Consider the following 72089-nt stretch of genomic DNA (forward strand, 5'->3'; position numbering starts at 1 on the left):
CTACTTGTCATTTTACTCTTGCCTTCTCCCTCCTGAGAGGTTGCCTGCCTCCTCCTGTGATTGTGATGAGTAACCCCCCTGCCCTGCAGGCAAACATAGAGTAGTGTCTGACTTTGCTGATCTGTCTTACAGCCTGTAGTGACAACAGTGAGGGCTTCAGAGTCCAACAGTTTAGGATTAAGTCTCTGTCCCCCCAAGTACTCAATTTCTGTGCCCAGTTTCCTCATTTGTCTCACAGAGTAATAGTTTCTACTACGGCCTTGCAGTGAGGCTTAAACTCACACAATATTGGCTCAATTACATATTTATTACTATCTTAGGTCCTTGTGACCAAGGTCCAACTCTTTTTCTCTAGTTATATCAGGGTCTCAGTAAGAAACAGATGGTGACTCAAAATATTCAAGAGACTTGAATGAAGTTCAACAATAGAAGGTGGGCAAGAGAATCACCCAGGGACTTTAAGGCACCTTAAGACTAACAACAATGGGAAGCCATTCCCAACTAATCTTGAAACACTGGGATCCATTCAGAACCTGAGCTGTGGAGGAGGGGCTACCTGAGAGGACCTGGTGCTGCACTTACAGAAGGACTGAGTCACTGCCAGAAATATGGCCCAAGCATGACATGGGAAAGAATCTCCTACCTGGCTTTCTTCCCACCTTCAAGCTCTACTGGCCTCCCAAAGGAAGCCAGCTGCCAAGGGACTCTGGGTAATGTAGTCCACAGGCACAGGCATCTTGTGGCAGACTTTGAGGGAAAAGATGGACAAGGGATCTAAGGGACAAGGCCAAGCAGAAATAAAAATTAAGGAAGCTAATCCTTAACATGTTCATCTTCTAATCCAGTTCTCTAGGTTAGTGTTAGAGCTACCTTACTTGTTGATGTTCAGCTGCTTCTTTTGATTCTTTGTTCTCAAACTGGGCCTGAAGGTCTCCAGATCCTGACTATCCCAGTTAGGCTTTCCTCTAGACAGGCTCTTGATCCTCAAGCTTTGGTTTGATGAAAACCATTTCCAGTAGGGTGTTTGCATGACTGTTATTTTTGACAGTCTTAGTAGCCAATTTCTGCACAAATCATCAGGTCAGCTATGAAACAGATCCAAAGTGATTATAGAACTAACAGACTGACTATTTTCCTCTCTGTTAGTTTTGATCCTAAGTGCAAGGTGATGGTGTGGCCAGGGTACCGGAAAGGGAAAAACATAGATAACAAGAAATGGAAAGTAGAGAAACTGTGGAGAGAATTCTCCCTCAGTTGCTTGCATTTCTGAATGTCTTAAAAGTCCTTTCTTGTAGACTATATTTTCAAGGATGTTTGCATACTAAGCAGACTTGAGAAACAGAGATAGTACTTTCCTCCAAGGCAGAGGGTGGCCTTGCTTACTGCCTTTTACCTAAGGTTAGCACTCCTCTCTTGTAACTCACCCACTGTGTGTATGGGTGTCACTGGCCTCTTCACATCCCCCTGTGGGAACTGGGGCTCAGGGAACAGCACAAAAATGCTGATTACCTGGTTGCATGTATTAGCTGTAACAAACTGTAATAAGTCTCCCAAAAAAATCTTGTATCCCTACCATCAATGAAACCGTGGCAGGCTATCTCATTAGGTTGCAGCTAATGTAAAATTCCAAATCCTTCACAGTTCTTGACACACACTTCTACTTAGTTTAACAATGTATACTATTTCAGATAATGATTGGTATAGGAGTCATGCCAAATGGGGAATCTATTTTAAGACATCTTGTTGGCTATTGCTAACTTTTTTTTTTTTATCAATTCCCACTCTAAGACATAAATTCAAATTTTAAAAAATGCAAAATATTTTTATTTAAATTGATTAAACTCTCCTATGAAATCTAGAGATTGTTTTTCCATTGAGAGATAACACATCAGATTTATACACTTCAGCGTTTCTGTTAGGTTAAGGAAGAGTTATCCCCATCCCTGAAACACTCACACACATGCATGTACATGCATATACACATACATGTACCACCTAAACTTATATACACTCACATACATAGTCTATGAAACTAAATTTTATTCTCAATTTAGTTATTTTAGGAAACCAAATCTGTTTAAAAGATGAGGTAGCCTCAAAGGGTAGCAGCAGCTATGGCATATCTCAACAAAATTTCCCTAGCTTTGAGAAGCCCTAACAGGGAACATAAGCTACAAGTGTCTGATTCATGCAAAGTAGGGTCTCACTGGATCCAGGAAACTTAATTCTTACTCTGCTACCACTCTCCTATTCTTCCAATTCAAATCACCATTTTAGAAGCACTTGCAAATAAAATCAATGCTCTGTGCTTTAGGGAAATATTTACTATTGCAGGGCTTTCTGGATCTTGAACCACAATCAGATTCACCAAAGCTTCATCCTGATCTGGGGTAGTGGGTTATGTGGGTGTGACAAGAAAGAGGACATCCTTAGTTTCAGCTTTCCAGGGTAAGTCCATTCTCCACCACCAACCCACCCCAGGTCACCCTTATGTGAAGGAACTTGGTCAAGAGACAATGGTAAGAGTTTCAAGCAAGTCCTCAATTCTCTCAAAACCTGAACCAAAAGCAGAAATTCTGCAATTTATAATTCATTCATTTGTAGTAAGCACTGCCTGTTGCCTATATTCTTTTTATAAAATTGTCATAAAAGTTTCCATCTCCAAGAACAATAGCCTAATAACTTTACACATACAACTTTTCCTATGGCAGCATGAAAGAGTAGGTGCCTGTGGCAGAAGGGAGGGAGATTAAAAAGATATGAATGTAGGGGCACCTGGATGTCTCAGTAGGTTAGGTGTCTGACTCTTGGTTTCAGCCTCAGTCATGATCTCACAGTTCATGAGATGGAGCCCTGCGTGGGGCTCTCCACTGACAATGCAAAGCTTGCTTGGGATTCTCTCTCCCTCTCTCTCTGCCCCTCCCCTGCTCATGCTCTGTCTCTCTCTGTCTCAAAAATAAATAAAAACATTAAAAAAATTAAAAATAATAAAAATAAAAAAAAACAGTGAAGGCTTTGGATCTGAAATTAGGCAATACAGGCTTCCAATCCTAGCTTTCCTCTTACTAGCTGTGTGACCCTAGCAAGATACTTAATCTGTCTGAGCTCTAGTGTTCTGATCCATAAAGAAAAGAGATAGTTTTAAAAAACTATCTGCCATAAAAGATTGCTGAAAACATAAAGTGACATAATATGTCACCCATGGAACATGGTTAACATTCTGTGTCAGCCGATGTCATTATTTTTTAAATCATTATTATCATTAACCATGACACCATATTGGCCAGAAAACAACCAGTTGATATCAGTTTCCCCAAATTAAATCATATTTAAGTGAAGTGTTCGGCCACATAAACAGATTCTTTACAAATGAATGTTGATTCTCAAAAGCCAGGATGAAGCAACAGTGAAGGAAGTTCCTCAATGTATATATAAATATTGGAGAGGAGGGGAATGTATGTGTATGTATCTTGCAAAAAGTATGTTTAACGTACCTATTGTTTGAAATAAAAGTATGACAAAGTTATCTTAGAGGTTGACACTCTGAAGAAGATAAAGGGACTGCAGAAATAGCATGGGCTAAAAATGCTAACTTAGAGAACACATGAGTCTCAGAACTGGAAACTATCTTAATAGACACATAATTCCCTTATTTTTCTGTACTAAATTTCCTCCTTTAACACAAACAACCAGCTCAGATTATCTACTCTTTAAAATTAAAGGAACATACACATTTATTAGGTCCAAGATCATATACAATTTCCAGGTGGAGAGGTTACCTCCAGGCCTCGCCCTCCTGAAAAATTCTGGTTCATGTCCTCCCATATGGGTCCATTTCTCAGCCTATTTCATGTAGATTGCCCAGCCTGACCAAAGGATTGCATGTTCTCTTAGTTCACAAATAACCATGAGAGACTTTACAAGTTAATGGAAGACCATCCTTATGGGTGGGAGAAAAGTTGGTTAATTTCTAAGCCAGACTCTTAGAGCTGATTCACAAGGTGTAGGCCATTTAGTGTCTCAGCAAGGAGTTTCTTGGGAGACAAGTTTCTGTTTGTTCTTCTTTATATAGTTTAAATGTTAGTATTCATAAAACAGATGTCTTTAAAGTGGTGCCAGTTAGCCTAAACACAAATATGAAATTAGTCATTTGTAAAGCAAATTCAAATATTTCTCTGATGGGCTGCAAGACTGTGATTTTGAGAACTAATTTATGTTTTAATACATTTCTAGTGGCTCTCCAATTAGCTTTTCAGCCAAGCATCAGGGACTATTTTTGGATCATTGGACTATTAATTCTAAGTACAAAACAAATTCCTATGAGAGAATGGATAAAGAATTTGTCCTTTAAGTTACGCAAAGAAGCAAAAATACCCTCCAGGAAATTAATAGTCTAATTATAAACTTTCTGGTTGAGAAAGTCTTGAAAAGCTTTGTCTCCTCTATGAAGTCAAAAGTCTTTGGTTTGGCTTCATTTAATTTTTCCCATTCAGAACATATGGGAATATTCCCAAAACATCAGAGCAGCTGGTGCTTTCGAAATCAGAAAAACCCTTCTTTCTAATGCTACTTACACTATAGAAAAAGGAGCCCATACTGCTGGCAAAACAGCTGTTCTTATTTCTAAAGGATATGGCAGTGGCTAAGGAAACATGTTTTCTTGCTTAAATTACGGTTTTGGAAAGAGGGAGATCAATCATTGTTTATGAATTTAGCTGTAATAATACCAGGTTTCCTTCTTTCAACTTAGCCCATTTAAAATGTTTCCAAATATTAGGAGGATTATCACATAGCCCAAATGTTCACATTTTGACTGACTTTCTCAGTTTACATTTAAATAGTTTGCATCTTACAGTAAATACAGGTTTTCTGGAAGTTACTTCATTCCACTGCATTTTCTCCGAATATTTCCAATTGTACATGCAAAACACCAAGAAATGTTAATAATAAAGGAGAAAAAGGCAATGTAGCAAATCAAGAAAGTAGGTTCAGAGTTTAAATTATAGCATCCTAAGTCATATATGCTCTCAGTAGCGAAATGGACTTTAATATTCTGATCCGTGCTCTTTGTCCAGTGGACACAGGACCATTTTAAACCTCAAACATTCTCTTGACACTCAACTTTTCTGCACAAAGTTAACACACTTTCCTATGAAAAATTATCCACAACCTAAAATGGGATCTATGGTAGTATTCCCCCACCCTTTTTAAAATATAAATATATACTACTTAACAGAGATAAATAAAGACTGAAAGAAAAACTGTTTACTTGGAATTAAAAAAAAGATGTATTATAACAAAAGCTTGACAAGATATTTAAAGATTCAAGAACAAAGAATCTATGTGGTAAGTCCCCATCTCTAGCAAGACCAGAGAAATATGACAGTTCTGTGTCACCACCTAATTGATATGATCTGTAGGGCACAAAGTTGTTTGCTACTGATTAGTAGATTCCTAGGTCAGATTTCCTAGTTTTTGACTTAGCAACAAAATGGCAGTTATTTTCTTTGTTGAGCCATGTCAGTGAACATAACTAGTGATTTTTAAGGTCTTCCTATATGCTAGAAATGGAGTGAGCGCAATGCTTTCCAGACATGATTTACTTTAAACTTTGTGTTATGCATATGGAGTTGGTGAAATTACTCCATTTTACAGATGGGCAAGTGAACTTAGAGAGTTTTATATTATCTCTCTTTTATTTTAAAATTCTTCAGTATGACCAATGTGATATACTTTTTTATACATAATTGTATTTTATTCTCTAGAGTGGTTACTCACATCTGAAGTACCTAGTTGGGAAAATATTCCAGGGCTGGTTAGCACTTTGAAAGACTAATAAAAAGCCACAATTCAGAGACTGAGACTCTACATCCTTCATTTGTCTTTGAACAAAACCTAATATTTGTTAATTAGCATAACATTTACCAAAGGAATGCAAGAGACCGAATAGGTTAGGTCCATTCAAAAGACTGACTTGCTCAAAAAGGCATAGCTGGGATTTGAACATGAGTTTTTCTGATTCAAAAGTCCTTGCTTTGAACCATGTTTAATCCCTCTGACCTTATCTTTCATAAACACAGAAAGTGTGTTAGTTTAGTTCAACAGTTGAATGCTTGATTGTTCAGTGAATGATATACAAGAAATGTAAGGACAGAAGGAGAAATGCAAGAATCCTCCTCCCAAGACTATCATACACCTGACCACATCACACAATTCTTATCTTGGTGAATCAAGGTCCTTTCCCCTTCTCCGTTCTCCTACTGACATCTGTATTAGTTTGCTAGGGCTTCCAGAACAAAATACCAAAGGCTGGGTGGCTTAAACAACAGAAATTTGTTTTCTCACAGTTCTGGAAACTGAAAGTACAAGATCAAGGTATTAGCAGGGTTGATTTCTCCTGAGGCCTCTCTCTTTGGTTTGCAGATGGCAGCCTTCTCACTGTATGCTCACACAGCATTTTCTCTGTGACATCCCTTGTGTCTCTTGTGTACCAGTATCTTCTTATTACATACACACCAGTCATGTTGGATTAGAGCCCACCATACGGGCCCCGTTTTACCTTAATTGCCTCTTATATGTCCTATCTCCAAATATAATAACATTCTGAGATACTAAGGGTTAGGGCTTCAACACATGAATTTGAGGCGGACACAATTCAGTCCACAATAACATCTTATAGATCTCCAAGCCCAAGACATTCTGCTTTCCTTCCCTCTTCACTGGCATTGTTGCTTTCTTGGTGTAGGTCTTCAACATGTTCTGCCTGTCTAATATAACTGTCTTCTCCATCCTGTCTCACTACCAGTGCCCTGCTGACACTTGCCTTGATCAAGCCTCTTTTTTGAGAATGAACTCCCAGTAAATATAGATACCCTTATCTGAATATGTTTAGGATTTTCATCGATATATTAAATATTCCTACATTCTAATCTAATTCTTCATTTAACATAATGATACGTGAAATTCTCTTTATTACTTCTCAGTTCCAGAGGCTGAAAAACACTGTAAAGGGAAACCTGTACCTAGACCCCACAGAAGACTGCAAAGTCACTAATCAGAATGTGCTAAGGGATAGTAAAACCTAATCTTCAAGAATTAGAGATCACTCTCCTCAGTTACAGAAAGGCTAGAATTCATCTGGCGTTTAGAGAGAGCCGTGGAGCACACCTCTACCTTCCAGGAGACTGTTTCCTGGTCTCCCAAGCCAAGTGACAGGTACTTTAAGGATACTAGTCAGATAGCTAACAGCTGTTTAGAAGTTTAGACGTTAGGCATTTGCGGAGCTTAAGAACTAGTATGAGATGCTGAAGTTAGATCACCCCATGGTAGAAGAAGAGAGAGGTAGAAAGAATGTGTGCGTGTGTGTGTGTGTGTGTGTGTGTGTGTGTGTGTGTAACAGAAAGAAAAAGAAAGAGAGTGTGTTAGGGCGAGCTGGAGAAAGGGGCTGCCCTAGGAGGGACCTGCATTTTCACTTATGATGGAGGTGACAGTGAATATGCAAATGGACCAGATCAGAGGGAGCTGGCCCAGAGACATCTTGAAAGGGTCTCTACCCAAAAGGGCTGGATTAACCCCACAGAGGGGTGGATTTCTAGGAATCTGAAGGGCACAGAAGAGGAGAGAATGTGGCCTGCTAAGGAAGAGAGAGGTACTTTTCTGTGGTAGGAATTGCAGCTGCAGGTTTTGAAAGGATGAATCTCCAAGAAAATGTCAAAAGCACCTCATGACAGCGAGTCCAGCCCCAAAGCCCCACGGGGCCCCAAAGTCAGATCACGAGCGTATCCACCACACCTCTACCTGTGACTCATTCTAATCCTGGTGTATGGAGAGGAAGAGAGGAAAGAAGAGAAGAACAAGGACAGAACAGAAAAGAAGCTTCTGTCCTCCAGCTTCCTATTCTGAAGAAGACCCAATCTAGGGGAGAAAAAAGATCAAACTCAAAATGAAAGTATTGTTTTTATTATCATGGGGCTTAGCACTTTAACTGATAAAATGATACTGTACTTGTCCCTAAAAGTCACCAGAAATGCAATGAGACCTGTGCAAAATTTCATCCAGTGGCAGGAAAGGAACAGTCCCCAGAGTAGTTTAAAAGTGAGAGAAAGAATAAAGCTCCTTGTCCAGCTTAAAATCCTAGATGTATTCCCGTTACCCGTGGTGGGAATCTAACTTTTAACAGGACATAAAAGCTCTGCATGCCATTCTGGCCTCCTATTCCTACCTAACTGCATTTGAGATTTACCAAAATGCATGCAGTTTCCTGCACATGAAATGAAAGACATCTTTCTGCATCTCTGTTCCTGTCATTTCATTGATTTTCTCTTCTTTTTCTCATTCTATGCTCAGTTTTTATTTTTTATTTTTAGTTTATTTATTTATTTTGAGAGAGAGAGAGAGATCATGAGCAGGGGAAGGATGGAGAGAGAGGGAGAGAAGGGAAATCCCAAGCAGGCTCCACACTGTCAGTGCAGAGCCAGACGCAGGGCTCAAACTCACGAACAGTGAGATCATGACCTGAGCTGAAATCAAGAGTTGAACACTTAACCAACTGAGCCATCCAGGTGTCCCTCAATTTTTATTTCTCTTTAAACCTTTAGTTCAGATGGTACCTTCTCCAGGCTCTCTGCTTGCCCTTTGCCTATCTACCTCACTTCAACAGACTAGGGTTTGCTCTCATTTCTCTCATGGTTCTGCATACATCCTTCTTTTTTTTTAATTTTTTTTAAATGTTTATATTTTAAGAAACGGAGAGACAGAGCACGAGTGGGAAAGGGGCATAGAGAGAGAGGGAGATACAGAATCCGAAGCAGACTCCAGGCTCTGAGCTGTCAGCACAGAGCCTGATGCAGGACTCGAACCCACCAGCTGTGAGATCATGACCTGAACCGAAGTCGGACGCTTAACTGACTGAGCCACCCAGGCGCCCCTACATCCTTCTTTAATAACAGATGTGCTATTATTATTATTATTATTCATTAATCTACCTTCCCCACCAGATTGCAAAACCCCAGCAATGGGATTTGTTCTTGTTCATTGTCATTTCCCCAGATTCATTAGTAGAACCGGCTCTAGTAGATCCCGAACAGATAACTGTTGAATGCAAGTTACAAGAATAAACAGTGGACTAAAATCGTTTATCCTTCTACCACAGCTTCTATTACAAAGTTCTTCAGCTTCTATTGTAAAGACAAGCAGTAAGGAGTTTTGGCTTGTATGTTTTGATTTTTTCCATTTTATAATTTTTCAAAAGACTAAATAGACTATTCTTTTTGTGTGTGTGTGTGTAACTCAACACACATATGATGATTGCTCTCAGTCTGAGTTAACAGAATTTGATCACTGAAATATACCAAAGAATCATTTACGTGATCTAGAAGGGCCAATAAAACTGCCTCTGAACTCCTAAATGTAAGCATGTTAGGCACATAAGATAATTAAACTTTACAACAGATTTCTTTTTGATCTTTGTTTCAGTTAACTTTTTAACTCCTAAGGAAGAAAAATAAAAAGCTCCTTTTGATGCTAACTCATCAGCACCTTTTAAGACGAATTTTACCTAAGAAGATAGCATTGAGGACAAAGTTTTGTTTGGTGACACACTGTATATGGGGTGGCTTATTTTAAACCATAATATTATGATATTAGCATATTGTTATTTATACAGGCATTGATCAATATGCTTCTGTTCTTGACAGCACTAAAGCACAACCCCGCCCATTTCCCCTCAACCTTTTCCTCAGCCTCTTTCCACCTGTGAGTCCCTGGCACACAGCATATTACAAAGGCCTTCTGCAGTGTTATTGCAGTCTCTGTATGGATATACTGTGCACAGGCTTTGTTGCTCAGTGAATAGAAGTCATGTCACTTCAAAGCATTTGTAGGTTGTCTTAGCAATTTATCTAGGGTCAGAAGAACATCTCCAGGATTTCAGTGATAAAACTGAAAAGAAAAGTAAATTTTATTAGCAAAGGGTTGATCAAGTCAAACATCTTATAGGGAAAAGAGCAGGTTGGAGTAAAAGACTTCAAGATGCATGACTTCTAACTAAAGATAGAGGCTCTGGTATATTTCCCATGGGAACCAGATTTCTTTTTCATCAACCAAATACATATTACATAACTCAGCTTTTAAAAATTAACAAATTTCATTCACTCTTACTACCATTATTAGTAACAAAAAGGAAGCATATAATATAATAACATCTAATGCATTACATATAATACATATTAATATTAATAATTTAATAAAATGAACAAAAAATTTTAATTATACTGCTTAATGATTTTCAAGATACAATGAGGGGATCCCTTTAAAACATAGCTTTTCAAGTAGGAATTTTTAAATATGTAGCATCAAGGTGGCCAACAGACACACGAAAAGATGCTCAACATCACTAATCATCAGGGAAACACAAATCAAACTACAATGAGATATCACATCACACCTGTCAGAATGGCTAAAATCAAAAACACAAGAAACAGTGAGTGTTGGTGAGAAGGTGGAGAAAAAAGAACCCTCATGTGCTGTTGGTGGGAATGCAAACTAGTGCAGCCATTGTGGAAAACAATGGAAAAGTTGAGGTTCCTCAACAAAATTAAAAATAGAACTACCATATGATCTAGTAATTCAACTGCTGGATATTTACCCAAAGAATACAAAAACATTAATATGAAAAGATATATGCACTCCTATGTTTACTGCAGCATTATTTATAATAGCCAATTATGGAATCAGCCCAGGTGTCCGTCCACAGATGAATGGATAAAGGTGTGTTATATATATACAATAGGATATATTGCTGAGGACTCTGAGGCAGCAAGTGTTCCACACCTCTCCCCAGCTTCTGGTGGTTTGCTAGCAATCTTTGATATCCCTTGGCTTGTAGAAGCTTCAGCCTTATCTCTGTCTTCATTTTCACATGTGCTCTCCCTATGCATGTACCTGTGTCCAAATTCCCATTTTTTATTAAGACACCAGTCACATTGAATTATGGGCCCATCCTATTCCAGTATGACCTCCTCTTAACTATACATCTGCAAGGACCCTATTTCCAAATAAGGTCACATTCTGAGATTGGGAGTGATGTTAGGATTTACATGTAAGAATTTTGGTGGAACACTCTTCAACCCATAATACCATAGTTTCCAATCAAAGTAATATTCACACAATAAAATAAGTAAACTAAAGTTCAAAATAAAAATCTATATATACTGTGATCCCAGTTTAAAAATACACATACTGGGAGGTAGGGGGAAGGAGAACACACCAAATAATAGCATCATAGATGTTACTTTTCTTTTTTTTAAATATTCAACTGCATTTTACAAAAAGTACTTGATACGATTTTAATTATTTAAAATGCAATTTGCAACTACATGGATGGAACTGGAGGGTATTATGCTAAACGAAATTAGTCAGAGAAAGACAAATATCATTTGACTTCACTCATATGAGGAATTTAAGATACAAAACAGATGAAAATAAGGGAAGGGAAGCAAAAATAATATAAAAACAGGGAGGGGGACAAAACATAAAAGACTCTTAAATATAGAAAACAGAGGGTTGTTGGAGGGCTTGTGGGAGGGGAGATGGTCTAAATGGGTAAGGGGCACTAAAGAATCTACTCCGGGGAGCCTGGATGGCTCAGTCAGTTAAGTATCCAACTTCAGCCTAGGTCTTGATCTCACAGTTCGTGGGTTTGAGCCCCGCATCGGACTCTGTGCTGACAGCACTGAGCCTGAAGCCTGCTTCAGATTCTGTGTCTCCCTCTCTCTCTGCCCCATCCCTGCTCATGTTCTGTCTCTCTCTCTCTCCTCTCTCTCTCTCTCTCTCTCTCTCTCTCAAAAATAAACATTAAAAAAATTTTTTAATAAGTACTCCTAAAATCATTGTTGCACCACATGCTAAATGAATGTAAATTAAACAATAAATAAATAAATAAATAATGACATAATCACATCTGAAAAGAAGTAGAAATATATTTTTTTAATTTATTAAGTTTGTTTACACCGTGTGACCTTAAAGACCTATGCTAGCACTTTAAGACTCAGGCCAGGGCTATATCCTGGGCTAAAATATGAACTTTGGTGTCTGTCTTCCCTACTCTACAGCCTTTAAATACCATGTTTTGGTTCTTGTCCTTCATCTCATCTTATTTTCTCAGCTCTTCAAAAAATATAAACTTGCTACTGTGTGGCCTCAGCATATTGTCTGAGAGGACTCTTGAGATAATGGTGCAAACAACTAAACAGATAGAAGTGAAATATAAAAAGTCCTTCCTAGCAGTCTCCAAAGTGGGATGAATGCACCCCAGGTTTTGTGCAAGATGATGCACCCATTTACCATCAGAAGACAGTATAAAGACTTTCTTAGTATTTAGGTCCTGATATTAATACATGGATGGTCACTTTGACCCCACTCAGTATACACAAGTCAGGTATAGCATTTAGTACCCTCTGTAAAGCATGGGACACTCTCAGGACAAAAGAGAGGACAGAGACCTATATTTGTTTCCTAAGGCAGTCATAACAATTAACCACAAAGTTGGTGGTTTAAAACAACAGGAATGTATTCTTTCAGAGTTCTGGAGTCCAAAATAACGGTGTCAAGGTGTATCTAAGAGAGAATGCTTCCTTACCTCTTTCACCTTTTGGTGGCATTCTTGACGGGGAAGTCTTGACATTCTTTGGCTTGTAGACACATTAATCTGAGCTTCTGATTCCTATAGTCTTCTTTCCTATGTCTCCCTTTCTGTATCTTATAAGATACCTAATATTGAATTTATGGCCCATCGAATCCAATATGACCTCAAGTCCAGACCCTTATCCTAATTACATCTGTAAAGACCCTTATTCCAGGCTTCTGGAAGGACATATATTTTGGGGGGAGGAAAGGACATCACCTTACTTTCAGAGTAATGAAATACCCTCCAGCATGAATGTAAATGGTTAGGTGGATTTATAGATCATATTATCTAGTTTGAATCAAGTAAATCTTCACAAATTGATGAGTCAAAAATTTTCAGGTAAAAAACAGATTGAGCATAATAAGAATCATGCAAGCCCAAGAGAAAAACAAGAAAATAGAAAGCCTTACCCTTTTTCCATCAGCCCTAGAAAACTGTGATAACATAATCATACCTAACAAGTAGACCAAATCTTTAAAATTATCAGGGCATCTGGGTGGCTCAGTTGGTTAAGCATCCAACTCTTGATTTCAGCTCAAGTCATGATCTCACAGTTCACAAGTTTGAGCCCCGTGCTGGGCTCTGCACTGACAGTGGATCCTGCTTGGGATTCTCTCTCTGCCTCTCTCTCTCTCTCTCCCTTCACCATTCATTCTCTCTCTCTCTCTCTCTCTCTCTCTCTCCCTCTCTCTCTCTCTCTCTCAAAAAATCTTTAAAATTATCAAAAAGTTTACTTGAAATATGGATTTATATCTACTATTAACAATAAATCTTATATAGTGTTCTTTGAGATTTTAATGATGGTATGAAGTCATCACAGCTATTAAGGCATATTAAAATTAAACACTCACAGCATGAAGACAGAGATCCATAATTTTTTCAGTCATGTTTAAAAGTCACCCTTATTCTTTTATTCCTTGGTAAAAACCAGCTAAAGACACACATGCACAAACACACATGTGTGTGTGCGCACACACACACATACACACATACACATGATATGGAGACAAAATAATATGCCTTCCTGTATGAGTAAATAGGAGTTTTGGAAAATATACAGAACATGATTCTGAAGTCTGGAAGAAACAAGAGCATGGTGGTATGTTTTCTCTAAAGTTCAGTGGAAGTATAAAGTTTCTCATTTCTAATAAGAGTTAGTATGCTGTACTTGCTAGAATCTATTTCAAAAATAAAAGACATCAAAACTAATTTTCTGAAAAAAACTAGCTTTCTATGCATTGTGGAATTTTAAAAATGTATCATAAAACACATTGTTGACAGAAAATAAGGTCTTTAAGTTTTTAAAAATTAGTGGTTTTCTCCCATGAAATTTACATAACAACACTAATAGAACAACTATTTGGGCTGGAGTAAAGAAAAGATTATGAGGAAAAAGTACAGAGATAGGGCCACACTTTTAATCCAGTCACTTCATCGTTCACAAGCAAGCAATGTGGGCGAAATAAAATCTAGAAGTACACAAGGTACTGCAGGAAGTAACTGTGCCGTTCATTTTTAAAAAGACCTTTAAAATATAGCGGAGTTCTCACAGGACCTCAGCAATGAGATGGGAGGTGAACAAGAGAACCCGTGGCATAGCCCAGGGATATATGTGTTATCTTCCATCAAAGTCTTGAAAAGAGTTGTTGAACTTAAAGATGGGCGGTGCATTTTTCTGTTAAAAGGAGACACATGTTCCAAATTTGCTAACTTTTCCATGGACATGTAGCACCTGGGAGAATGCCCCCGTGCAGATCATTTCAAAAAATAATGATAACTATCCATAACCTACCCCCTCAAGGTAAAGGTGAAGTTTTAATAATTAGCAATTAAAAAGGCACTTTTGAAGACTGATGAGAAGAAAGTTGTTTAAAATGTTTTTCAATGTTTCTACAGTTATATGCATTTGTTATAAAAAAAAGTAACATAACATAATTTGTACCATTTATAAAAATCCATATCTGCACACTTCAAAAACTTGGAAGCTTTCTATAAAACACTTGATCAGTACTCCTCAAACCTGTCAGGATTGTTAAAAACAAAGAAAGTCTGAGAAAACAAGGAAAATTAAGCGTCACACTCTGGAGAGCCTAAGGAGTCATGTTCTATCCTGGAACAGAAAAGGGCCATTAGGTAAAAACAAAGGAAATCTACAAGAAGTATGAACTGTATATATAATAATATATTAACATTGGCTCATTAGTTGTGACAAATGTACGGTACTGGTGTAAGATGAAAGAGTAGAGAAACTAGGGGTAGGCCACATGGCAATTCAAGACACTCCTTTTGCAGTATTTCTGTAATCTGAAACTCTTCTAAACTTAAAGTTTACTTAAAAAAATAAGTAGAATTTTCTCACCTGTTTATAAATCTTCCAAAAAGGTGCTGCAGTGGATTTTGGACTCATATATTAAATATGTAAAAATGCAGCATTCTCCACATTATTTTAGAGAAAGTTTAATGACTAAACTTTAATAAAAACATTTGCGTGATTAGTATCTGGGATGAAAATGAAAGTCATGATTTAGTAAGTACAGCTAACATGGCATTCCTCCCACCTGTATCTGGATATTTCTGTAAGATATCTCTAACCTATGATAGAAATTAAGAACAAATATTCAAATGAAGTGAACCAGGTCTTCAAATCACTCTATGAAAAACTAGGACAAAAGTTTAAAAATAATACAATACACACCAAATTATTATTAAATTAGTGAGAATAAAGAGTTCTCTATTACCATTCCATTAATGAATTAGAAATTAAAAAATAGTTTAAAATAAGCATTATATTTGATTTTCGTCACATCCATTTTCACTTCTATTTCTGTATATATTTTGAATACTTATATATTACTAGAATGTACTGGTGGCTCAAATTCAACATTTCTCACAGATAGAATATGCAACCACGAGATCTGGAGACAACAGCTCTATCTTATGCACCACTAGCTGATGACATCTCACTTTGCTACAGTGGCATCTATGTTAGGACCATGTTCATCCCTAGTCCTTACCGTGGCTCCAAAATCACACATTAAATAGGTGGAGATTTTTTGTGTGCACAGATTATATACCTAGTCTCAATTCTTGATGTTTTAATAAAAACTAAAATTATTTCATTCTAAGCAAGGCCAAGCACAGGTGAAAAGGCAAATTTACTCTAAAAGGTCCCCCTCCAGAACACAACATAAATGGTTGTTGGGTGACATGTTGGATCTGTCTGTGTTCTAGTCTCCCCCAGTGTTCCTTCCACCCATCCACAAGCATCTCTCCCTGTATGACCTCTGAGAAGGAAGGCTACATGAGTTTTCATCCTAAGTGAGACATCCTAAGTGGAGACATCCTAAGTGGAGAGTGGATAATATACCTGGATAATAGGTATGAACTAGGGTCGTCTCAGGCAAACTTACTGATGAGTTAATGTAGCTTAGAAGTCACAAGTGAAGGCTATCAAAAATCATCCCTGCCAAGATTCAAATTCAAACTCGATGCTTAACTAATTGTATAACTTTGGTCCACTTGAATACCTCCCTGTAACCCAGTTCCTTAAAGTGGGAATAATAATTTGACAGCAATTTGACTGTGCTATGACACCCAAGCATCTGATTATGGGTTTGCCATTTTTCCCCATCTACAGTTTTTACTGATTTAATTTCATTTTCCATAAGCATCACTCTGTAATGAATTAGACATTGCACAACAATAACATCCAAGAGGAGTTTCTTCTTCTTCATTGGCAGTTTGAGAGATTTGGCCAATGGCAGCTGTTGTTGAATATTTGGTTTCTGGATCCTTTCCTATTCTTAAAATTATTGATAGCCAAAATATTTTTATGTAGATTATATCTACTAGTAATTACTGTATTAGAAATTAAAACAGGATTTCAAAAATATTTACTTAATTCAATTAAAGAAATAATAAAACCGATTAAATGTCAACATAACATATTTTGTATAAAAAACAACTGTTTTCCAAAACAACAAAAATAAAACAGTGAGAAAGGTGGCATTGTTTTACATTTTTGAAAATCTCTTTAATGTCTGGCTGAAGAGAAAAGAGCTGGATTCTCATACTCTTTCTCTACATTCAATCTATTGTGATAGTACATGTCACGTAGCTTCTGGAAAACATTGTATATTCATGAGAGAATGAGCATAAAAAAGGTAAGTAACACCTTAGCAATATTATGAAAATAGTTTTTAACCCATGGGCCTACAGAAAGTGTCCTGGGCACCTCAGGGTCTACTGGACCATAGTTTGAGAACTGCTGATCTAGGGTATGGACAGTGGAATGAGTGTCTATGGCAGGATGTACGACAAAATCATTGAAAGAGAGAAGTTCAAAAACTGAGAGGCTGGAGTATTAGAAATCATCGGTAATATGGTAGGAACTGTGTGGAGAATGTGGCGGTCTGCCAAGAGCTAAAAATCTTTAAAGCATTAGTGGGGGTAAAGCAGAAAAAGGGTAAGCCCTCCTGGATGACAACACAAATAAGTAGTGACTTATAGAGTCTTCCTTTGGAAGTTTATTGAATTTAAACAAACTTACTAAGAGGAAATGTTCGGCTAAACAAAAATCAGGAAAACTCGTTAATTCAATGATTTACAGTATCTTTTAAGAAATAAATCCTCTCTAGAGCACAAATGATTATGAATGGAGTGGGATTGTACTCAGTCAGAAGTGAAATTGTAGTAAATTACCAGGGTCACTTTCTGGGGCTGTTTTTTTAATATAGATTTAACAGGATGGCATTGCTGTATCATAACACACGATAATCCCTCCTTAGGCTATAGTAAGGATATCGAGGCAAGCAAAAACGTAATTGGCTCGAGTTTATATACCAAAGTAGTGCTGTAATTTCATATAGTGCCTTTAAGTAATTCCTAAGGAAAGGTCTATTGGCTGCAGTCTCTACAGCAGCAGGACGAGGCAGTCCCGATGAACTTTCTGATTCAAGCACAATGCTGCCATCTTTAAGAGTCACACCTTTGAAAAACAAAAATGTCCACTGAAAATAGATGCGGTAAAAGGTATTGCTGGGGTGCTGTCAAGTTCTTACGGATTTTATTCTTGTTATATTATATTCTAAATGTGATGTTAGGATTATTGGACACTGCATTTTACTGTAAAAGTTTATAAACCTTAGGATTTAAAAGCTCTTTCCCTTTATAATTGAATGGCATTGTTATATGTAATAAGTAAATGATGTTTATTATTTTCTATAGTATTTCTATAATATTTTCTAATATTTTCTATTCACTATTCCATAGTGTCCTATGGAAGATAAATCATTCTGTAGTTTTTAAAAAAAAAAAATATATATATATATATGGCAATGCCAAAAAGGACCTGGGGATTAAAATGCTTCCGATTCTTTCCTTGCTGCGATTTCTGCACATTTATATTTAATTGATAATTATTAATTTCAATGACTATATTGCCAGAAGATCTGGAAAATGCTAGCTAGCCATGGTTTTCATTTTCTTGACACTCTGTAAATCTCCTACTATGGTACAACAGGCCAATAAAATAAGCATTACAATCCTTCAAGAAACAGTCAATAGTTTATAAAATCTAGACGGTGATTGACATGTCTGGTTTTATTCTCTGCCAGCTATTAGTAGCAAAGGTCAAAGAAGAACCATAAGTCAACTAAAACTTCAAATGAGCTTACATCTCTCTTTTTCAGACAAATGAGACCCATGCTCCCAGGAATGTGCAGCTCAGAAATCAAAACGACACGTTTGGCTGAGCTACAGGAATAGAGAATTGGGAATTTCAAGCAGACTTAAATGCCACACTTAGGAAGGTTTTAAAATAAATCACATCTAAATCCCAAACCTAAATTAAAAGGCAATTATTCTTTTTCAGTTTTGGCATTTCTAAAAAAATCTTAGGGCAGAAGAAGGAAGAATAGAGGAATAGGCCAAGAGAAAAGAATCCAGGGACCTCCTGGTTTCACCAATGAAAACTTTATTTAATATTATAGGAATGATTTGTCAAGGCGACATTCCCATTCCCAGAGTAATTAATTTTCATTCCCATCATTGAGCATGAAGAATTAGAAAGTACATGAAGCACAGAATTATAAATGTTCCCAGGTGAGAAATAAGAAGCACTTGACAGTATTGGTATTATTTAATGCTCACTGAGCACCAGAAATGGGCCAGGCATCGTCTAGAACAAGGCAGAAACATGCCATAAAGTCCTGTGAGCTGCTATGGTGAGCTGAAGCCCTCATGTTTCATCAGTAATACTATCTGTCAATCTGGCGTAAGTAGCAATTTAAATTCTGACCATTGTTTGGGCATGCTTTGTTACACTACTTCAGCAACTACACTACTGCCATAAAGCAAACTCAGCAATTGCTTAATTGATTATGTGCCTATTAAGGATACCTTCGCTTTGACGCATGCTACCCGCATTCTGTGTACTGAAAGGAGAAAGACTCAAGTCACGATTTATAAATGTATAAGCCAGTTTACCACCCCTTCTTCCCTGCCCAATCTGCGGTATTTTGAAAGACTATAAAAAAGGTGTTTTATTTACAGAAGTGGCAGAAAAGAAAGCCAACGCATAAATGTGGGTGAAGAAATCAAAGGACATTTACCCATATTCAATTCCCATTCCTTACACACTTATCTGAACCCCAACTAACGCCGTGAAATCTTGGCTCTTCTTTCCCCGGCAAAATCAAAAATAGCATTTAATGCACCATGTGCTCCTTGTTTCTATACAACAGGATTCAGCAAATGGGAGAATGGTAATGCACAATCTAGAGAGCTGAACACAAAGAAGATCAAATGATGGAGCACTAAAACCTTAAAGAAAATAATGGATTTAAATATAACCATAGCTAGTATCATAATCCTAACCAAGGAAACAAGATAATAATGACATCTGGTTAAGATTCCTTTCTAGGATTCCAGAGAAACAAAGAGAATGCCAGATGTATCATTTCTGTATGATCATGCAATCATCAAATAGGACGTGGAGAATTTTCTTTCACCTGTGATACCTCTTTCTCTGGAACTAACTTGTTTTATCTACAACTTGGCTACGTGACACCCTGACATGATCGAGACACCTTTTAAACAAGGCTCCAAAAGGGACAAACTGAAAGCTTTTATCCATTTTGCTTTTTTCAGGCTGTAATACATTTTTGATGCATATTTCTAATATCATTTTCCAGTTTATCGCTCTTAATTCTTAAGATGAAGCTTTACAATTGGTTTGCTGACTAAATACACACTCTAAGAAGTTACCCTACTATTCTGGTAAAAGGGCAACCACTGATAATAAGTTTACATTGGGCCCCATTCACATTACCTTCAGCACTATTTTGATAGGGATCTACAGAACCATTTTCATATGTACATAGACTTTCGATAATGTTCCATCCCATTTAATGTGTGTTTGTGTCAAATGATTGTTAATGATTGTGCATCCCCAAGGTCAATTTACTTCACTTATGTCAAGTTCAAAAATCATACAGATTCAGTTCAGACTCTGATAAAAAAATCATGGCATTTTAGATGATGTTACTAATTCATAAACTAGCCCACCTTTAATCTTTTCAGGGAACTAGATAATATACTATGTCAACATGGACCAAAAAAAGTGATGACAAGGGAAGTAATAGAGTGTAGGAAAAGATAAATACCAAAGACAATCACTCCAAGCAAGTTCTCTCATCCAAAGAACGTATCCTGTGTTTAAACAAGTGATGTATGTCTAAAATGGAATGTTTGATGTTACAGTTAAGCAAGCGGATAAAGCAGAGAGTAATTCAGCTGCAGCCAGTTAGAATGTTTTTGTGTCTGGAAAGCTCTAAACATAGCATCAATAATGAGTTTTGTGGGTTTTTGAAAATTTTTCAGACAAAATTCATATCTATTATTTCATTTTCATCACCATCTTATAAAAGCAGTACAACAAATACTTTCATTACATTTGATAGAAGAAATTGAGACAAAGATTTGTCTAGAGTTGTACTTAAGTAAGAAAATGAAGGAAGAACTTAGCTCCCCTGGTCCCTTCCTGTGAGAGGTTTGGGTATGGTCATTTCCGGACCCCTAGTAATTTGAGGAACAGCTACACAGAACTCAAGGGTAGGTTCTCTCACCCTCAGCCCTATTGACATTCTGGGCAGGATTATTCCTCGTTGAGGGTAGAGGGTGCTCTCCTGTGCATCGCAAGGTCTACCAGCATTCCTGTCTCTGCCCACTAGATGGGAGTAGCACCTCCATCCCAGTTGTGACAACCGAAAAAGTTTCCAGACATGACCAAATGTCCCCCCAGGTGCCGCAAAACTGCTCCAAGTTGAGAAGCACTGATCTAGGGACAACTTCAAAGAAATCACATGACTCCCCTGGTCTCAGTAGCCAAGGAAGAGATTGTTTTGGAGACTTTTACCATTTAGAGCTATAAAAAGGGGTCTGCGAGATTGCTTTTAGGCATAATGCAGAGTTTCTAGAGCAGCAATCTTTCTTTCATCCTTTTCCCCTGTGTTAGGAGCAAGCAATTCAAGCATATTACCATAAGGTTATTGGTACCCTACCAGTTCTCACCCAATATAACCTTGTTGGTGAGAGGCATTTTCCTATATCTTGAGAGTGCTGAATGACTTGTCTAGCAAGCTGTGCCCCAAAACTTGGACTACAATGTGTGACCATAGAGATTGTACACTTAACAAGAGCACCTAGCTGAGACTGCAGACAAGGACTGAAACATAACCCATGTTCCAAAGTCAAGGTGTGATACCTGGTACAGTGATACATTTCTTAAGGAAATGGATAGATTTTCTAATTCACTTAAAGGGACCATTTGGCCTAATAGTTCTATTGAGATATGGCCAAAAGGATAAGGGAAGAGATGGAATGAGAAGTGGGGATTACAGAAGGATGTCAACACTATCTCCGTTTGGCATGGGTAATACCAAGGATCCAGTGGTCTTCCTGGCAATGTCAACTTCAGGTACAACTATGCTATATATGGACCCCTTGCTGGTCCTTACAGCTTCTGCAGCAATCCCCTAGTCAGGGATTAAGGAGGAGAATGTGAGAAGGACCCTCTACCTCAAGGGGCTAAAACAATAAGTCCACCTGGGCTTGGGCCAGAAAGCATTTTGAATTAAATATGAGATAGTAATTTGTAAAATAAGCAGGACTCCATTTCAAACTACAATAAGACTCTTTTAATAGTTAAATGTAACCCAAATGGTAGAGTTAAAATAAGATGCCATTGGAGAGCCTGCCACCCAGAGGAAAAGTGGGTTTGATAGAACACTGTTGTTAACGACTATGGAGAAAATCACTTTGTGTTATCACATAACTTGTGTCTTCTTTCATACTAATGAACGAATTCACATATATATGTGTTTCTGCCTAAAACATTGATCTTTTTCCTCTCATTTTTTATCCTCAAACACAATTAGTCGTAATCACCTAACTAGGCACAGGGTTTTTAATTATCATTATCATTAAAAGGCTGCGTGTTCCCCATAGAGATTTTCTACAGTCAGTACTTACTATTATTTCAGAATTTGTGTTAGGGTGGGGGAAGTGGTAGTACTTCATTACCAGAATAAAATAGCCAACTCTTTAAGCAATTATTATTGAAATTAAAATGATATTCAATCTTAATTGAAAGATAATGACAATTACAGATTCCTTTAAAAAATACCTTTGTGTTTTAGGTCTATGTTTCATTCAGTGCTGTAGGTAGAAATCCAGATATTTTTATATATGGCCATTCAAGCTTGATTTAAAAATTTCTTTCCAAAGGGTTTCTCCACAGTCAACGAACAAGATATGAGCTCTCATAAGATGCATACTTCCTATTTTTTAACAAGGCAAGACCTTAGCAACCACCTGACAGAGAAATCAATCCTTAAACAGCATCAGTGGCTCTCTGATTCCCTGTAATATTGCCCAATAAAGTCACCCCTAACAACTGGCTCTGCAACTCAGGATTTTACTCATCATGCCCCCTGCTGCTACCCCCACCATCAATGGCCGTGATTGCCAGATAGGGGGAAGGGTTCTTCTCATTTCAAGAAAATTCATGACATCGTCCTACAAATTTTAAAGGAAGATAGAAATCAAGAATCTTTATATTTCTTTTACCTCTCAGCTCATTTATTTATTTCTAAATGGCCAGAGAAAACCTAAGTGAAAACAAAACACATAGGAGCTTAGGGATTCAATCAAAGACTATGGAGGTAGAAACAAAACAGTAGTCGTCTCTGTCTCTTCACAGCCCCCAGAAACACAATCAATCTTCAAATGTCTCTCTTTTCATCCAGGACTTCCAAATGACTGTTTTTCTGTTTCTTCATGCACACATTCACTAAACCGTTTACTTATTTACTCATTTTTTCTTATCTGGGTGAAGCAGATTCTGCTAGTTGCCCACACAATATTCACTCTCCAGTTCTTCCTTACAAAGAGAATCCGAAGGGTACCTGGGTGTCTCAGTGGGTTAAGCATAAGACTCTTGATTTCAGCTCAGGTCATGATCTCACAATTCATGAGTTCAATCCCCATGTCAGGCTCTGTGCTGACAGTGTGGAAGCTGCTGAGGATTCTCTCTCTCCCTCTCTCTCTCTCTTAAAATAAGTAAATAAACATTAAAAAAAGAATAAAAAATGGGTGGTCCTAGTTAAAATGTTACAGGGTAAGAATAGGAGCTCTACTTATTCAGCCTCCTTCTCTATGATCTCCCATCCCCCTAACCCAGCCACAAGACTTGCATCCTCTTCTCCAGAACCAAGAAAAGACAGCACATCCTAGTCCCTTGATTCACTTTGTTTAAACACATGTCTCTTTTCACTAGATTGCAAAACTTTTAAGGACAGGATAATTTCTGACTTCATTTTGGCATTCCTAGGTTCTAGCTCTTATCCTGACATGAATCAGCACTTCACTGATGTTTAGTGAAAAAAAAAAAATCAAAGAATGGTTTCTATTTTTCTATTAGCTGAGGGAAAGTAATGACAAGGAGAATTCATTAATTCATAGGAATCCGACTTTGTTTCCTTTTCTATCTCGCCTGAACCCTCTGATTTCATCATTATCCTTGCGTTTCTCTATACCCGTTCTCCTTCGATTGTTCTTTCCCTTACAAAACCTCAGCTTTGGACAATTTAAATATTCAAACTCTATTTCATATCCATGTTCTTAAACACTAGTGAGACTATAATTCTACAATAATAAATAGATGATGAACTCAATCTTGAAGTAGTTGTTGTTGTTTAAATGCCTTTTTACAATAGCAGCATTTATTAATTCACAGCATTCCAACTCCAGTCATTATTAAATTTATTTGATGTCTCTACCTGGATTCCCCTTGCACATCCAATCTTCATCTAGTTAGCTTGGCCTTAGGAGTCAATGTATTCTCTCCAAACTCTAAGAAAGTTTTGCTTGACTCCTCCATCCATGTTAGGTGCTTTGCTTCTGGGTTCTCATGCAGACTTTGAATACACTTATCATAGCACTTCCCCTAATGTTCTGTAACTTATTTACTTCTTAATTTCCACAATAGAAAATAAGGCAATGGTTTGTATTGTTAACACCTAACACAGTGTCCAGTACACGTGTATTCAATAAATATTATTAAAAAGATTGAAAGATGAAAGAATAAGGAAGAAGAGGAAAGAAGGAAGGGAGGGAGGGAAGAAGGCATTATGATGGCACCTATAAAATTTCTCAGAAGATAGATTCAGACACACTTTTTAAAAAATGTATCTCACTTATCACCATCTACATATAAATTTGCTTCCAACCTTCCTATCCACACATGCCCTTCCTGTCCATACCCCCATTGCTATAGTCCCAGTTTCTCCTCTGCTATGCTCCAAAGGACAATGCGCTGAAGGACATTAATGTATATGAAATATATAAAGTCTAAAACCTAGATGCCTTGTGTTGTCTGTTTCCAACATTCCTGTGATGATATGACATCTTCATTTAACTCTTTTTAGTTTGCTTCACCATGCTTTTCTCTAGGAATCTGGCAATGATTCCCTGGGATGGAGCCAGAGGTTAATTTTATTGATGCTTCATTGCTATGTCTAAAATTATCTTTCATTGATCCCCAACCACAATATCCCCAAAGGCTTGAGTGGTTTGACTCTTTTCCATCAAGTAGTGTAGTCATGACATCACTAGAGATATGAAGGGGTCCTTTATGATTGTATCACTTATGGGTCTTAGTATAGGGTCGGTAGAGGCAAAACCTGCCAGGTTCCAATGTGCCCAGTATTTCTCTTTCACAAAATCTTCTGGAAATTATATGCAAATAGAACTCATGATAACTCTCCCAACAAGCTAGGACAGATGTTTTCAAGCTCAGACACCTGTCTTTGTCTTCTTATTCTATACAGAACTTGGGAAGAGGTTAAAATTTACAAGCACTTTTTTAAAAGTCTATTCATTTATCTGAGAAGGAGAGAGAGAAAGTGAGTAGGGGAGGGGCAGAGAAAGAGGGAGACAGAAAATCCAAAGCAGACTCCACACTGTCAGCAGGGAACCCTAGGTAGGACTCAAACTCACAAACCATGAAATAATGATCTGAACCAAAACCAAGAGTTGGACACTTAACCAACTGAGCCACCCAGGAGCCCCAAAAGACACTTTCATAAATGTTTCCTTTGGTGAAGAGGTGCTTGAAGTTGTTGTGTCAGAATAAAAGGTGATGGTAAAAGCCTTTGACTTGCTATAGCTACAACTTTCCTTAGAGTGTGTAGTTCATTGCTAGCTTGTTTACGTAAAAGAAACACACAAATTCATTTTGACTAAAACTCTGTTGGCATACATTTTGCATTTCATTATAAGAAAAAAATTATTGATAGAAACAACGACAAGACAGTTTAATATTTGTTCAATTACCAGTCATCTTGTTATAGAAAATTTAACTTTAATCAAAATTTAAACTTATTTTTGTTATGCTATTAATCATAATTCCATATTGCCGTCACATTGAACTTAAGATGATGGCAGACATGCAAGTAAAGATGTTCTGTAAATAATTGCAATGAAAAGTTAGAACACAGAAAAAGGACATTGCCAGAGAAATGGCTTTAGAAGTCCTTCACAGAGGTGGTAATTGAGCAAAAGGATAGATTATAAAGAGTAAGAGGACAGGCCCTTGGAAAATTGCTATTGATAAACAAAAAAAGAATGAGAAAGCAGGAAAAGAGAAATTTGCAGCTCATGGAAAATTTCTATAAAACCAGGTAATTAATTGTTACTGAAGCTGAAAGTACCTTCTTTTCCAAGTATCCTTAGTGCTTGGCACAGTAACTTTTCTGTAAATGTTACCTATCTAGGTAGGTGTATGTATGTGAGTGTATGTGGGGGGGGGGGGGGTGGGTAGTAAGTTCTCTGTAAATATTTGATAACTGAATAAGTAACAAGATGTTCAATCAGATATTAGAGCTGAAGCACAATACAGATTTAGATGCTAACAAGAGACAAAAATTAAATTAAAATTTATAATGTTAAAACACATAGAAGTTTATTTCTTCCTTTTGTAAAATCTAATATGTGTATTCCTAATCAGTTTCTCTCTTCAAAGTTTTGTTCAAGAACTGAAACTGTTTTTATCTCATGGCTGTTCCATCTTCAACATCTGGCTTCCAAGGTGTTGGAACATCTGGCTGTGCTCATCTGCATAAAGCCACCAAAATGAGAAATAGGCAGAATTCATTCCCCCTCACATTCTGCTGGCAAGAACCTATCTTCTAAAGTGTATCCCACTTAGATACAATAGTAGCTGAGAAACATAAACCCTCAGACAGCTACAGAATAAGAGAGTACAAGTTTTTTTGTAGGATGATTAATCACCTCTGAAATGAGCTAAGAGTTTGGTTGTTTGTACAATCATTCATGTTAGACTAATTAGCTTGATTTAAAGTATCATCAGAAGAGGGGCACCTGGGTGGCTCAGTCGGTTAAGCATCTGACTTTGGCTCAGGTCATGATCTCACAGCTGGTGGGTTTGAGCCCCATGTTAGGCTCTGTGCTGACAGTTCAGAGCCTGGAGCCTATTTCAGATTCTGTCTCTCTCTTTCTCTTCCCCTCTCCAATTTGTTTTCTCTTTCTCTCTTTCTCTCTCTCTCTCTCTCTCTCTCTCTCACTCCCCCCCCAAAAAAAGTATCATCAGAAGAGATGAAAGAAGATATGCTATCGGTTCAAAAAAAGACTTAAATTATAACTAGATTCTGGCACAAGCCATACCAATTAAATGGCATAAAATGAAATAATTCCTTAGTCTCATCTTGAGTTAGATGGAGTAAAAAATTCTGTGTCTTGACCCTATTACTACCAATGAAAATTAAATAAATTATTCACCTTTTGAAGTAGAATTAATAGTTTCAGTCCATTTCAGGGGCACCTGGGTGGCTCAGTTGAGCATCTGACTTCGGCTCATTTCATGGTCTCAGGGTTCATGAGTTGGAGTCCTGTGTCAGGCTCTGTGCTGACAGCTCAGAGCCTGGAGCCTGCTTTGGATTCTGTGTCTGCTTTTCTCTATGCCCGTACTCTGCTCATTCTCTCTCTCCCTCTCTCTCTCTCTCTCTCTCTCAAAACTAAATAAACATTTCAAAAAAAAATTTTAATAGTTTCAGTCCATTTCAGTTCAGCCATTAGGCTGCTATAAGTGGTTATTCTCTGCCAATTGGATGGGAATGTTTGCCCTAAGGGTTGGGTTGGGGTGTGGTGGAGTGAGAGAGGGCTACTTATCTTAAAGTTAAAGTCTATAATTAAAACATCTAATTAAAACATCTGGTTTTGGCTCAGGTCATGATCTCACAGTTTGTGAGTTTGAGCCCCACATGGGGTTCTGTACTGACAGTGCAGAGCCTGCTTGGGATTCTCTCTCTCTCTCTCTCTGCTCCTCCCCCACTCACTCTCTCTACCTCTCTCTCAAAAATAAACAAACTTGGGGCGCCTGGGTGGCGCAGTCGGTTAAGCGTCCGACTTCAGCCAGGTCACGATCTCGCGGTCCATGAGTTCGAGCCCCGCGTCAGGCTCTGGGCTGATGGCTCGGAGCCTGGAGCCTGTTTCCGATTCTGTGTCTCCCTCTCTCTCTGCCCCTCCCCCGTTCATGCTCTGTCTCTCTCTGTCCCAAAAATAAATAAAAAACGTTGAAAAAAAAATTTAAAAAAATAAAAATAAAAATAAACAAACTTAAAAAAAATTTTAAAAACCATCTTGTTATTCTGGCAGAATTAAGTTCCGAGAAATGGAGTACTGGAGCATAAGTGCTTGGCATTAAGCTTTTGATTGCCAGGACATTTATTTCAAAAGTCATTTATTTTGAATAAACATATTGCAAATTGTATGACACAGCTACTAGGAAAACAACCAGATAAAGAACTAGGCCACCCACACCATGAAGTTCCCCTTTCAGGAAATCCTGGGTAATCTATATAAAAAAATTATCTCAAAACACATGAAAATAAAAACACAACACATCAAATATTATGGGATGCAGAAAAAGCAGTTCTGACAGGAAAGTTTATAGCAATAACTGCATGTATTAATAAATTAGAAAAATATGAAATAAACAACCTGACTTGATACCACAAGGAATTAGAGAAAGGAGAACAAATTAAACCCAAGTTAGCATAAAAAGGAAATACTAAGGATCAAAGTGGAAATAAATGAATCAGAGAAAGGAAAACAACAGAAAGAATCAACAAAACTAAGAGCAGTTTTTTTTGAAAAGATAAACAAACTTGACATTTAGCTAGACTAAGAGAAAAAGAGATCCAAAAAAATGAAATTAGACATGAAAAAGGAGACATTACAATGGATACTACAATAACACATAGCATCATAAGAGATGACTATGAATAAGTATATGCCAACAAATTACAGATATAAGTAACATGCCTGATAGAGAATTTAAAGCAACAATCATAAAAATACACTTTGGGCTTGAGAAAAGAATAGAAGACATCAGTGAGATGCTTACCACAGAGGTGAAAGAGTTAAAAAAGAATCAATCAAGGAAAAAGAATGTAATAAACGAGATTGGAAACAGGCTTGATGCAATGTAGAGCAGGCTGGAAGAAACAGAAGAATAAATTAATGACCTAGAAGACAAAATAATGGAAAATAATGAAGATGACCAAAAAAGAGAAAAAAGAATTATTCAACATGAGAATAGACTTAGGGAACTCACTAACTACATCAAACATAACAACATTTGTATTATAGGAGTCCCAGAAAAAGAAGAGAGAAAAAAAGGGGGCAGAAAATTTATTTCAAGAAATAAGAGCAGAAAAACTTTCCTAATCCAAGGAAGGAAAAACATCCAGATACAGAACTCACAAAGAACTCCCACCAGAATCAACAATGCAGGCGAACATCAAGAGATATTATAATTAAATTTGAAAAATATAATGATAAAGAAAAAATCTTGAAAGCAGCAAAACAAAAGAAGTCCTTAACTTCTAGGGGAAAAACTCATGAGGCTGGTTGGAGATTTCTCAACAGAAACTTGGCAAGTCAGAAGGGAGTGGCATGATACATTTGAAGTGCTGAAAGGGAAAAAATATGTAACCAAGAATACTTTATCCAGCAAGACTATCATTCAGAATAGAAGGAAGGACAAAGAGTTTCCCAAACAAACAAAACCTCGAGTTTGTGACAAAACCAGCCCACCAAGAAATATTAAAGGGCACTCTTTGAGTGCACAGGAGAGACCAAAAGTGGGAAAGACAAGAAAGGATCAGAAAAATCTTCAGAAACAACCACAAACCAAGTAATATAATAACAATATATATACATCTATTAATAATTATTTTGAATGTAAGTGAACTAAACACTCCAATAAAAATACATAAGGGTATCAAAATGGATAAAAAAAAAAACAAGACCCAGGGGCACCTGGGTGGCTCAGTAGGTTAAGCATCCAACTTTGGCTCAGGTCATGATTTCACAGTTCATGAGTTCAAGCCCCACATTGGGCTCTCTGCTGTCAGCACAGAGCCTTCTTTGAATCCTCTATCTCCCTCTCTTTGCCCCTCCCTTGCTTGCTCTCTCTCTCTCTCTCTCTCTCAAAAAAAATAAATATTAAAAAAAAAACAAGCTCTATCTATCTTCTGCCTACAAGACCTAAAGACGCCTAAAAATTGAAAGTGAAGGGGTGGAGAAACATTTAATACCCAAAAGGATGTCAAAAGAAAACTAGAGTAGCAATATTTATATCAAACAAACTAGACTTTAAGACAAAAAATGTAAAAAGAAACAAAGAAGGGTATTATATAATCATAATGAGGACAATACAACAAGAAGATATAATAATTGTAAATATATGAACCATGAGAGCACCCAAATATATAAAACAATTCATAATAAATATAAAGAAACTAATTGATAATAATGCAATATTAGCAAGGGACTTTAACATCCCACTTATATTAATGGACAGATTGTCTACAAAGAATATAAACAACGAAAGAAATGGAAGATGGCGGCGTAGGAGGACGCGGGGCTCACAGCGCGTCCTGCCGATCACTTAGATTCCACCTACACCTGCCTAAAGAACCCAGAAAACCGCCAGAGGATTAGCAGAAGGGAGTCTCCGGAGTCAAGCGCAGACCAGAGGCCCACGGAGGAGGGTAGGAAGGGCGGCGAGGCGGTGCGCGCTCCACGGACTGGCGGGAGGGAGCCGGGGCGGAGGGGCGGCTCGCCGGCCAAGCAGAGCCCCCGAGTCTGGCTGGCAAAAGCGGAGGGGCCGGACGGACTGTGTTCCGACAGCAAGCGCAACTTAGCGTCTGGGAGGTCAGAAGTTAACAGCTCTGCTCGGAAAGCGGGAAGGCTGGAGGACAAAGGGAGGGAGAGCTGCTGAGCCCCCGGACGGCAGAGCTCAGCTTGGCGGGGAACAAAGGCGCTCACCAGCGCCATCTCCCCCGCCCATCCCCCAGCCAAAATCCCAAAGGGAACCAGTTCCTGCCAGGGAACTTGCTCGCTCCGCGCAAACACCCAACTCTGTGCTTCTGCGGAGCCAAACCTCCGGCAGCGGATCTGACTCCCTCCCGCTGCCACAGGGCTCCTCCTGAAGTGGATCACCTAAGGAGAAGCGAGCTAAGCCTGCCCCTCCAGCCCCCAAGCACCTTGCCTACCCACCCCAGCTAATACGCCAGATCCCCAGCAACACAAGCCTGGCAGTGTGCAAGTAGCCCAGACGGGACACGCCACCCCACAGTGAATCCCGCCCCTAGGAGAGGGGAAGAGAAGGCACACACCAGTCTGACTGTGGCCCCAGCAGTGGGCTGGGGGCAGACATCGGGGTCGGACTGCGGCCCCGCCCACTAACTCCAGTTATACACCACAGCACAGGGGAAGTGCACTGCAGGTCCTCACCACGCCAGGGACTCTCCAAAATGACCAAACGGAAGAATTCCCCTCAGAAGAATCTCCAGGAAATAACAACAGCTAATGAACTGATCAAAAAGGATTTAAATAATATAACAGAAAGTGAATTTAGAATAATAGTCATAAAATTAATCGCTGGGCTTGAAAACAGTATACAGGACAGCAGAGAATCTCTTGCCACAAAGATCGAGGGACTAAGGAACAGTCACGAGGAGTTGAAAAACGCTTTAAACGAATTGCAAAACAAAATGGAATCCACGATGGCTCGGCTTGAAGAGGTAGAGGAGAGAATAGGTGAACTAGAAGATAAAGTTATGGAGAAAGAGGAAGCTGAAAGAAAGAGAGATAAAAAAAATCCAGGAGTATGAGGGGAAAATTAGAGAACTAAGTGATACACTAAAAAAAATAATATACGCATAATTGGTATCCCAGAGGAGGAAGAGAGAGGGAAGGGTGCTGAAGGGGTACTTGAACAAATTATAGCTGAGAACTTCCCTGAACTGGGGAAGGAAAAAGGCATTGAAATCCAAGAGGCACAGAGAACTCCCTTCAGACGTAACTTGAATCGATCTTCTGCACGACATATCATAGTGAAACTGGCAAAATACAAGGATAAAGAGAAAATTCTGAAAGCAGCAAGGGATAAACGTGCCCTCACATATAAAGGGAGACCTATAAGACTCGTGACTGATCTCTCCTTTGAAACTTGGCAGGCCAGAAAGGCTTGGCACGATATCTACAGTGTGCTAAACAGAAAAAATATGCAGCCGAGAATCCTTTATCCAGCAAGTCTGTCATTTAGAATAGAAGGAGAGATAAAGGTCTTCCCAAACAAACAAAAACTGAAGGAATTTGTCACCACGAAACCAGCCCTACAAGAGATCCTAAGGGGGATCCTGTGAGACAAAGTACCAGAGACATCACTACAAGCATAAAACATACAGACATCACAATGACTCTAAACCCATATCTTTCTATAATAACACTGAATGTAAATGGATTAAATGCGCCAACTAAAAGACATAGGGTATCAGAATGGATAAAAAAGCAAGACCCATCTATTTGCTGTCTACAAGAGACTCATTTTAGATCTGAGGACACCTTTAGATTGAGAGTGAGGGGATGGAGAACTATTTATCATGCTCCTGGAAGCCAAAAGAAAGCTGGAGTAGCCATACTTATATCAGACAAACTAGACTTTAAATTAAAGGCTGTAACAAGAGATGAAGAAGGGCATTATATAATAATCACAGGGTCTATCCACCAGGAAGAGCTAACTATTATAAATGTCTATGCGCCAAATACCCGAGCCCCCAGATATATAAAACAATTACTCATAAACATAAGCAACCTTATTGATAAGAATGTGGTCATTGCAGGGGACTTTAACACCCCACTTACAGAAATGGATAGATCATCTAGACACACAGTCAATAAAGAAACAAGGGCCCTGAATGATACATTGGATCAGATGGACTTGACAGATATATTTAGAACTCTGCATCCCAAAGCAACAGAATATACTTTCTTCTCGAGTGCACATGGAACATTCTCCAAGATAGATCATATACTGGGTCACAAAACAGCCCTTCATAAGTTTACAAGAATTGAAATTATACCATGCATACTTTCAGACCACAATGCTATGAAGCTTGAAATCAACCACAGGAAAAAGTCTGGAAAACCCCCAAAAGCATGGAGGTTAAAGAACACCCTACTAACGAATGAGTGGGTCAACCAGGCAATTAGAGAAGAAATTAAAACATATATGGAAACAAACGAAAATGAAAATACAACAATCCAAACGCTTTGGGATGCAGCGAAGGCAGTCCTGAGAGGAAAATACATTGCAATCCAGGCCTATCTCAAGAAACAAGAAAAATCCCAAATACAAAATCTAACAGCACACCTAAAGGAAATAGAAGCAGAACAGCAAAGGCAGCCTAAACCCAGCAGAAGAAGAGAAATAATAAAGATCAGAGCAGAAATAAACAATATAGAATCTAAAAAAACTGTAGAGCAGATCAACGAAACCAAGAGTTGGTTTTTTGAAAAAATAAACAAAATTGACAAACCTCTAGCCAGGCTTCTCAAAAAGAAAAGGGAGATGACCCAAATAGATAAAATCATGAATGAAAATGGAATGATTACAACCAATCCCTCAGAGATACAAACAATTATCAGGGAATACTATGAAAAATTATATGCCAGCAAATTGGACAACCTGGAAGAAATGGACAAATTTCTAAACACCCACACTCTTCCAAAACTCAATCAGGAGGAAATAGAAAGCTTGAACAGACCCATAACCAGCGAAGAAATTGAATCGGTTATCAAAAATCTCCCAACAAATAAGAGTCCAGGACCAGACGGCTTCCCAGGGGAGTTCTACCAGACATTTAAAGCAGAGATAATACCTATCCTTCTCAAGCTATTCCAAGAAATAGAAAGGGAAGGAAAACTTCCAGACTCATTCTATGAAGCCAGTATTACTTTGATTCCTAAACCAGACAGAGACCCAGTAAAAAAAGAGAACTACAGGCCAATATCCCTGATGAATATGGATGCAAAAATTCTTAATAAGATACTAGCAAATCGAATTCAACAGCATATAAAAAGAATTATTCACCATGATCAAGTGGGATTCATTCCTGGGATGCAGGGCTGGTTCAACATTCGCAAATCGATCAACGTGATACATCACATTAACAAAAAAAAAGAGAAGAACCATATGATCCTGTCAATCGATGCAGAAAAGGCCTTTGACAAAATCCAGCACCCTTTCTTAATAAAAACCCTTGAGAAAGTCGGCATAGAAGGAACATACTTAAAGATCATAAAGGCCATTTATGAAAAGCCCACAGCTAACATCATCCTCAACGGGGAAAAACTGAGAGCTTTTTCCCTGAGATCAGGAACACGACAGGGATGCCCACTGTCACCGCTGCTGTTTAATATAGTGCTGGAAGTTCTAGCATCAGCAATCAGACAACAAAAGGAAATCAAAGGCATCAAAATTGGCAAAGATGAAGTCAAGCTTTCGCTTTTTGCAGATGACATGATATTATACATGGAAAATCCGATAGACTCCACCAAAAGTCTGCTAGAACTGATACATGAATTCAGCAAAGTTGCAGGATACAAAATCAATGTGCAGAAATCAGTTGCATTCTTATACACTAACAGTGAAGCAACAGAAAGACAAATGAAGAAACTGATCCCATTCACAATTGCACCAAGAAGCATAAAATACCTAGGAATAAATCTAACCAAAGATGTAAAAGATCTGTATGCTGAAAACTATAGAAAGCTTATGCAGGTAATTGAAGAAGATATAAAGAAATGGAAAGACATTCCCTGCTCATGGATTGGAAGAATAAATATTGTCAAAATGTCAATACTACCCAAAGCTATCTACACATTCAATGCAATCCCAATCAAAATTGCACCAGCATTCTTCTCGAAACTAGAACAAGCAATCCTAAAATTCATATGGAACCACAAAAGGCCCCGAATAGCCAAAGTAATTTTGAAGAAGAAGACCAAAGCAGGAGGCATCACAATCTCAGACTTTAGCCTCTACTACAAAGCTGTCATCATCAAGACAGCATGGTATTGGCATAAAAACAGACACATAGACCAATGGAATAGAATAGAAACCCCAGAACTAGACCCACAAATGTATGGCCAACTCATCTTTGACAAAGCAGGAAAGAACATCCAATGGAAAAAAGACAGTCTCTTTAACAAATGATGCTGGGAGAACTGGACAGCAACATGCAGAAGGTTGAAACTAGACCACTTTCTCACACCATTCACAAAAATAAACTCAAAATGGATAAAGGACCTGAATGTGAGACAGGAAACCATCAAAACCTTAGAGGAGAAAGCAGGAAAAGACCTCTCTGACCTCAGCCGTAGCAATCTCTTACTCGGCACATCCCCAAAGGCAAGGGAATTAAAAGCAAAAGTGAATTACTGGGACCTTATGAAGATAAAAAGCTTCTGCACAGCAAAGGAAACAACCAACAAAACTAAAAGGCAACCAACGGAATGGGAAAAGATATTTGCAAATGACACATCGGACAAAGGGCTAGTATCCAAAATCTATAAAGAGCTCATCAAACTCCACACCCGAAAAACAAAGAACCCAGTGAAGAAATGGGCAGAAAACATGAATAGACACTTCTCTAAAGAAGACATCCGGATGGCCAACAGGCACATGAAAAGATGTTCAACGTCGCTCCTTATCAGGGAAATACAAATCAAAACCACACTCAGATACCACCTCACGCCAGTCAGAGTGGCCAAAATGAAGAAATCAGGAGACTATAGATGCTGGAGAGGATGTGGAGAAACAGGAACCCTCTTGCACTGTTGGTGGGAATGCAAATTGGTGCAGCCGCTCTGGAAAGCAGTGTGGAGGTTCCTCAGAAAATTAAAAATAGACCTACCCTATGACCCAGCAATAGCACTGCTAGGAATTTATCCAAGGGATACAGGAGTACTGATGCATAGGGGCACCTGTACCCCAATGTTTATAGCGGCACTCTCAACAATAGCCAAATTATGGAAAGAGCCTAAATGTCCATCAACTGATGAATGGATAAAGAAATTGTGGTTTATATACACAATGGAATACTACGTGGCAATGAGAAAAAATGAAATATGGCCTTTTGTAGCAACGTGGATGGAACTGGAGAGTGTGATGCTAAGTGAAATAAGCCATACAGAGAAAGACAGATACCATATGGTTTCACTCTTATGTGGATCCTGAGAAACATAACAGAAACCCATGGGGGAGGGGAAGGAAAAAAAAAAAAAAAAAAGAGGTTAGAGTGGGAGAGAGCCAAAGCATAAGAGACTGTTAAAAACTGAGAACAAACTGAGGGTTGATGGGGGGTGGGAGGGAGGGCAGGGTGGGTGATGGGTATTGAGGAGGGCACCTTTTGGGATGAGCACTGGGTGTTGTATGGAAACCAATTTGACAGTAAATTTCATATATTAAAAAATAAAAAATAAAAAATAAATAAATAAATAAATAAAACAAAGAAAAAAAAAAAAAAGAATATAAACAACGAAAAAATGACTTTGAATGACCATATTGGACCAGATGGGCTTCACAGATATATTCAGAACATTCCATCCTAAAACTGCAGAATACACATTCTCTTCAAATACACATAAAACATCCTCCAGAATAGATGCATAGGTCACAAAAAAAGGTCTCGACAAATACAGAAAAGATTGAAATCATACCATGTGCCTTTTTGAACCACAATGCTATGAAACTAGAAGTCAAGCACAAGAAAAAAAATTGGAAATAACAGAACTACATGGAAGTTAAACAACATGCTACTAAACAATGAATGGGTCAACCAGGAAATCACAGAAGAAATTCAAACAATACATGGAAACAAATGAAAATGGAAACACATTAGTCAAAAATTTTGGAATGCAGTGAAGGCACTTCTAAGAGGGAAGTATATAGCAAAAACAGGACTACCTCTAGAAGCAAGAAAAATCTCAAATGCAAAAACCTAACCTTATACCTACAGAGCTAGAAAAATAACAAAGCCTAAAGCCAGTAGAAGGAAGGAAACTTATATAAAGATTAGAGCAGAAATAAATGATATAGAAACTAAAAACCAGATCAATGAAACCATGAGCTGGCTTTTTAAAAAATAATAATAATAAAATTGATAAACCTCTATCTAGACTTATCAAGAAGGAAAGAGAAAAGACCCAAGTAAATAAAACCACAAATGAGAGAGGAATGATAACAACCAACACAAAAGAAATACAATCATAAGAGAATATTAAAAACAACTATATGTCAATAAATTGCACAACCTGGAAGGAATGGAGAAATTCCTAGACTTACAAACTATCAAAACTAAAACAGGAACAATAGAAAACTGGAACAGATTGAAAACCAGCAAAGAAATTGAATCAGTAATCAAAAAAACTCCCAGCAAAGAAAAGTCCAGGGCCACATGACATCACAGGCAAATTCTACCAAACATTTAAAGAAGTGTTAATACCTATTCTCAAACTATTTGAAGAAGAAGAAGAAGAAGAAGAAGAAGAAGAAGAAGAAGGAGGAGGAGGAGGAGGAGGAGGAGGAGGAAGAGGAGGAGGAGGAAGATGAAGGAGGAGGAGGAGAAAAAGGAAAACTTCCAAATTCATTCTATGAAGCCAGAATTACCCTGATCCTAAAACCAGATAAAGACTCCACTAAAAAAAGAGAACTACAGGCCAAATCCTTGATAAACATGGATGCAAAAATTCTCAATAAAATACTTACAAAACAAATCCAACAATTCATTAAAAGAGTCATTCATCATAATCAAGTGAAATTTATTCCTGGGTTGCAAGGGTGATTTAATATTTGTAAATCAATCAATATGATACACCACATTAATAAAAGAAAGGAGAAGAACCATATGATCATTTCGGTAGATGCAGAAAATGCATTTAACAAAGTACAACTCCCACTCATGATAAAAACCCTCAACAAAGTAGTTTTTCATGGAACATACCTTAATATAATAAAGGCCATCTATGAAAAACCTACACCTAATACCATCCTCAATGGGAAAAACTTGAGAGCTTTTCCTCTACAGTCAGAAACAAGACAGGGCTTTCTACTCTTACCTCTGTTATTTAACATAATACTGGATGTCCTAGTCATAGCAACAAGACAATAAAAAGAAATAAAAGGCATCCAAATCAGCAAAGAAGAAGTCAAACTGACCATTTGCAGATGACATGATACTCTCTATATAGAAAATGCAAAAAACTCCACCCAAAATCTGCTAGAACTAATAAATTCAGTAAAGTCAGAGGATACAAAATCAACATACAGAAATCTGTTTAATTTCTATACACCAATAATGAAGCAGCAGAAATGTAAATTAAGGGGGCACTTGGGTGGCTCAGTTGGTTAAGCATCCGACTTCAGCTCAGGTCATGATCTCAAGCTCGTGAGTTCAAGCCCACGTTAGACTCTGTGCTTACTGCTCAGAGTTTGGAGCCTGCTTTGGATTCTGTGTCTCCCTCTTTCTCTGTCCTTCTCCCGCTCATGCTCTGACTCTCTCTCTCAAAAATAAATAAACATTAAAAAATTAAAAAAAAAAAGAAATGTAAATTAAGGAATCAACCCCATTTACAATTGCACCAAAAACAGTAAGATACGTAGAAATACACTTAATCAAAAAGTTGAAAGAGCTATACTCTGAAAACTATAAAACACTGATGAAAGAAGTTGAAGATGACACAAGGAAATGGAGAAACATTCTATACTCATGGATTAGAAGAACAAACATTGTTAAACTGTCTATACTACTGAAAATAATCTACACATTTAATGCAATCTTTATCAAATACCAACAGTATTTTTTCACAGAGGTAAAACAAGCAATCCTAAAATGCGTATGGAATCACAAAAGACCCTGAATACCCAAAGCAACCTTAAAAAAGAAAAGCAAAGCTTGAGGCATGACAATTCCAGACTTCAACTTATATTATACAGCTGTAGTGATCAAAACACCATGGTACTGGCACAAAAATAGATATAGATCAATAGAACAGAATATAAAACCCAGAAATGAACTCACCACTATATGGTCCATTAATCTTTGACAAAACAGGAAAGAATATCCAATGTGAAAAAGACAATCTCTTCAACAAATGGTGTTGGGAAAACTGGACAGCAACATTCAAAAAAATGACACTGGACAACATTATACCATACACAAAAATAAATTCAAAATGGATTATAGACCTAAATGTGACACCTGAAACCATAAAAATCCTAGAAAAGAACACACACAATAATCTTTTTGACACTGGAAGTAGCAACTTCTTTTTAGATATATCTTCTGAGGCAAGGGAAGCAAAAGCATAAATAAACTATTGGGATTTCATCAAAATAAAAAGCTTCTGCACTGCAAAGGAAACAATCAACAAAACTAAAAGTCAACCTATGGAATGGGAGAAGATATTTACAAATGATGTATCTGGTAAAGGGTTAGAATCCAAAACACATAAAGACCTTATCAAACTCAACACCCAGAAAAATGAAGAATCCAAATAAAAATGGGCAGAAGATATGTGAATAGACCTTTTTTCCAAAGAAGACAGACAGATGGCCAACAGACACATGAAAAGATGCTCAACATCACTCATCATCAGGGAAATACAAATCAAAACTATAATATCACCTCACATCTATCAGAATGGCTAAAATCAACACACAAGAAACAACAGGTGTTGGTGAGGTTGTGGAGAAAGGGGAACCTTCTTGCACTATTGGTGGGAATGCAAACTGGAACAGCTACTCTGGAAAACAGAATGGAGTTTCCTCAAAACTTTAAAAATAGAACTAATCTATGATCCAGCAATTGCAGTACTAGGTATTCAACAAAAGAATACAAAAATACTAATTCAAAGGGATACATGTACCCCAGTGTTTATAGCAGCATTATCTACAATAGCCAAATTATGAAAACAGCCCACGTCCACTGACTGATGAATGGATAAAGAAAAGGATAAAGAAAGGTGCACACACACACACACACACACACACACACAGTGGAATATTACTCAGCAATCAAAAGAATGCTAGAGAGTATTATGCAGCAAAATAAGTCAATTGATAAAAGACAAATACCATATAAATTCACTCATATGTGGAGTATAAATAAGAAACAAAACAAACCACCAAAGGAGAAAAGGGAGAGAAAAATCAAACCAAGAAACATATTCTTAAATATAGAGAAGAAACTGATGGTTACCAAAGGAGAAGTGGGTATGGGAATGAGTATATAGCTGATGAAGACTGAGGAGTGCCCTCGTCATGATAAGCACAGGGTGATATGTGAGAGTTTTAAATTCCCATATTGTGCAGCTGAAACTGATCTAACACTATATGTTAAATAACTGGAATTAAATAAAAAATTTCTTTAAAAAAATCAATTGCATTCTTTTATACTAATGATGAAGCATCTTAAAAAGTTATAAAGAAAACCATCCCATTCAAAATAGCATCAAAAACAATAAAATACTTATGAATACATTTAACCAAGAAGTGAAAGACTTGTACAATAAAACTACAAAACTTTGCTGAAAGAAATCAAAGAAGACACAATCAAATGGAAACCGATCCCATGTTCGCTGATCAGAAGAATTAATATTTTTTAAATGACCATATTTCCCAAAGCCATCTATAGATTCAACACAATACTTACAAAATACCAAAGGTATTCTTCACAAAAATAAAGGAAACAACCCTAAAATTTGTGCGGAATCTCAAAAGACCCTGATTAGCGAAAGCAATCCTGAGGAAAAAAAAACAAAAAGAACAAAGCCAGAGGGATCATGCTTTCCAGGTACGAAATGTAACACAAATAAATGTAACACAAATAAAAACACTATGGTACTAGCACAAAAATAGACATATTGGCTGATGGAATATAATAGAGATCTCAGAATTAAACCCTAGCATATATGTTTGACTATATTCGACATGTGACTATATTCGATATGTTTGACTATATTCGACATGAAGAAAGGAAAGTCTCTTCAACAAATGGTACTGGAAAAAAACACACATGCAGAACAATGACATTGGACCCCTCATACAACTCATAAAAATTAACTCAAAATGGATCAAAGACTTAAACATAAGGCCTGATACCATAAAACTCCTAGAAGAAAACATAGGAAAGAAGATCATCAATAATTGTCTTAGCATCATTTTGAGGGGCATGACACCAAAAACAGAAACAACAGAAGAAAAAATCAACAAGTGAAATTACATCAAACTCAAAAACTTCTGCACAGCAAAAAAAAAACAAAAACAAAAAACAAAAACAAAAAACAAAAAAAAAAATGAAAATGAAAAGACAACCTAGAGACTGGGAGAAAAATTTTGCAAACTATATTATCAAATAAGTGATTAATATCCAAAATATATAAAGAACTCAGTTAAGTCAATAACAAAGAAACATCCAACTCAATTTAAAAGTGGGCAGAAGAACTAAACAGACATTTTTCTAAAGAGGACATCAAAATGGGCAACAGACATATGAAAAGATGCTCAATATCACTAATCATCAGGGAAATGCAAATCAAAACCACCTCACATCTGTTAGAATGGCTGTCATCAAGAAGACAAGAGACAACATATACTGGCAAAGATGTGGTGAAGGTGAATATTTATACATTGTTGGTGGGAATGTAAATTGGTCCAACCATGATGTAAAATAATATGGAAGCTCCTCAAAAAAAAAAAAAAAACTAAACTAAAATTAGAGATACCACATGAGTTTAAGGCCATACCATCCTGAACATGCCTGATATCATCTGATCTCAGAAGATAAGCAGGGTCAGACCTGGTTAGTACTTGGATGAGAGAAATACCATATGATTCAGCAATTCTACTTCTTCCCAAAAGAAATGAGAGGAAGATTCTCACAAAATATATGCACTTCCATGGTCATTGTGGCATCATTCACAATAGCCAAGATATGGAAACAACCCAAATGCCCATCAATAGATGAATGGATTAAAAAATGTAGTATATGTATGCACTGGATATTATTTGCCATGAGAAAGGATGATATTCTCCCATTTGCAACAGCATGGATAGACCTTAAGCACATTGTGCTAAGTGAGATAAGTCATACAGAAACACAAGCGGTGTATGATTTCACTTACATGTGGAATCTAAAAAAGTTAAACCTGTAAAAACCAGAGTAAAATGGTGGCTACCAGGAGGTGGGGGTGGGGGATAAGAGCAGTGGTGTTTAAAGGTACAAACTTATAATGAGTAGCTAAACCATAGAGATCTAACACACAGTATAATGAATGAAACGACAATATTGTACAATACTTACATAACATGATAAATATCACTACATCAGCAAATCATATTACAATATATAAATGTATCAAAGTAGAAAAAAATTATTGTTGTAAAACCCTCCCTGGCATTTCACCTCCCCTAGGTAAATTTCCCAAGCAATTTCTCTAAATAGAGTTAGCCATGGCCACTTATCTTTATTTTTATATACACAAAATAAAAATAGGATCTAATTTAGCTTTCATCATATCTTCTCCCTGACAGTGACAAATGTTGCTGATTTTATCATTTTCCCTATTTATTTTTTTCAGCTACTATAATAGGTGAGTTCAAATGTAGTTGGATCCTTTTCATCTTTTTATTCACTTGCCCTACTATGCTATAGGGCAATAATTTCCTGACTTTGGGATTTCATAGACCCTTAAAATTTGCCCCCATAAATTTGCAAAACTAACACTTTTTTCCAATTTAGTTTGGACCAGTGGAACCCTTCTTACTGCCAGTTATTGTCTTTAGTTTTTTTATATATATATTTTTTTATTTTTGAGAGAGAGAGAGAGAGAGAGAGAGCAAGCAGTGGGGGTGGGTAGAGAAAGAGGGAGATAGGGGATCCAAAGCAGGTTCTGTGCTGACAGCAGAGAACCTGATGTGGGGCTGGAACTCATGAACTGTGAGATCATGACCTGAGCCAACCAGGCTCCCTGACAGTATAAGTCTTTTAGATTAGCACTTGGGAGCCACTTTTCCAGGGATCATTGTTAAAACTACAACCATCCTGATTATGTGACTAACTTGAAGACATCCCAGGAGTAAGGCCTCGGTCTTACTGACAAGAGAAAAAAGTCCAAAACTGCAAGTGAGCCCAGAGACCCAAAAGTCTGTATTTTTCTGAGCCTTTGATCTCAAAAGATAGCTAACATTAAGCAATTAGAAAACTGCAAATTCTTAGTGGTTCCCATAACTTGTACCAGCCTGTCAGCAGGCTGCCTCCTCCTTCAATTCTTAGGAGGCACCAGACATATTGTAAAAGAGGGAAGTATCTAATAATAGTTTGGGGAGACAGATATTCTGGGACATTTGGAAGCCACAGGCAGAGATATTTTTGAGAGACACTCAGGCATCAACACCATTTTCCACCCCACTTAGCATTGCTAGTTCTGAGTCTGGTTGATGAACTAGGAGAACCTGGCATATTTAAACAATTTCTAAACAAAAACACATACATTACTTGTGTCAATAATGAGATGTAAACTTAAACTGAAAACAATCAGGAAGCAGCAAGAATTCAGTCTCTTTCCCAACCCTAGCAGAATCCTAACAGTCCAGGAATGCCACAAGTGTAAAGAATTTAGGGGCAAGAGAAAAATCTTACTAAAATTACTGCTCTTGTTTCTGCTCTGTGTCATTACCTCACTCCCTTGGCACCTTGGCAGCAATTAGAGACTGAGAGAAAGAGAGAGAGAGATTTCCTTGCCAATGTATAACCCAGTTTGCTACACTGCACATAACACCTATTTAGTTATTAACTGACTGCTACATTTGTTGGCAAGTCACCAAGTTCTGTATGGATTCTCCAAAACACATAGGAAACATAATTTTACCACTTATGGATTACCATATAGGTATTCAGAAAACAGGTGGGTTCTTATTTCCAGAAGAAAAAATTGATAATGTGGACTTTCTTCATCCAATTAATTATATATAATATAATCTCAACCAATTCATTAATGCTACATGTGCTAATTCCTTACCTCCACTTTAGCCCGCAGGCAAGAAGTAAATCAAACACAACACAAAACTCAGGTTTCTCTGACAGTGTAATGACAAGAACCACATGACTACATTTCCCTGTGTCTAAATCCATATACACTGTGCAATTTGAACAGAAAATAGTCAACAAAATGTAGTAACCATATTTGCAGATGATAAGAAAATGTAATGTCCTTAACACAAAGCCTCAAGTACATGCAATCATTTTAACTATTCTACTTATGAGAAAACACATTGTATTTAGGGTTTAAGGTAGAGCTTATGAAATATAAAGTGTGAAGTGTTAACGTTTATTTAAATCTGTGACAGTTAAATTAAGTACTCTCGGTTTTGTAATTCCTTTTAGAAGCATTTATTTAAAGTGACCCTTTCTTTTTTAAACTAATAGGAATTGGAAAAGTGTCACACAAGGTAATAATGAAAAGGGAAGACTCTATGTGGAACAAAATTTGTAAAAGAAACTTGCTGAGTCAAAGGAGATGAAAGGCAATGATGAACAGAAAGGAAATGGAGTTAAATCGCATTGTTGGACTATGCACCAGGCTCTGAACTCAGTGCCTTCTAAGTAATTTCATTTAATCCCCCAAAATACTATGATTTCATTATCATCATTCACACTGTCACAGATGAGGAAATGGATTCAAAGAGCCGATGTCACTTGTCTAAGTTCACACATTTGGTAAGTGGTAGAGTGGAGTTTTGAACCCAAATTGTTATATGCTTTTTTACATTGCATACTTAGCTTATTCTAGTGCTGGGAATTTGAGAACCACACACGATATTGGTAGATTTCCTCCGTTATCCTCTCCATCTCTCCAAATTGCTTCACGGGGCATCTGAAGAACTCCATCTATAATAAACATTTCTTTGATGCTCTCAGGCTCCAGTTTTCTCTTCTTTGTGTGAAATCCTGTATTTTTTTACTCGACCACTTACACATCCTACATCATATGTTACCTAGTTTGCTAGTCAACTTCTATACATGACTTAACTTATTGATTAAATCATTCACTTGCAGGCAGAGACCATATATTAAAGATCTTTGAGTTCCTTATTGTACAAGAATCCATAACAAATGTCTTTCCCTCACCAGCTTTGAGCAAGTAATGGTTGCCGCCTAGAGTAACAGGTTGGAAACCTTTTGCAGCCCATTTCCTGGCTCAGTAAAAAACAATCCTTTGACCGATTAGTGATGGTGTTGAGACTATGATTGCAGAATGGGAGAAACCGGAGGCAGAGGAGGGGCAGATTATGCTAGCACTCATGCATGCTTGCTGACTCCGCCATAGTACTTCAAAGAGAACTTCGTACATTTTTGATTTCTGTTTTCAATGAGACTAATTCAGATAAGTGAAAGTAAGTCATCTAAAATTTACACTGAAATTATAAACCATGAACTAAAGTGATATTTTTATTCAGGCTAAACATGTAGAGAAAATGAAGCTTTTTTATTTCATTCTAACAAACTCCTATCCGCAAATAATCCCTGTAGCTGACTCCCTAGTGAGTGAGGGGAAAGACTAATTAATTCTCCAATCCAGATTTCAGCTACAGATTTAGGATTAAATCCATACAAAATTCATTTTCTCTGGATAAAAATTCCCAGTGTTTAGGATATGCTCCTCCTCTCGCTAACTTCCTGTCTAAGAAATCTGCATGAGTAGAAGAGAAAGGTAGAATGTGTAACACAGATGCCTTTGTGGGCATTATGGTTCCCTTGGCACTGATAGAAATAACTTCATGCTAATCCTCAAACATATGCTTATTATTGTCCACTGTTCTAAAGTGCTATGGCCTTTGTTGACCTCACCACACTGAGTCCTACTGGCCTCTTTCACTGCAGTTTAGGGCTGGTAATTCATGATTCAGTCCTTTGGCTCTATAAGCATTCATAGGAAGCATCAGCCATGTAACCATCATCCACTCAATCTGCTTTCAGTTCTTGATGATTGCAACTGCTGAGCCTATATCTCCTCCTCTCCTGGTCCCAGGTTGAGTGTTCACTGCAACCTGTGCAGCTGGGGTCACCTTGCCCCTTGCAATGCCTCCTGATTCTCAGCCCAGATTTTTAAATTTCAAAGTATTTTATCAATGGTACACCCCAACTTAAATGTGCAGCCTTCTCTTAGAGACCCCAATAAGTACTAACTTCCTTGAATCTCTTAAATTTAATGAGCTGCAGAGTTTGATGCCTACCAGGATCCAAAAAGGTAACTGGGACATACTCCTAAATGCTTTGATATCTTCTTTTCTTTCCTACCTTCCTTATGCAAATAGGGACCACCCTTTTGGAGAAAGAGCTTTTTTCTATTTCCCTTATGTCATATCACATCTTCCTTGTTTCAGAGAAGGCTTGTCATAGATGGAAGGAGCATCCTCTTTACACTGTTGAAAAGAATTATGAACAGAGTCCTTCAAACCTAGCTTTAATATGCTAAAGGAGGGGGAAAAGGAATTTGGAAAACCCTTTTTTAAAGCTATGGTAGGATTTAAAAGCCTAACATGTAGCATAATTTTGGTTTGCATGTCAGAAAGTGAATATTAACTAGGTCTTTATCTTTGTATTATGTGATATCAGTTCCTAATATAGTCCAAGGTAATGTCAACTCCTGGGGAACTAGGGCAGAGATCTTATACTCAAAAGGACAAAAGAGAAAAGCACATTAATAATTTTCAGACTACATTCTCACCACACCTCAATGTCAGTAACATACAAAATGACTAGTGGTTGATGTATTCTGCTGATCAGAAGCCCAAGTCAATAGTCTGACTCCTTAAAAGACAAATTTACTTCAGAAGTATATGATTACAGGCTAAAATCTAATTTCAAGCTAGTCATGGAAGGGAATAGACATATGAGTAAGTAATACAAATTCTCACCATAACTAAAAATCATGATTGTAAAATATATGACTTCATAATGTTGATCATGAATGTCATCTTTATCATATTTGATTGCATCAGTTTAATTTTTGATACTCCGAGCCCATAAAGTAATATGGCAATTTTTCTCTTTTACAGCATACCAGCTTCAGTTCTCCTCCTCACTAACTTGGGCTTACTGTTAAAATTATATAAAATTTAGCTGCATGAATCCAAATACATTGGGAGCTTTTCTGGTTGTTATTCATGTACTGTTTCAGAAGGTGGAAAAATAGTGTTCAAATAAGCCTAACTAGATTAAAACATCTATATGAACCAAAAACTCTTTCATCATTTTGTAAATATGTGAATCTTTAAGTAAACAAATAGTCAGCTCTTAAGGGATCTCAGTCATATTTCTAAGCCTTGTCATTTGACCAAACTGGTTTTTGATTCAGTGAGTGTCCAACTGATGAATGCATGCCTATTTGTGGCCTCTTTCAAGTAAGAAGGCACATATTGCCCTTCAATTAGAAAAAATACCCAGTGCTTTATTCATTCATGCAGTGTTTCATTCACTCTATCCAGAGTGCAGGATCAGACATTGTACTCAATAGGTTTTAAACAACAAAAAGTAGAACACTGAATTCTGCCTCTGACCATGATAGAGTAAAGGGAAAAGGACTTATCCCTTCACAGTAAACAACTGGAAAACTGGACAAAATAGATTTTAAAACCTGTGTTCAGGCATTAGACAACAGGCAGCAAATAAAATGTTCATGGCAAAAGGGGAAACAAATGAAGTGGTCCCTACAATCTTCTCAGCTTTGTACCTCAAGGCACTATCCAAGACATGATACAGGGAGAAGGATCCTAAGCAAAGCAGAGACATCTCACTGAGTTAGGAAGACAGAGATCTGAGTGCAGTGAAGATGAGTAGCTGGAATGTGAAGGGCAGAGGTCTAGAGAGGAAAGCACTATAAAGCTAGAGCCAGAAAGACACATAGGAGCCTCCTCCACCCTTGGTAAATACAAAGTCATGATGCATAAGTAGAATCCCACAAGTCAGGACAAATAACAACCTGGGAGCTGAGATCTGAGTAAGAGCACATATGGGACTAGGAGACATTTGAGTTTTGGCTAGCCAAAGGGCAGAGTCCTTCTTGAATATCTGGGGATTAAGGAGAAAATCCAGAAGGGAAATGTTTTAGTAGTAGGTCTAAATTAAACATAGATTAAAAGCCATTCTAAACTCAAAAGCCAGTAGTACTACAGTAACAAAATCAGAAAAATACATATTATAAGAAAACTTCAGATTATTACTTCTCATTAACATATATTAGAATCTTTTAAAAATATATGCAAATAAATTATAATAATAAAAAAATAAAATCATGACCAAATAGGGTTAACCCCTGGAATGTAAGTTTGGGTTAATATTAGAAAATCAATTGATATAATTAAGTATATTAACAATTGATGTGATTAGGCATATACATGTATATATACATATATCTATAGATGATATAGACATATAGATATAGATACATAGATATAGATGATACAGATATAGATATAGATGTAGATATAGATATAGAAAGAGAGAGAGACAACCTAATTGAAAAGTAGGCAAAAATAAACAACCAATAAACATCTGAAAATATGCTCAATACTATTTACCATTAGAGAAAGAGAAATGCCATTAAAAATACCATATCATTACATATTAGAATGACTAACATTAAAATTGTTGACAATTTCAAATATTGTGAAGGATGGGGAGAAACGGGAACTCTCACATACTTCTGAATGTATAAAATGGTACAATTACTTTATAAAACAATTTAGCAGTTTCTCACAAAACTAATCAAACACTTACCAGATGATATAACAATTATACTCCTAGATATTCACTCAGGAAAAATGAAACCTTATGTCCACGTGAAGAATTATACATGCGTATTCATATCAGGCTTATTTATAATAGTAAACTTGAAATAGTGAAAATATCTGTCAATAAGTGAATGGGAAAACATACATTGGTATATCCATAAAATTGAATATTACCCAACAAAAAAACAAGCTACTGACTCACATACAGGTGAACCTCAAAAACATGCTTAGTGAAAGAAGCTAGATACAAAAGAATATGCATTCTATGGTTTCATTTAAATTTTAATTCTAGAAAAGGCAAATGTGATCCATAGTGACTAGCTATCAGTAGTAGCTGATAACTTCAGTAAAGCTGAAGGTAGGAGTTTGATTGAAAAGGTGCATGAGAAAATGTTTTGGGGTGATATAAATGTTCTCCAGGTTGATTTTGGTGGTGGTTACACAAGTGTATGTATTTTTCAACTCCCCTAGCCATGAACTAAAAATTAGTGGATTTTATTATGTATGTAAATTATATCTTGAAAAGTTGATCAAAAAATTTGGAGTGACATCATTAGGGAAATACAAATCAAAACCACAATGAGATACAACCTCACACCTGTCAGAATGGCTAACATTAACAACTCAGGCAACAGCAGATGTTGGTGAGGATGCAAAGAAAGAGGAACCCTTTTTCACTGCTGGTGGGAATGCAAACTGGTGCAGCCACCCTGGAAAACAGTATGGAGGTTCCTCAAAAAGTTAACTACTCCATGACTCAGCAATTGCACTACTAGGCATTTATCCAAGGGATACAGGTGTGCTGTTTTGAAGGGGCACATGCACCCCAATGTTTATAGCAGTACTATGGACAATAGCCAAAGTATGGAAAGAGCCCAAATGTCCAGTGACAGATGAATGGATAAAGATAATGTGGTATATATATACAATGGAGTATTACTCAGCAATCAAAAAGAATGAAATCTTGTCATTTGCAACATCATGGATGTAACTAGAGTACATTATGCTAAGTGAAATTAGTCAGAGAAAGACAAATATCAGATGACTTCACTCATATGTGGAATTTAAGATACAAAACAGATGAACATAAGGGAAGGGAAGCAAAAATAATATAAAAAACGGGAAGGGAACAAAACATAAGAGACTCTTAAATATAGAGAACTGAGGGTTGCTAGGGTTGTGGGTGGGGAGATGAGCTAAATGGGCAGGGGGCATTAAGGAAGATATGTTTTGGGATGAGCACTGGAAGTTATACATAGGGAATGAATCACTACAACCTACTCCCGAAGTCATTATTGCACTATACGCTAACTAACTTGGATATAAATTTAAAAAGAAAAAATAAATAAATAATTTTTGGGGTGAAAAAGTAATTTACTTCCCTTAATTTTGCAGTTTTCTTAATCATATTCAGCAGTTAAACCATGACATATTTGTTGAACCTTGAGTATAATACCCTGGTAGTCTATAACAGAAGTCTACTTATAACACTACCATTTTTCAAATCTTTGCTCTGTTAACTCTAGGTATTCAGGTGATATCTTCCAATAGGATCACCAGCTTCTAGACTGCTTTGAAACTGCCTCAGAATAAGTAACATCAAATGAGAGACACAGATCAGAAAAAGACCTGAAATATAGCTATAAGATCCATCGCATAGCCATGGGGAAAGAGCTACTCAGGCCACAATAAAGGACTGTGATTGGCCATAAGTAAAACTCAGAAAAATGGAGACAGGATGAAACCATAAATCTGAATCCTTACCTACTTACACTTGAAATGAGCCAAACTTATAAATTCATCTTGGCAAAGAAGTTTGTAGAATTCTTATTGACCATGGATTGCTAGAACCAAATGATGCAAGCAGAAAGTGTTTTAGTACAACAGTCACTAGGAAGGAGATGAATTAACAACAGTCTTTATTGTGCTAGGATTCTGTGTGTGTGTGTGTGTGTGTGTGTGTGTGTGTGTGTGTGTGTGTGTAAGAGAGAGAGTGCATGTGCACTAACAAGGAAGAGACAGAAGGAGAGGGAGAGAAAGAATCTTAAGTAGGCTTCACACCCAGCTCAGAGCCCCACACGGGACTCGATGCCACAACAGTGAGATAATGACCTGAGCCAAACTCAAGAGTGTACCACTTAACCTACTTGTGTTAGAGTTCTAAGAGATTTGGCAAAGGTAGATAAATAGTACTTTCCTCATCTAGAAAAAGAAAGTAAATATTTTAAAGCTAAATGGTAGAAAATTTCTTGGGGTGCCTGGGTGGCTCAGTTGGTTAAGCGTCCAACTCTTAATTTTGGCTCAGGTCATGATCTCACAGTCTGTGAGTTCGAGCCCCGCATCAGGCTCTGTGCTGACTGCTTGCTCAGAGCCTGGAGCCTGCTTCAGATTCTGTGTCTCCCTCTCTCTCTGCCCCTCCCCTGCTCATGCTCTGTCTCCCTCTGTCTCAAAAATAAATAAAAACATTTAAAAAAATTTTTTTAAACTACCGATACCATTTTTCTTAGTATTGAGCAGAGGAAAAAAAAGTCAATACAGTAAAACCTTGGTTTGCAAGCACAATTTGTTCTGGAAACATGCTTGTAATCCAAAGCAATTGTATATCAAAGAGAATTTTCCCATAAAAAAGAATGGAAACTTGGATGATTCATTCTGCAACCCAAAAATATTAATATAAAGATGATTACAATATTGTAATATAAAACAAAATAATAAAATACAAAATATAAAAAAATAAACAAACCTGCACTTACCATTGAAAACCTTCATACCTAGTGTGAGGGAGACAATAGAGAGGAGGGTTACTGTGTAGGACAACTTTCTTTTTTTTTAGTTTCTTTTTTAATGTTTATTTATTATTTTTGAGAGAGACAGAGACAGAATGCGAGTGGATTAGGGGCAGAGAGAGAGGGAGACACAGAATCCGAAGCAGGCTCCAGGCTCTGAGCTGTCAGCACAGAGCCTGACACGGGGCTCGAACTTACGAGCTGTGAGATCATGACCTGAGCCGAAGTGAGAAGCTCAACCGACTGAGCCACCCAGGTGCCCCTGTGTAGGACAACTTTCACTACTACTAATGGAATCCCTGCTATCTATTGGCTCAGTGGAACCATTTTCTTTTCATGCACCTTGAACAAGGAACCTATCCAATAACACTTGTTTTTGCCTCCTTTTGATGAATGCATGGAAATATGACATTGCTTTGACAATCACCCACAATTCTGCAGCAAGTGAGCAAGAGAGAGAGAGAGAGAGAAGAGCCACTGGCTCAGTTGTGATCACATGATATTCACTACTCATATTTCAATACATCGCTTGTTTACCAAGTTAAAATTTATTCGAATGTTTGCTCACCTTGAGGAACACTCACAGAACAAGCTACTCACAATCCAAAGTTTTACTGTATTTGCAAATGTGTAAAATGATCTTTAATGATCTTTTTAAAATGCAATATTAAAAAAATATGCTATCATTCTTTTTGGCAGTTTAAACATGAAAAACAATTTACTAACACAAGCATGCATACCTTAAATGGCTGAGAGACATCATAGGGAAAATGCCAGTTAATTCTCTATAGCTAGAGTTTTCTTTTAGCAACATAAATTCTTATGTGATAAGAAACTTCTGTGGCCCTCTCATTGCCTATAGAATAAGTCCCAAAATCCTATGTCTGGCAATACATGGCCATTTATACCCTAACCTCATCCTACCTTACCAGCCACACCGTCAATTACGCTCCCAACCTCTGCCTTCCCTAAAAACTAAGCCAATCCCCATTTCACAAATACTCAGTGTTCATTCCATCTCTATTCTTTGTACATATTCTTCTCTTTTTCTAACTATTCTTGACATACGTCACCCAGCTCATGGGCGTCTCCCCTGTAAAGCCTAACGTGGCTTTCTGTTTCTCCTGGTCCCTGGTTTACAGTTCTCTTACAGAATATGTCACAAGACACTGTTAATTTTGTATGCCAGCCTCCCTGGTTGTGTTAGAAAATATTTTTCCCAGGGCCAGAGCTATAATTTATTAATTCTTGTTCATTTGTTAATTATTATATATTCCATTCCTTGTAAAGTTATTGTGAATAACAAGAACACAATAAAGTTTAATACATTGAATTTCATGAGTCTTCAACTTGTTTATGATCACTTTATTTTTGGTGTAAGTGAAGTTATTTTATTGTGGGCTTTTTTGTTTGTTTGCTTGTTTGTTTGTTTTGTTTTTTGTTTTCCTCCCTGATGTTACTCGTTTCTCTTGAATATGGTACTTTTCAGGGCTGATAAAATACACTTGATTCCTATGGAGCTATTTAGACCTTCTGAGGTAGAAAAAAAGTTCTTTACTTGCAAAGTAGTGATAAAGAAGCTTATATCATCATTACTATGGAAAACTCCTCAAAGAGCATATAACTTTGAGGGTCAATATAATTTAAAGGCAATGTATTATGTAGAAAATGCTAAGTATTCAAGATCTCTAATAGGTTTTCCCACTGCCTCAGCCTCATAGTATACATTTCCCTTCAGATTCTGTCCATATCTTCCTAAAAGGTTATATCTGTATTTTTATTATAGATCTAAATAATTATAAATTCCCAAACCCAAAACTGGAACCAATACTCAAGAAATTCAAGACAGGAGGGGCACCTGGGTGGCTCAGTCAGTTGAGCATCTGACTTCAGCTCAGGTCATTATCTCACAGTTCGTGGGTTTGGGTCCCACACCGGGCTTGTTGCTGTCAGCACAGAGCCCCCTTTGGATACTCTGTCCCCCTCTCTCTGCCCCTCCCCCACTCATATTCTCTCTCTCTCTCTCTCTCTCTCTCTCTAAAATAATTAAACTTTAAGAAAAAAGAAAGAAATTCAAGACAGGATTTAATTTCAAAATTTCTTAAATCTATTCCCAACACTGTTACTGGACTGATTATAACTCATTCTCTGAGATTAGTTCTCTACACATTACCCAGAAAAACCAAGCCAATTTAGTTCCTTGATTTAGTCAAATAATCAGTTAAAAAATAATCAGATTGGATATCAGCACCAAAAATCTTTTTCCCACAATATATTTAATAAATATTAAGTTATTATTTAATCGTCAAAGACATATCCTGGTGCCTGTAGGCCAGACCTTAGCTCTCCACGACTGTGAAAATGGGAAACTTGAGCACCATACATCGAACCCCTTCTGTGTCAGTCTCTTTCGAGATGTAATGATGGACCTAGAGAACTTTATCCAGGAGATATAACCTGGTAGGAGAGAGCTAAGTTGTAACACAAAATCACACCTGGTGACTTAACTCCAAAACTAAAGAAAAAGTCTTTATTAAAAATGTGGAAACTGCAGATCATTACACCCAAGTCTTTTTCAGACAGAGAAGATTGCCAGTCTTCTCATTTTATTTGATTATTTTATCTTATTTTATAAATACCTATATAGCACTAACCATAGGCAATGTTCCAAGTAGCTTACAAATATTAACTCATTTACTCCTCATAAAAAAATCCTGTGAAATAGGCACAATTATTAGCCCTAGTTTATAGATGAATGCAAGGCTAAGTTAATTGCCCAAAAACTTGCAACTAATAAGTGACTGAACCAGGATCTGAATTCAAGCAGTCTGGTTGTATGATCCATGATGTTAATCTTTTTTCAACTGTCTCTGCCACAATTCCCAGACATCCAGGAGCAAAGTCAAGTTACCTTGAGGGCTCCCTTCACAGGTCCCACGAGAGAGGAGAATTAGCTTACCACTAATGACTATATATCCAAGAGTTGGTCCCACGAGTGAGGAGAATTAGCTTACCACTAATAACTACATATCCAAGAGTTGGTAAGGAAGTCAAAATTGATGTTACAAGGTTGCTACATTCTTACATAAAGATCCTTTTTTTCTTTTAAGTCAGGGTACATACCCAGCCTTCTTAATTTTTTGTACATTTGAGTAACTTATAAGATTATAGTGATAATTATAATCACATAAAATTGACCCCAACACAATTGATTCTCTAAGTTACACTTCTAAGAATGTAAATGTCTTCTCTTGGTAATTTCTTAATAATTTTTAAATTTGCAGACGTTTTGAGCTATCATTGACCTCTATTTCTGATGCAAATGACCTTCTTCCTTTTGAATATTATCACATAAATTATTCAAAAACAATTCCTGTGCCTTCCATGTATTATTTAACTTCAAAGAGTTGTTAGGAGCTGAAACTTCCTTCAGAAGTTTCTGTCCTAAAAATCAGAACCAGTGGCAGTCTTATGAAATCCAGAGAGGTCTGAAACTTTTATACAGGTTTAGTACAATCAAATGGGAGCAGCAGGTGAGTAAGAAAAGAGTTGTGCCCAGTTTGATGGGGCTGGGCTTCCCCAAAATAATCAGTAGTTCTTGCCTGAATCTCTGGTAACTGAACTGCCCACATCTGTAGGAGGATTTGTGAAGAAGTGTGCCTTGTAATTTACCTCTAAGCTTCATATTCAGACATTTCTAAACATAAATAAAGTCAATGAAGGAAATAATGGTGTTGGGTCCTACCAGTCTTCAGATTCCAAAAAGATTTCATGAGTCAAGAAGTCTCTCAAGGACAGGAGAGAAGAGTTAACAGTTTGGTTTCTAAGGGCTATCAGAGAATTAGAAAAATTTCTATTCCTGGGGCGCTTGGGTGGCTCAGTCAATTGAGCATCAACTTCGGCCCAGGTCACCATCTTGCGATTTGTGAGTTTGAGCCCTGCATCAGGCTCTATGCTGACAGCTCAGAGCCTGGAGCCTGCTTCTGATTCTGTGTCTCCCTGTCTCTCTGCTCCTCCCCTGTTCACGCTCTGTCTCTCTCTCTCTCTCTCTCTCTCTCTCAAAAATAAACATTAAAAAAATTTTTTTAAGAAAAAATTCTATTCCTGACTCCTCTAACTACACCTTGACTCACAGAAATGAATGGAAACATGTAGAATACATCTATGTCCTCTTAATGACTGAGAAGGGACAAAAGGGAAAAGGGAAGATTTGACAAAGGCATACAAAATACTTCTAGTAATAATTACCTAAAATGATATCATTTGTCTAATAGCATGCGGTGCTAACAAAACTTATAAATACAAATATACATGACAAATTTTGTATCAATGTGTACATGGTATTAGAAGTGCATGGGCATACATGCATATGTGCATACATATATATGCAATTGTGACAATGTGACACGCTCTTGAAAATCATGATGACTGTTCTCAAATCAGTGGAGGGCTACTTCTGGGGGAAGATTGGACATATTCCATGTAGCTCCAAAGAGTAGAACTAGGATCAAAGAGTGGGAATTAAAAGGAAACAAATCTTAGGTTGCCTGGGTGGCTCAGTCAGTTAAACGTTGGACTCTTGGCTTTAGCTCAGGTCATGATTTCACATTTCATGGGTTTGATCCCCACGTCAGTCTCCATGATGACAGTTCTCTCTCTCCCTCTCTCTCTGCCCCTCCCTTGCTACCTTTCTCTATCTCTCTCAAAATGAATAAACTTTTAAAAAACTTTAAAAAATTTTAAAAATATAAAGGAGAGAAATCTCATCCCCTGTAAAGACAAGAAGCTAGTAAAATATTGTGCATAATTTCCTTTCCTACAAGTTTTCTCTGAGAGCTTTACACTACCTCAACTACAGTTTTCCTTTTTATGGAACATCTACTAACCCTGTTCTTATTTCCTAATGCTGGAACTTTGGAACCAATTTGGCAAATGAAAAAAAAAAGAAATTTTTTGGGGGGTTTCTATAGCTAATGCAAATGTATTATAAATACATAAGGAGAGTTGCTGGTTAAAACAAAGGTCTGATTAATTTTTATGGTGTTTTTAATAAGGGTATTATTTTAAGTTATTTAGTAAATAGTCATATTTGCTTTTGAGGAAGTATAAAGCAATATGTGTCACAAGTATTTAATAGGTTTTCTAAATAATTATATCTTTAATTTCTTGGCAGCCACTACCCGTAAGATTTTTGTAAATAACCAAGTATAATGCCTCCAACCAGTCCCCTGAGGAAAGAAACAAGAATATTATAGCTGCCAACAGCCATCTTCTCTAACCTTCTCTGCCAATAGCCACCTTCTCTGAACTGTAATAAAAACTAAGATATGCTTACATCAAAATATATACAAGTGCACCATTCTGGGCAACTGAAAAGAAGTAAAAATATTACCAGTTGACAAAAAACTCTTCTAAATAATGACAGCATCCTTGATCTTCTCCCTTGTCTGTTTAAAATGAAAATCCCTTCTATTATGTGGGAAAACATAATTGCAAAAGCACTGATTAATATCTGGTTTACCGTAGGGGGAACCAAGAATTTTTTAGGAAATATGTGAAAAGAAATATGAGGAAGACACACTGACACACTACGTATCTCACTGTGAGGCCCCGGGCCCTTGAGATTTCATTCAGTTAATCTCAGTGGGCCACATGCCTCTCTGTGCCCTGAAAGAGTTAAGCGGCCTTCAAACATACTTGTTTTCATCACATTTCTCTTTCCACACTAGGTAAATAAATCAGAGAGCATCAAAACTTTTGTTTGCCACCTGACTTTCCTTAGACTGAAAAAGATTCCCTATTAGAAAGACCAATATTTCAGGTCTCCAGCCCCATGGCACAGTTGTTTGCAGGCAATAAAGCACAGAAAGGGGGTGTTCACTTCCATACAATTTATTGGTGCTCATTTGGGGCTGGGTTATCCATGGGTGAGTAGTTAGGCAGAGCAAACATAAACAGCAGGTGGACCAGCATTTAATGAACATAAACCATTTTTGCCCCTCAGCACACGCTTTAATACCTCATAGAACTAATGCTTCATGGAAAACAGTTTGACAAACACTGGTTTTGTCATTACATGCGCAAACACATACATCCACACTTATACACACACACACACAAAACTCTAAATAGTACCAATGAAATGCCTAATATATGTAAGTCTAATGACATTTTAGGAACATGCAAATCCTTCTAGTACCAAATGCTAAATCACAAAGACAAGGTAGAAAGTTGGAATAAATGTGTGTCAGGCCTTAATAATAAATATTTGCTAGAATGGCTTAAAATATTCATACTCCTTGAGCCAGTAAGTCCAAAATCTGCCTTCAGGAAAAAATACAAAGCTCAAGTAAATATTTATGCCTCTCCAAGTTTTTATTTTTATTTTATTGCAGTGTTATTTATAATCCCCCCCCCAAAAAAAAAAAAAAAAACTAGGAGCAACATAAACATCCAACAATAGGGAAATCAAATAAACTGTGATATGTACATTTATTCCAGCGTATAATTCAGAGATTAAAAATTATGTTTCTTAAAAAATAAAATGTGGGAAGATTTTTATGATATAATGTTTGATGAAAAAGCCAGCAGATTACAAAACTGTACAGACACTTTAATTTCAATGTATAAGATATATGCCCACAGAAAAAGGCTGAGCAGAAACACAGCAAAATATTAAAGCATGTACTTCTAAAGAATGAGATGTTGAATGAATGTTATTTTGTTCTTTATACATTCTAGTATCGACAAAATTTTCCACAAAGACACGTATTGTTTTTATTAGCAAGAAACAAAAATAAATTTCCCTTCCTCATGAAGTTGTCAATAACCATTTCCTGGAGAAGTCACTCTCTACCTTTTAATCTTACAGCATATTGCTTCTCTGATGACATTTTCACAAAATTTAAATGGTAATTATAGACATGAGAGAAAAGAATGTTAAACAGAAGAATGTGACCTCCCCAAACAGCTCACTTTTAAAGGGAGTTTTGATAGTCATGACAACTCTGTGGTAACTTGACCATTTCGGAGGAGAAACTTTCCTGCAGAGCAGTGAAAGGCAATCCCAGTTTTCACCTCTTGGGATCTCTGGCTCCCTCTCACCTCCTTCAAGATGTCAATCAAGTTCCTGATGAACTCGGTAAAAGTGAATCTACAGCAGGCCATTATTAGTTTGCCTTGCCAGCTCTGGGAATGTTAGGCTCTCTGGGAATTAAAGGCAAGTGGTTGCTAGGCACTGCTGGTCTCAGATGTGTGACTTCATTAACTACACATTACACAAGGCTAGAAATCAAGCCCTGGAAAGGACAAATAAGCATCCACATCACAGTCTCTCTTCAGTCAGCATGAAAGGTTTTTGGGGTTTTTTTACCCCTAAACTGAGGGGGAGGAAAAAAAATGTCCTTGTAGCAATTTGGAGGAATACACATTTATAAATACAACAATTAGGAAATACGTTGAAGTCTTTCCCAGCTGCCACTATTTCTTCCATCCAACCCTCTCACAAACCACAATGCAATTGTTGTCTGATTTTATGTGTGTGTTTGAAATTAAGAGTTAAGAACAACTTATAAAAAAAGCTCATTTGCAGCTTCTCCAAATCCAAAAAAAAAAAAATGTTCATTTTAAAAACTGCTTGTGGACAACATCGCATACAAGGTGGAACCCAGGAGACAGACAAGAGATGTGTGAACCATGGGTCACACTCACAGAATAGGAGAGACAACCAAAGTCCTCTTTTGGTCAAAGAACAGCACAAAAGTCTCATTTTTAAATGCATGTATCTCTCTGGCACCCACTTCCTCCACATCTTCCTTCATTATTATTATTTTTTTTTTTTTTTTTGGCAAATAACTGGTCTCATCAAAAGTGAGAAGAGAGGATCTGTTTCAAGAGGGTGACATAGGAAGACTGAACTCACCTCTTCCATGGAACATACCAAATTACACCTGTTAATAGAACAATTCCTCCTGAAGAACTGAGGGCTGACAGAACAGCTATGGAACAACCAAAGATAGTGAGAATACCAATGGAACAGCAAGAGAGATAGAGACAAAGTAATAAAGGGAACCCCCACCCTGATTTGCATCCAGTGCAAATCGCTAAGTTGTACACCTAAGACTAATGTTACATTGTGTGTAAACTGTACTCAAATCTTTAAAAAGTGAGTAATATAAACAGAAAGGAATTCCTCTGGGACCTCTACACAAAAGCTTCAAAACTAAGAGAGAGCCATGAAAAATCCATACAGAGAAGGAGAGTTCAGACAAATCATTCACTAATTTTTAAATAATTCAAAATGATTTAAAAATAAAAGTATAATATCCCTTTTAAGATGAAAAATTGAGCTGATGGTGCCCAAAAATTGAAAGAAAAGAAAAAAAGCTAGAAGCAGAAACTAAGCATAAAAATATCACACAAAATAAAACTAATTATAAAGATTACTGATAAGAAAGAGATAAAGTGATCTGATGTATAATCCGTGTTTGTAATGTAGAAAACAAAGCAAGTGGAACAGAAAAAATTCAAAAGTATCACAGAAGAAAACATTATTGAAATAAAAATTAAAACTGAAGATTGAAGTGACTCACCAGAAAGCAAGTGAGAAAAGTAGACAGTCACCAAAATTAAGATGTGTCCCTGGAAAATTTGATATAAAAATCTGATGCAAAATTAGCAACTTTAAGATACTATATTTAGGGAAAGTTATAAAATTACAAGGATTAAAAAACAAATCATAAAGGATTCAGGAAGAAAACGCAAGATACATATAAGCCTAAGCAAGGAAGTAGAAGAAAATGTGAATTTGCCAATTAGTTTCTTCACTTTCATGGTACTATCTAAAGTAGAAACATGGAATTAAATATCAACAAACAAAGGAATAAATGACTACTCTAACTTTAATTATTCTTTAGCTTTAGGGAGATATTTAAAGACCCAATCAATCTCTTGTGTCCTAGAGAAACATTAATCTGAAGCCTTTTGCTTCAGATAATTCAGCAATTCCTTTCTATCTAAGAGGATTGTACTTTTGTTAAATGTAACTAAAATTAAATTTAATGCTTCAAAACTGAATGTATAGCGTCATCCATTTATTTTTCTAAGATACCTTTAAAAATACATCTGTATATATGGAGAGAGAGAGGTTTGAAATGATGTTATTAAATTTTGGTTATTTTTTGGTTGTGAAATTTGAGCACTTTTTTTTTTACTTTAATTTCTTCTTTATTCTTTGCAATACAGCTTGAATTTTTAAAGAGAATATTTTTAATGAAATAACAATTACATGTGGCACCTGGGTGGCTCAGTCAGTTAGACATCTGACACCAGATTTTGGCTCAGATCATGATCGCACACTTGTGAGATCAAGCCCTGCACTGAGCCCCATACTGAGCATAGACCCTGCTTGAGATTCTTTCTCTCTCTGCCTCTGCCCTTCCCCACTCACACATGTGCAAGCATGCTCACATTCTTTCTCTCTCTCTCAAAAAATATAGAAGAGAACAATTATGTATTAATAAACAAAGAAATAATAATAATTTGAAATGCTTTCTCTAGGAAAAATAAATAATTTACATGCATTTAATGTATCCAGCATGAGGGTCCCATCAATCTCTGCTGATAGGCGTCATGATCACAGGCAATAACTACATTGAGGACTCTATACAAAGAACATCACTCTAAGAATCACATCAGATGAAAGCACAGGAAATTCAGGTGTCAACTCTCTACACCTTTCAAAGCAAGGATTAAAAATATTTGCTTCATCAATGCTTTTTCTCTTGGCCCCTTTTAGTCATTCATTCATACAGTATTTTGAAGTACATTGGATCATTTTTCTTTCTTTAGCTATGTCTATTCAGAGAACTGAAACTGTCCTAGAAATAGCATACTTTGACATTAATCTATACTTACAACAAAAGAGAGCATAGGTTAAAAATCACAATGAATTGTAGGAGTTTATTTTTTTAAGTTTATTTATTTATTTTGAGAGAGAGAGTGAGCAGGGGAGACTCAGAGAGAGAGGAAAAGAGAGAGAATCCTAAGCAGGGTCCACACCTCCAGTGCAGAACCCAACACAGGGCTTGAAGTCATGAACCGTGAGTTAATGACCTGAGCTAAAACCAAGAGTTGGACACTTAACCAACTGAGCCACCCAGGTGCCCCTGTAGAAGTTGATTTTTGATGAATTCCACTATCTGTGGTTACAATTGTGGTACATCAAATAAGCATACTTTTCTTAATCTTTTAGCAACATTTGTGGCCATAATTCTAGCTAATATGGGGAAAGCCTCCTAAGTGAGCTTCCTGCTTTCCAAATCTGTTCTCTTCCCCAAACCCTATCCCCATTTATCGTCTACAGTGTATGCCATTCTAGAATGAGCTTTCTAAAAGTCAATTGTTTCTTTTACCTCCATTATTAAAATTCCTTAATAAATACCCACCATCTTTCCCATGAGATCCAAAGCCTATCATGTCATAGACAGTTCTGACTCCTGCCTCCCTTTATAAATAAATTTTAGAGAAGGGGGCATCTGGGTGGCTCAGTTGGTAAGCATCTGACTCTTGATTTCTGTTCAGGTCATGATCCCATGGTTAGTGAGATCAGGGCCCTGCATAGGGCTCTGTGCTGACAGTTCAGAGCCTGCCTGGGATTCTGTCTCTTCCTCTCTCTCTGTCCCTCCCCTGCTCTTGCATGTACACACTCTCTTGCGTTCTCTCTCTCTCTCTCTCTCTCTCTCAAAATAAGCAAACAAACAAAAATAAATAAATAAATTTTAGAGGTGAATAATGTCTCCAAGTTTTCTTGACGAAGGATTTTTCCTATTCAGAGGACCAGAATTTCCCCACCTTTTACTCAATCCAGCCCAGTGGAGACAGAAATCTGATTAATAAATCTTGGAAGAACAAACTGGAATGGGCACAGTGAGCCTCACCCTTCTTTCTCTAGACAGTAAGATATACATGGAAAGCATGATTTCTGCTCCTCCTCCAAGTCTCTGTCTGCCTTGGTCCTTAGCTTCTTTGATTGGGCCAGGAAATCTAATATGTCTGGGCTTCAATTACTGAGCTCATTTGGCTACTAAACCTAAAGCCACTTGCTCAACCCAGCTCTGTCAGTTAAAAAAAAAAAAAAAAAAAAAAAATATATATATATATATATATATATATATATATATATATACACACACACACACACATATATATTATGCCTCTATTTGCTACTTTTCTTTCCTTTTATTTCTCAACTTTTTCACAATCCTGGCTTGGGAGAAGGGTGCTACTTACTGAATGTGTCCCCAAAGGCCCAATGAAGTTTGCCTTTCACTGAGGATTTATGCTTTGCCCAATACTGTATAGGTGGGTGCTGTAGCAGGGGTTATACCATTTAGTCATAAGAGTCCCCACCTCTCCACAGCCTCTGCCATTTGGCCTATGGCTCCCCAACCCCCTAATCTCCCACATCCTCAAGCTCCACATTGTAGGTAAGGGAAGAGCTCCTCATCTGATTTGTAAAATAATAGTAAGAAGGATATCTCAGGGTAACCAAGAGACAGAACTGATAAAGTGTTTCATATATGGTAACTTTCCTATGAAAAGTAAAGTTCAAACAATATTTGGTTATCATATATACCCTCTTGAACTTTCTGCCCACTTAAGGAAAATGGTTCTGAGCCCTGAGGCTGATGTTTCTAGCTTGCTGATTAAGGATTAGATGATAAGGAGATTTCCTGACTAGTTAAACTATCTCTGGGGAATTTTTAATACAGAGTTCCTGCTTGGGAACAAAAAAGCATATTAAATCTTTTGTTATTTTCCCTGGTGTATGATTTTTCCTTGGTAAAAATGAATTATATACTCCACCATGATAAAATACCTCTAGACCTTGACCTATGGACAGATAACATTATATGTTTCTTTTGAACAGTTTTTGCAAAGGACCTAATCTCTCCTGAAGCAAATTAGAGAAACATACTTATCAAAAGTAAGGCAGTGGGATTCCTAAAAAAAGAATTTCATGGCTAGGATGAGCACTGGGTATTATATGTAAGTGATGAATCACTGGGTTCTACTCCTGAAGCCAATACTACACTTCAAGTTAACTAACTCGAATTTAAATTAAAAAATAATAATAAAATAAGATTAAATTAAATTAAATTTAAATTAAATTAAAAATAAATGAATTTCATAAAAGAATTTACTTATTATTTGTATCCCCTAAAGTACATTTGGAGGCATTATAGGAAAGGGAGAAGTTGTGTTGGTCTGCCTTGTTTAAGAATAATTTCCTTATTTCATTATTATCCTTTGTTCCCATAAAATAAATGTGATTGCATCATTACATGGTCAGTGCCTGAAGTTTCAGTCCACAGTGGGAGTTCTCCAAAATCTCATATAACACCATATTGCTGTGTTTTCTGATTCTGAGTCCTATTTTTTTTTTTTCTGTTCTGTTTGATATAGAATTGGAGACAAAAATGACTCCTATTAGCTCTTGGAAACAAATGTCATTAATTAATGTATCTACAGAGCAATAAACAGATGCAAGTAAAAATAATTTTTTTTGTATATTTCATTTTTTAGGCATTATTGAGTATAAATATAAATGATGAATAAATAAAAAAGGAATGAGGAAAACTACATATACATACTTTAAAATAACATATTAAAATTTTTATTGACATTCTAAAACTTTTAGACATGTGCCAGTTTTTAAAATTTTTGTAAAAACTCCAAATAAAAGACCTATATTTAATGACCCTATTAAAGTGTATCACAAACTTGAAATGTAGTATTCATATTTCATTAATTTTTTTAAAAACATTAGAGAGGAAATTGATAGGTATAGCAGTCAGCTAAATAGCTTCTAATTTGTAATAAATGAGACCAACCTCTTGCAAGGAAATACAGCTTCAAAATCAAATCAATATCCCATTTTAGCTAATTTTTTCTCCATTAAAAATGAAATTAGTAGTGTCAGCCTGCATGCCAATATTTCAACTTAATCTGAAAGTGCTACTTTCTGAAAGTAGAATGTTTGTCAGTAGCACCAAAATGGACTGGGAACTTGCTATCAGGTTAGCCATCAAGTCATCAAGTCTTTTATTTCTTCCAGAAGAAATTATACCTCTCTAGTGAGAATACAATTTATTAACTAGCATCTAACAGAAGTAATCAGATACACCTTTCTTAGTCTCAGTCAAATTACTGAGAAGTTAAATATAAATCCTAAATTTAGTATTTAGTCATACAGCCACAACCGTTGAATTTGCAAAAAATGGGCTTCTAGGCTAGACAAAAACAATAAATATGAAACATAACCAAACTCATTACCTAAGTCACCTCAATCAATGGCCAGGACTGCGGTGGCAAGCCACAATGGCAGAACTATCAGCCTCTCAATATGGCTGAATAAGCATCAAATAGACCACATCCCAACCTAAGCAAATCCATGACATTTAGATCAGAGCTACACTCAATGGCTGTGTAAAAAGTGTTGGAAGATGATTATGCCAACACTTAACCTGTTTGGTATGAACTAGAATTTGCATAAAACTATGCATGATATTGTGTTGCAAATAACACATCTACACTACACGATGAATCTAAATTTCTCAGGTTGGACTGAAAAGCTTGAGGTTACTTTTCCCTCTTGTTATTGATCTAATGTCAACCTCTCTGAGTTTATTTCCTGCCAAAATGTGGCCAAATATTGGGCAGGTTAGGAAGCTGATGTTTTTTAAACACTGGGCTTCATTGAGAAAGAGTTCCATCAAAAATCACAAGTAACTGTTCATAATGTCTCATGACACTAGAGAAATAATATTCACTGAAATTAAAGGGAGCCCGTCTGAATTTGGTAATAGAAAATGGTTTTAAATGGATCCTCTATAAACCCTTGAATGTTTCTGAGTAGGAAATACTCCATAAAAAATACCAAAAGTTAAAAAATAATAATTTACTGTTACAAGAAATGAATTATTTTACTTGTCTTATAGGCAGTGAACTTATGCTCAGCTTTTTACTCTTGTTGATCTGGAAAGAAAAGAACTTGACTGATCTGTTCTTACTCTTGACTCTTCCTGCCTTCATTTTCTAGTTTGAATAAGAACCTCTTCTGCTGAAGTGTTTAATACACATATTTGTATTTTTATGATATGCTATTGAAACATTTTCATTCACCCATTTGCTTACTCTAAAAACAATTTTTGTTATTGGGCACCTGGTCATTGTCAGGCAATGCCTTGTTATCTAGAAGTTGTGTTTTAGAAAATGCCACCTGATCAGGGCCGGTACCTACTTTGTGGGTGCAGTATAAATTGAAAAATGTGAGGTTTCTTGTCAAAAGTGATTAAGAATTTTAAGAGCACTACCCAAAGGCAGGGCAACTACACAGACTGCAAACCCGCGACACATCCCCACATGTAATTTTTAGCACTGAGCCTTCTTTACTCTTTTCCAGTATGAAAAAATATCATGATTGATGTGCATTTAGAATGCTTCAGAAATTGTGGAAAAAGCAGATGGGGAAACCAAACCTTCACTGGAAGTATGTGTATTGGTACTTTTTACACATTTCTTTATTTATTGAATTCAGAAGCACAAATTGCCAGGAAGGACCGGTAATGTGTTTGCATAATGGTGTTATCAAATACTTCATTTTTCTGCTTACAGAACTGAATACTTACTTCAGAGACTAAGAAGCACAAGATGTAGCCTCTGTAATTTGATTCTAAATCCCATTCCAAGCCTCTGTAATTTGATTCTAAATCCCATTCCACATTAAGAATAATACCTGCCTGGGTGGCTCAGTCGGTTAAACGTCCGACTCTTGATTTAGGCTCAGGTCATGATCTCACAGTTCATGGGTTCGAGCCTACCTCTCTCTCCCTTTCTAAATAAATAAATAAATAAATAAATAAATAAATAAATAAATAAAACTTGAAAAAAGAAGAATACGTTTTTCTGATATGGATAAATAGCTAATTAAACAGCCTGTCTACAAGACCTGTAGTGTCAAGTACACAGGTACTGCCAACTGTAAGCACAGCAGAGGAAGACCTTTACCTCTGGAAAACACATCATAGCCAGAATAAGGTTAATACAAACTCAGGGAGCCTGGGTGTCTTAGTCAGTTAAGCATCAACTTCAGCTCAGGTCATGATCTCACAGTTCCTGCGTTTGAGCCCCACATCAGGCTTTGTGCTGACAGCTCAGAGCCTGGAGCTTGCTTCAGAGTCTGGTCTCCCTCTCTCTCTCTCTCTCTCTCTCTCTGCCCCCCCTCAAAAATAAATAAAAATGTTAAAAAAAAAGATTAATATAAACTGGATTTGATTAGTTCGACAATATTTAATTGAGCACCTCCAGTGTATCAGGTACTCTTCCAGGGGAGTCAGGTTGTACAGCTTTGACCAAAGCAGACAAGTCTTTGTCTTCATGGAGCTCAAGTTACAATAATTGTTGCATAAAAAATAATCCAAAAGTTGACACCCATGTGTGAATATGTACCCTTGCTTTACAACGTATTTTAAAAGAATTTCCTCTTCTCAGGCAAATACCTTTACTTCCTGTTTATTTACTTATTCATTCTCCCAAAATTCACCAAATTAAGATCGAGGCCCTATGCTAGGATTTAGAGTTGGGGCTATAATTACATAGTTTCAGTTGTAAATTATGTGATTATTATAAGAAAAGTAACTTTGCAACTGGGCTTCTCTCACTATTTTCCATTATCTATGCCTTCTAAAAACTTAATTGTCCTATCCAGAGATTTCAAATATATAGCATCTAGAACACCATTCTTCTCTTTTTGCTCAAGACAAAAATCACTATGAATCTGGGCTTTTTTCCGACTGAATTTAAACATAGCCTCAAAATTCTGCAAAGGTTAACCCCTCAGCTTTCCACAATCAATCCTATAATTGTCCAATGAGGTGAAATCTATTTGCCATTGTTGGTTGAACCAAAACTTCAAAACCCACAGTTGATTTCTGAGTTGCCTGGGTGGCTCAGTTGGGTAAGTGTCTAACTCTTGATTTCAGTTCAGGTCATGATTTCATGGTTCATGAGTTTGGGCCCCACATTGGCTCTCAATGTTGTCAGTGTGGAGCCCGCTTCAGATCCTCTGTCTCCCTCTCTTTGCTCCTCCCCTGCTCACGCTCTCTCTCTCTCTCTCTTTCAAAAATAGATGATAGATAGATAGATAGATAGATAGATAGATGATAGATAAGAGTGCCTGGGTGGCTCAGTCGGTTAAGCATCCGACTTCAGCTCAGATCATGATCTCAGGATTTGAGCCCCGCGTTGGGCTCTGTGCTGACAGCTCAGAGCCTGGAGGCTGCTTCAGATTCTGTGTCTCCCTCTCTCTGCCCCTCCCCCACTCATGCTCTGTCTCTCTCTGTCTCTCAAAAAAAAATTTTTTTAACGTTTATTCATTTTTTTTAGAGACAGAGAGAGACAGAGCATGAGCCAGGGAGGGGCAGAGAGAGAGGGAGACACAGAATCTGAAGCAAGATCTAGGATCTGAGCTGTCAGTACAGAGCCCAGCGCAGGGCTCGAACTCACAAACTATGAGATCATGACCTGAGCCAGAGTTGGATGCTTAACTGACTGAGCCACCCAGGCGCCCTGAAAAATTTTTTTAAGTAAATAAATAAATAAATAAAAACATTAAAAAAAACCCCACAGTTGATTTCTGAATGGTAGGCACAATGTTTAGGAAGAATGGCAAATCTACCAATAAGTTGTATTGCTGAAGGTAAGCTAACTACCATAAGTAACAATTCCAAAATCTCTGGCTGAACACTGTAAAAATTAATTTTTTACTCACTTTACAATTCTAAGCAGAATGTCAAAGTGGCCATGGCTCTAGTCTATGCAGCAATTCAAAGAACAAGTTTTGTTTTTGCTTTTCCAATCTAATGTCTCTATTATTCCCTGCAGCCTTGAAATCTTCCACCGAATCCTCCTTCAAGGCTGTGTGAATTGATACAGGATGTGAAGGATGATAAGAGAGCTTTGTGTCAGGCCTCTACTGGGCATATTTTATTTTTGCCCACATCTTTGGTCAGAACTCAATCATATGACTATGCTTCCCAACTAAAAGGGAGACTGGAAAGTACAGTCTATCTATGTGCCTAAGAGAGATATAAAATGAGGTTTGGAGAATATATAGCATATCTCTACCACATCAGCCTCAAGCAGGATGAAATGGTAATGCATTTTATAAATGTGAACTTAATTTACCAGCAATAAATAATTCTCACCTTGTAGCACTCAGCTACTTAATAATACTTTAAACTTGTTAATGACCGGTACTTCTAAATTCTGCTAAATCTGTTAAGACACTCCATTGTCATGAAAATACTATTATTACTTGGACCAATAGTTACTGTTAGAAAATTTTTGTTTGCAATTTTATTACAGTTATGATATTTTTGTGGTCTGTTTTTTAAATTTTTTCTGTATGAGCCCATTGAACTTTGCCGTCCTATGTAAACACTGGTCCAAATTCGAAGAAAGCTGTGTCCTTTCTAGGTCAATCTGGGTTTTCAAATTCAATGGAGTTCTAGGAATCTGGCTTGATATTCTTTATCTGGGGCTAGTTAGGCCTGTCAACCTGTAACTGACTACTTGAAGCTTCCAAAATATTATTCCCCAATTTTCTCAAAATTGGAATCTGAGAAATGATAGAGTATATTGATGCACATTTTGAAATCCACAGACCACATTTGGCCCTTTTAACTTTTTGGTGGAGCTCAGAAATGGGGCTTGGAGAGGGCCAAATTCTACTATTTTTCAGCCTTTAGAAATGACTTGTTAATCAATATTTTACAGCTCTATTCCTTGGGTCTGGCTATTAGGGAAGAATATGTTGATTGAAATTACTGGGCAAGCAATGTAAGAAACGATCTGCTCAGTGTGGAATATAGGAGAAAAAAAAAACAGCAGGTGGCAATGTGTATGTGACAGGCTGTTTTCAAAATAAATAAAACATAAAATACTTCTATGGCCATTGGCAAGAGGAAGAAAAGTGGCTGATGAAAATCATATGTTCCAACATAAGAGGCCTGGGGAATAATATTTTTTAGATTAAAAACACTGCTGATTTTTTCCCATTTGCAATGGGAAAATCTTGGTTTGAAGAATACAATATCAAGAGTCCTGATATGATACAACACATTTTCAGTTAAGTGGTTTAGAAAGCTAGTAAAGAGGCAAAATACAGCAATTTCAAAAATAAATTTTAATTCATTTAAAGTGTTGAGAAGTCTCAACACTTCTTCATGATAGCATTTTAATGTAGTTCTTGAAATTTAATTCAAAAGAGAAACTCTTTATTCACAGAGAAATAATAAAAGAAATAGTACATATATTTTTACAGATACTGAATTTCCTGATTAAATACATAATCAGTAAAATTTGTTTTATTTGTTTCAAAGGATAATTTTTCCTGAGTTGACATTCAAGCAAAGCAGTGAGCTTACAACTGATCCAATCCAATGTCTTCATCATAAAGGCAAGAAAACAGATAACTGGAAGAGTTAAATATTTGCTCAAAGTCACAAAATGAACTTCTACAACTGAAACTAGAAGGTAAGTCTACACCACGTGAATCCATAGTTCTTACTACTGAAAATAATAAGCTCAGGATGTTTGGGTGGCTCAATCAGTTAAGCATCTGACTTCAGCTCAGGTCATGACCTCATGGTTCGTGAGTTCAAACCGGGCACCGGGCTCTCTGCTGTCAGCACAGAGCCCACTTCAGATCCTCTGTCTCCTCTCTCTGTGCCCCTTCCCGACTTGCTCTGTGTCTCTCTCAAAATAAATAAACTTTTAAAAAATCTTTAAAAAAAGAAGAAAGCAAATAATAAACTCAGGTGAGATTTTTTTTTAAGTATTGATTTGTGTCTATAGCCAGCAGGTGATGGCAACTAATTACAATTTTTACATATTCTAATTTGTACATAATTAACACTAAATTACATTTTAGGTATGAACTGTAATTCCAGATATACAAAATAAAATGAATACCAACTCATTAAATCTTTGCCCCTATTGTTTTAAGTATAATTACCTAATACCTATGCAAATATGGAATAGATCATTTTAACACACACAAAAAAATGTGAGGATCCTGATAGTTAATATTAAAGACTGGGATAGGTCATCCACTGTTCAAAATTCAGAGACATGAATCTAAGAGGCTTGCATGATGGAATGTAGTCAATTTAAATAGTTATAAGCTATAATAAGGGTTAGAGGAGAAAAATTAATATAATAGTTACTAAAATTAGGGAAACTAATATTAGTCTTATAAACTAAATCACTTCTGTAGCACAGATATAAATTATTAGCCAGGTACACAACACATTTACAGGGATGGGATTAAATTCTTCAAAATGCAATAATAGAACAGAATTCCTCTGAAGTAGTAGCAACTAATGAGAAATGGAAAGAACTGAAAATGTACCTTGCAGCAAATCTGTATGGCACTCAAATCCAATATCTTTGTTTATAAAAAACATGTTCCTTACCCTTGAGGGCAAATTCTTTAAGGAGTTCATGGTCTATTTGGGGAGACAAATGTGTTTGAAATAATAAGTAACACTTCTCACTTTTCCAGTATTTCTGACTCACTCCTCCATTTGTGCAATAATCTGATCTTGCAGTATATAATCTTCAAGGAAAACTGGTTTACTGTAGAAAATATAAATATTTTTAAGTTTCAAAAGCCTAACTTCTGACAGGACTCAGGGCAAAGGAGAAACCCAATGAATTAGACCTGAATTTACTGTCCCAAAGACAGAAGAAAAACATCCTCGGATTGAAAGAGAAGAAATTAAGTAAACAGGAAAGGAAGGAGTAGTTAGTTATAAGAGATGATACGTTTGTTGAGCCTAAGACAGTGTAACCAGGCCTCAGGGAATCCTGTTGTTGAAAGAAGAATTAGTATTCAGAGGCCACCTTGCCTCAGTGGAGTTCCAATTTAAGTCATTTTATTCTGTAATATACGTGATAACCTCAAAGAGCAGCTGCATGCCATTGTGATGGTTATGGACTCCACAATTCTAGGGGATTACTATTCACATAGATACTGACATGAATGGAACCCTCTGGAGTAGTGTCACCATATACAACAACCCGAGAAGCCTTTTGGAGCCAAGGTAGCCCTTGAAGACTGCCCAGTCCTTATCCATGGTACATCACCTATGCTGAGACGTCACGTTATCTATCCTTCTTGCTAGTATCTGGTGACCTTCTTTGATTGCTGTCAGCACTTCAACCACTGACCATAAAATAGGCTGCATATGCCCTAAATATTTACTTAGTCCACCAAACAACCTACCCTCCATTCAATATTCAACTGAATATTGAATTCAAAATTCAACTACAAAATGCTATAATACCATTATAGACAGAAGAACAAAAGCTTGAAAAGCCTGTATTGGTGGTGAAGGATCGGGAAGATTTTTAAGAACTGTCATCTAAGTTGAGTTTTAAAAGTTGAGGAAGTTTTGCAGCTTGCTGATAGTTTACTATAACAACAAAAATAACAATTTTTATGTTCTTTTAAGTGACAATCGTTCTAAATGCTTTGGAAAAAAATAGTATGGGATAGTGATATACCATTTAAAATAAGAATATACACATTGAGGAGTTCCTGGGTGGTTCAGTCGGTTGAGCGTCCAACTTCGGCTCAGGTCATGATCTCGCAGTTTGTGAGTTCGAGCCCCGCGTCCAGCTCTGTGCTGACAGCTCAGAGCCTGGAACCTGTTTCAGATTCTGTGTCTCCCTCTCTCTCTGCCCCTCCCCCACTCATGCTCTGTCT

This window comes from Panthera leo, chromosome B1 (assembly GCF_018350215.1).
Source record: "Panthera leo isolate Ple1 chromosome B1, P.leo_Ple1_pat1.1, whole genome shotgun sequence".
NCBI classification, from domain to species: Eukaryota; Metazoa; Chordata; class Mammalia; order Carnivora; family Felidae; genus Panthera; species Panthera leo.